The sequence below is a fragment of the Mercenaria mercenaria genome, chromosome 8 (assembly GCF_021730395.1).
Source record: "Mercenaria mercenaria strain notata chromosome 8, MADL_Memer_1, whole genome shotgun sequence".
NCBI lineage: Eukaryota > Metazoa > Mollusca > Bivalvia > Venerida > Veneridae > Mercenaria > Mercenaria mercenaria.
This window is the reverse complement of record NC_069368.1, coordinates 85,275,959-85,348,047: the sequence shown is the minus strand read 5'-3', so window position 1 is coordinate 85,348,047 and position 72,089 is coordinate 85,275,959. Positions and strand designations below refer to the sequence as shown.

Sequence of the window (72,089 nt, the reverse complement as noted above, 5' to 3'; positions counted from 1 at the left end):
AAACCAACTCTGTTTTTTTCAGTTCTGTTTCTTTTTTGAAGGCTTTGAAAACATATTTCTGGGTTGGTTTTAACATAAACAAATCCATCAATTGGGTTTTTTTTCCGTATGGTTTTATAATATGATCAGTTAATAAAAGATTGTATACTGCCCACTCGGGGTCATTTATAACACCGTTGTCGTGGTGTTGTTTGGTAAAAACGTTACTGTTAGTTAAATAACACCTTTCGAGGACAGAAACACCATTAAACTGTTTAGCAGAAGATAACATTTTTATATGACTGTTTAAAGTTGTTAGCTGAAAAGGAAATAAATATTTGGAAGGTTCTTGAGCAGCAAGTTCAAAAAGGTTATAGGAATTATAATCAGAGTCCATAACATTTTGCCATTCATGAATTGGTTCTGGAATTATATTAAAATTAGGATTATATTCTTTAATAATATCTAAAAACGTAATTTTTCCTGATGCAATATTACCTTCGACTGATATAATTTTTCTCATTTATATCAAATACTTATAGAAAAAATCTTTAATATAACTCTTCTTCTTTTTTACTTTTATATCCGTTAAGTTTAAATTCCTTCATATGCATTTCAAGAGGTGTTGAATAGTTTTTTTCTTTCTGTATTTCTAACAGTATTGTAAAAATATCCTGAATAACTTTATTTGAATCTTCTTTATTTACTTTTCCGATTCGTGCTTTTGTTATTAGTTGTTTTATTTTGTGGTGATGCAATTTTAAAATAGCTTTTCTGTTTTCAACTTTTAGTTTATTAATAAATATAGTAATAATTGATGGAACAGCGCCAGCAACTGCTACAAATATAGGAATAGCTGGAACAAGTGCTAATGCAGCCAAGCAACCAAAAATACCTGCTGTAATCTGTAATCCTGTATTTACTCTTCCACAAAACTTATAACTGTTTCTATATGCAGCAGCAAGTTTAGATAAGTGGTCTATTAATTGATCTATTGTTTCTATTCCATTAGAAATTAGATTTTTATTACTCATTTATATAATATATTTTCAATTTAAATTTCTTTCAATTCACTAAACGGAACCCAACTATTAAATTTTTCATGTTAACCTTTCCATTTTACTAAAGCTTGTTTTTTCTTTTAGTCTCGTCTGATAACTTATTCTAAAAACCTCTTGTTTAGTAGGTAAAAGTTCTTGCTCATAAAATGAACCCTGAATTATTTCATCATTTAAATCTTTAATAGTGTATGTTCTGGGATTAGTATTATTAATTTTATAAATTATAAATATTTCCTCTTTCCAGTTTGGTGTATATCCTTTTTCAAAATGTCTTTTAAGTTTGCTCAAGCGAACCCGATCACCAATTTTAAATTTTGGTTTACTCTTTGGTATCTTTAAATTACCATATAAGTTAAAGTAAACAGTACCTTTATTTAAGTTTTTCCTGGCTGTGGTTGGTGTCATTTTTATACTAGAGTGTTTTGTTTAGTTATATTTATCAACCATATCCTGCAAATTATCTAAATAAGTATAAGTATTATTTGCTGTAAAATATTTCCACATTATTCTTTTTAAACTTCTATTAAATCTTTCAATAACTACAGCTTTTCCTTCATTAAATGTATGATACATATTAATCTTATTTTTATACAAAAATGATTCAAACTTTTTATTTTAAAATTCTTTTCATTCATCTACCCATAAATTTGTTGGTGTTCTACCTGCTGAAACTATTTTATTAAATGCTTCAGTAACAGATTCTGCAGTTTTATTCTTTAATGGAATAACCCAAGCATATTTACTGAATATATCAATAACGGTTACCAAGTACTTTACACCTTTATTATATTTTGAAAAATCTTGCATGTCAACTAAATCAGCAGACCAAGTATCATCAATGTCATGGACAATCACTCTTCGTTTCCTTAATTTTCTTTAAATTGGTTTGTGTAATTCTTCTGCTAATTCATCACTCCAGCGGTAGCTCAGAGTTACCGGCTCTGCAGTTATTTCGGGGGTATACTCTACCCCTTTTCCCGTTGTTTGACTTTGGTTTTTGCCCAAGACCAAGTTTATATTTCGTTTTAGTTGCAGGTTTTACAACTAAATGTTTTGCAATCTTTTCTCCAAATGTTTTTGAGTGAGTGTTATTTAAGTTGGAAAGCATTTGTTTGTCACATGTACTTTTTTACCCTGCTGTCGTAGCAAAAGTCATGGGTCTTACATACTGTGTCCAGTTCGTTGACTGGAGGTCCATTATCTAAAGGATTTCCTGGCCCACAATAGTTATATCCTGGAAGTGTTAAACCCTTTTTAGGTAATAAAGGTAACATTGCTTTATGGATGTCTAAATTACCTGCTGTGATAGTACTTTTAACAAACTTTGATTTCATTCTTCCACAAGATGAACAGGTAGCCATTATCATTTTTCACCCCTTTTTTGCTGTAGCATAATGAGGATTTATATTATCAGTAAATCTTCTTTCTTTCAAACAATATATTTTATTCTGTAAACTCATTATATTATATGTATTTAAATTCAATAGAACATTTATATTAAATCAGCTGTAAAACGTAAAGATTTAATAGAACACTTATATTAAATCAGCTGTAAAACATAAAGTGATCACAGGGAAGTTTAAACGGGATTGTACTACAAAGTAAACATATCGGTTATATGAATGAAAGTAAATACCAATAAAACGACACCGGTGTCGCTTTACATTGAGCCATTATTTGTTTAAATTGATTCAGAATCTATCTTAAGAAAACGACACCGGTGTCGCTATTTTTTTTTCATTTAATATATATTGTGAACTCAACCATAGGATTATACCATAATCCTATGCATTGTTGAATATATGATTTTGCATAATCAAAGGAAAAATGAACAGACAATTATAAACTATTTTAACTAATAAGGACACAACTATTATAAATGTGTTTCAGTGTGTGAATCTTTTCCGTTTTTTTTTTTAATTTTGTGAGTGGACCTTGGTCTCTTCAACCTACTTACGTCCATCAAATCAAAGGTTTTCATTTGGTTAAAACAAAGATTTTCAGGGTACAAATGTACCGAGTTAGTATTTTAAGGATAGGGTAAGGCCAAAGTGCACTTATAGAATCGGGCAAGGGGGTCAAGTGAGGTCAAACTGGCTTAAAATCGGTAGTTCTTATACTACTAACAACATAGTGCCTTTCCGACCAGCATCTGCGCAGTCTTGTCCATGCTGTTCGCTATGAAACGGTCTCTCTAATTGCAATAGGCTTTGAAAGCAAACATCATTGATCCTGACCAGACTGCGTGGATGCACAGGCTGGTCTTGATCCATGCTGGTCGCAAAGCCACTATGTTGGTTTTCTCATGGCGTTGCTCATTTGTGCCATGCCTAATCAAATTCATAGGATAATATTTTTTATTAATAATGGTTACATTCTTTTCAGTACCTGATGCACTGTGTTTACTAGGTAAATCTTTGTTATTTATATGGGAGTGGAATACTGTCTGAATGTGAAAGATGTACAATTTTAAAATTGTACATCTTTGCGATAATTAGTGTTGTACAACTAGACCTTAACGTCTGTAGAGGCCTTAAGGTTCTTTTATCTTTTCTGGAGTAATGGACCACTGTGCTAAATATGTTTTGTCATGATGATTTATGAATAAATTAATAAAGATCTAGTATACATACTTTTAAAATACATTGTATTTAATAAGTAATCAATTTAGTATTCTGTAACAATTCGAATTGTATTGATTGTCAATTTTCAGAACCAGATATGATTATGTCTAATTTCAGAACCAGATATGAGTAGAGTACAGTATAAGAAATATCTTGGTAGAACAGATACTAAGGAAATAATAAAGAACAGAACAGACCACATTTCTCCTTCTTATATCTGGTAAAGTTCAAAGTAAGAGCGAGAACAACAATGCAGCCCCGGTGAGAGTTTGTGATGAGGAGTCAACTGTAAATGTGTGGTCGTTAAATGATGTGCAGTCAGATTGACAAGTAACATTTATTTATAAATCAGTTCTGAGAGAATTTTTGCTGAGCTTTGTGCAGGATACTCTTAAAAAATACATGAACCAGAATTTTATATTATAAGTACAATGTCAGATGTACTCCAGACTTCACACATATGTTGATGTTATACATATGTGGTGATTAATTTGTAAAGTGAAGAAATTTTGTAAATTATGTTAGTGGGTGACAGAACAGAAGTGCAAAGTCAAGTACAGAGGTCAACAACACTGAGTTTAGGATACAGAAACAACCCAGTGATTCTGACAAAAAAAACATACATAGAAAGATTATACTAGTAACATGAAAACTTTGAGTGTATGGCAAAGTTTGGAAACAGGTTTACCATTGACAGAAGAGACAGTATTTACAGACTGGTCTACACTAGTCTTATTTTGATTTGACTTTTACACAGTGATTCCTTCAGTAAACAGCTAGTGGTCTGATAGAATTGTGTTCATTATATCATACAGGTTTTGAGTGAAATGTAAAATTAATGTGTATTTAAATCAATCATTTTTTTTCAAAATTGGATGTTGAAACTTTACAACTGTTTAGTATTTCAGTAATCAGTTACAATTTTTGAGTGATTTCAATAAAGTACAAATGAAAAAAAGAAGAATCATTATCAGCCAAGATGATGTGCTATTTTAAAAGATAGAAAAAAAAGAAAATTCACAAGTCACATTAACTTGTTAAAAGGGATTTTAACAGAATTAAACTAATTGGTGAAGGAGTCTGCATGTTGTATCAAATAGCTATAATGTATTTTGTAGTTCTTTAGATGTATCTTCTATCTATCTCTTTTCAAACCAAATTTTATCTCTTAAATCTATTGAAATTGCCATCAAAATAAATATTTCTTTTAAAAACAATATATTTAACAATTAAAAGGTATATTCAAGAAACCAGTACTTTGATATTATTCTTAGTCAGTGGTATTTATTTTTAGACTTGTCCTATTTTTTTTTATTCAGTTTCTGGATCCCCATTTATGAGTTACAGTACACATTTTTAGATTCCAGCAATTTTCCACATCCTCATTACAAGATAGTATTGATTTTTCATTGGTCCAGTGGTTTACTAATTTTAGCATAATGTAAAATTGTTCTAATAACAGATTTTCAGAAAATCTGTGTGTGTAGTATACAATGTGTTTTACATTAAAGTGGGATACCCAGTATACAAAATTCATGTACTTTTGTTTGATTTGAACATTACTGTTTAATTTTATCCTGAACAAATTACAGGTTTTCTTCGTATTCGAGAACTTTGGTAAATTTCATTGGTGAAAGGTCCAAGGTACTTTTCTCGAATAGTCAATTAATTGAAATTTTCAAATATAATATCTTGTGTAGTGATTTAAAAAGAAATATATTTACTTCAGTGCTAGTCAGTTCTGAACTTGAAAGATACGTTGATAGGTATTTGGTCTACTACACACTTTATATATACTTGTGGCCTAATTAGAAGTAGCCAGATGATTAATTCAGTATCTTAATATAATTATTTAAGGTAGCTCAACACAACTTCTGGACATTAAGGTGATTTATTATCATATATGATATAAGATAATTTTCGTTGAGAGTCCTACATGCCAGAACATTTTTGAGTGACAATAGTACTTTGAAACTGCAAAAAAACTAAAAAAACTAAAAAAAAAAAATGTAAATTTTGATAAATTGTACCTGAATTGATGTTCTGCGAACAGAAATTCCGAATGAAAAAAAAAACCAGATCAGACCAAAATACGGAAAAAAAGACAAATGACAGAAGTATTTTTGGCAGGGCTTACCAACGAGAAAATGATAATACGGTACGGTACTGGGACTTGTTTTAGTACACTAAACGCAATTATCACAACATGAAATTTTATAGGTGCTGAATTGAAGGTCATTTCTGGGTTATTTTCGTGGTGTTAATTAATCCCCCGCCACAAGTGATGGGAGAGGTTTGTGTGTGTGTGTGGGGGGGGGGATGGGGAGGGGGGGGGGTTATAGGAATGACCTCTGTCCGTCCTTCCATCTTCCATCCTTCCATCTTCCGTCCTTCCATAACATTTTGTGTCCACTCTGTATCTCCTAAACCCCTTGAATGATTTTCATGAAACTTGGGTCAAATGATCACTTCATCAAGACGATGTGCAGAACCCATGAATCAGCCATGTCGGTTCAAGGTCAAGGTCACATCAAAGTTTGAACCTTGCATTTTGTGTCCGCTCTGTATCTCCTAAACCCCTTCAAGTGTGCTGTTAACAGACAGCTTTTGTCATATATCAGGAGCACATAATTCCAGACAAGGTGGTCTGATCATACCCAAAATCGAGTTATTCCAAGGGCTTGTGCTCATATACATTGCCATTAAATTTGATCAAAATTGTTATGAAAATGTTCAAGCTGGACCGTTAAAATTGTCAAATATTGCATTTTTTTATATAACTGGGACAGATAACTCTGGACTAACTAGTCTGAAAATGCCCAAAATCTAGCTTTTGCAAGACCCTACGGCCGTCAAATTGTCTATAAGTTTATTCAAGATTTCTTTAAATAAAAAAGATACAGTTGTAAAAAATGAATAAATATTGCTATTTTTTACTATATCAGGGGCACATTACTCTTGACATACTGGTCAGATCATCCCATAATGCAAGACATTCCAGATTATGTAGCCATGCATATTGTTTTTTTACTTTGGAGAAGATTGTTGTAGTAATATTCATGCTGGAGTGTTAACAATGCTATATAATTCATACTTAACTTTAAAAAAGTGGGTGGGGTAATATTACATCTGTTTTTTATGATGAAATGTCGATGTAAATGGTTTGGAACTATTTTGTTATTTAAAATTATGTTTTGCACACATGCTCATATTGTTTAGGCGATTTTTTTTCTTGAAAATATTTGTTGTTATAGCTTATTTGCCAGCAAACCCCAATATTCTAAAATGTTGGTACTTTCATGATAAAATACAGAATATCTCTCTTATATTCGGTGACCCCTAATTTTTTCCCCTTATTTTGAAGCAATTTTGAGACACAATAAATACAAAAAAAAAATTTCAAAAATCTTAATTGTAGAAATAAAGTTATGGTATCTTTTGACTGATACAAGTACTGGTCTCATGGGAAAAAATGGGTGGGGTAATTATATAGCCTGGTGAAAATGAATTACAGTATTATGTGAATATCATTAAAATTTCATACTGACTTCATAGCATATTCAAACTGAATTGTTAGAAATACAATTATTTTACAATTGATAAAGATAGTTTGTGTTTTGAAATGTACCTCCAATTTTTCCAGGTTTTTCAAATTTCACTTTAACTTGACAAAACGCTCAGGAATACTAGGTGTTGTGGTGGGTGTAAAATCTGGACGCTTAGCTAAAATGTGATGGTGACACTAGGAGATAATAAAAAATACTGAATTTTTCTTGTCCAGTCATCAACTTGTGTGGTCTTGTATTTCATAGATAGATATTCAAATAACTTTGCACAAATATTCACCATAATATTGCGACGGTGTTTCAATGGCCAGACTTAAAGGTCCAAGGTCATACTTCGTGGTCAAAGATTTAACATCAGTTTTCGTGTCCGGGCATACCTTTTGTATGTATGGATTAAAATAAAGTTCCTTGGCACAAGCATTCAACAAAATTTGACAATGTCTTGCAAACAAGACCTAGACCCAAGCACAAAGTGCAAGATTACATTAAAAGGCCACAGATGTCATGCCTTTTATTCAGGTTTGGTATATAACTTTATATACATTGAAGGATACCCTGAAATCCCGAAAATAAGCCGGTTTTGAAAAAGCCGGTCTCGAAAATAAGTCACCATTTCACTACAGACAAAAAGGACTCATAAGTAAGCCGCACTCAAAAATAAGCCGTCCATTTTTTTATCAGTAATAGTATCAATGACTTTGTTAGGACACCATATAAGATAGCAAAAGTTACCAGCGTGTACATAGCAGTTTTATTTCCACAAGTAATAGCAGTAAAACATATTTTGGAAGAAAAACACTTAAAACAATGCAAGTTTTGCTGATATCAAAAACCCTGGACAAATTAAAACTTTAAAAGCAAATAAAAAAAATCTTGCCTCAAACACTTCTTGTCACGTCAGTTCTGCTAAATAACATGATCGGTCTTTATAACACAATGCAGTGTTTATCACCTATTGTGTAAGTTATTTATACCCGGTGTTTATCACCTATTGGGTAAGTTATTCATACCCATTGGACGATTAAATCATAGGTGTATTTGTTTGTTAGGCCAGACAAAACTTTGTAATGGGTAATTATCTGTTAACATCGCATTATTTTCATTAAGAAATTGTAATTAATTGTAACAAAACTGGTATGTCAGAAGTGTAAGTATTTACGACGTCGATGTTTGTACTAAAAAGCAACATACATGACATCCATATCTTCAATATTTCGATACTCGAAAATACGCCGGTTCCTAAACCGTTACTGAATATATGTACTCGAAAGTTTGCCGGACTCAAAAATAAGCCGGTCTCAATAATAAGCCACCAAATCATTACGAAATGTCAAATAAGCTGCGGCTTATTTTCGGGATTTCAGGGTATTCAAATAACTTGGTACAAACTTTCATCATAACAAGACCACGTGTCTCGTACAACTCCCAAATCCCCTACCGTAAAGGTAAAGGTCGAACTTAGAGGTAAAATAGTTAAGATCATTTTTGTTATCCGCTCTTTAATTTGTTAATGCATGCATAGATATTCAAATAATTTGGCATAAACATTCACTATAACAAGACGACGTGTCATGTAAAGACGTATACCCCCACCATAAAGGTGAAGGTCACACTAAGAAGTAACTTTTTTAATACGAAGTAAGCATTCATCCATTTCCGCCGCACTATGATATAACTTTTCATTAAAATAAGCACTTTACAATAAGCATTGTATATTTTTCGTTTTGAACTTTCATTTACAATAAGCACTTATCATTTTAAAATAAGCACTTATTGTCGAGTAATTTAGCATTTGACCATAAGCATGGAGCCCCGGCCTTCCATAAGTCTCCATAGTTATTTCTACAATATATGCCAACTGCTCAGCTTTTCTATAGATAAAGCGCTCAAAAATACCACAGTGCTTTGTAATTGATGATGATAATAATTTTATTTAACACGAATAACATATCTGGCTATAGCCAATCTAACATGATAATGGTCCTTAATGATTTTAAAATTCTGTCTTTATTTTGTTACAGTGAAGTAAGACATAAATTCAAATAACATATACCATAAACTAGTCCTTGGTGGAAGTATGTGGTAGAATGAAAGAAACTTTACAAACCACACCAAATGACTGGGTCAATTCCCACCTAAACAGCACATGACACATGCCGCAGGATTAACATATTATGAACAAAGTAATCCTTAGTGGCATAAACAGTGTGTAGAAGTATGTAAACAGCTTTACAAACCGCGCCGAATGAATGGATCAGTCCCCAGCTACACAGCCCACGAAACATGCCAAAGAAGAAACATCGCTGTTTTAACCCAACAAAGTCCAGATATTAACATTGATATCATGGTTTAACAAAGTAGCATCGGTAAATAGTAAATACATTTCTTACCAAATTTATATCAAAAGTTTAGAAGATATCTTTATCCAATGTATGGTTGTCACAAATTGACATACGGGCCTTATTTTATCTGTAGTGTAAATGCAGGTATTGCATCATCTTTTTGTAAATTGTTGAGTTATTGAGGTAAATGTCAGATTTCACGCATGAAATACCTCTCATGCTTTTCTGTATTTCATAACTTAAATTTCCATGTAAATTTCATTGAATTCTGTTCAGTAATAAGAAAGTTGATATTTTATAAACTTCAGTAATTCATGTTTTTATCCCCAAAACCACTATAATGGGCCTCAAATTGTCAATTTAAATTCGCGCCAAAGTAGTTAGATTCCCCGGCTATATCGTGAATCCCGTGAAAATGACAATAGTCATAGCTCACGGCTTAGCCGTGAATCCTATGAAATTTAGTATTTGGCGGGACATTATCCTTTAAATAGACTGGACTAGATATGCCTTGCGCACACCACCTTACGACTTTATAGACGAATCTATGTCTGAATTATTTTCTTGCTAGAAATTTATGCTCGATCGAGGTAAGAAATTTATTTGTTAGATTTTTGTATGATTTTTGCATTACGATTTTTATTTGGTAAATTTTTGTTCATTCTACAGAATTCTGTAACATTTACTTTTCGGCATGTGATTTTAGCTAGTTTCGGTATGTCAGGATGATTTATTAAATTTTTCAGACTTTTGTAAATTATTTCGAAAGAGGAATCTAAAATGTTTCATTTATATAAGATGTAAAATTTGTACTGAAATTTGTAACATGATATTTATAAAGTACTTTGTTTCAAAAACTTATGTCAAACATTTTGTTAATTATGGAACGCCATTACTGCATTTTATGGTTATGTATAAATCTATATGGCAAGTCTAGTGCCATGTTTGTAATATATTATTGTAATATGAAATTGTGTGACAGTCTATTGCATACACATACAATGTCCGTTTTAGTGTATGGCATTAGATATTATATGGATGCCAACTATCATATAACGTTTGATTTACATTGAATTTTGTTAATTTGTAGTTGTAAATAATGGCTGCAGTTTATCATGTCCGTATCTATAATGTTTCCTCATATACTTTTCATATCATTTCATACTTTAACTTTAGTCTTTTAAGTAAGTAATCTTTGTAATAATGGAAGTAATAAGTGACGTATTTTAATCATGTGACGTATGAACTTAGTAGCACATATGTTTTGTATAAGTAGCACGTATTATTTATGGGAGCCTACGGAGGTATGGTGTACCCAAAGGAGCAGTTTTATGCCCTGACTTATTTGTTTTGCTATGGTGCTTACCATATGTTATATATTTTAGCTTCTTCCGCCAGACGATTTTACCTGGTGATGTCATAACCCGGAAGTACAATGCCCGAGGTTCACTTGTCTTCACTCGCCTGGATGTGATATTCCCAGCGCAGAGCTTTCGTCCCATGGTTGTGCCGTAAACCGCAAAGACGATGATTTTTGTTATCCTCTGAAGTCAGCTCAGGGATGCAATCACCTACCACCATAGGGAGCCAACACGGAATCAACGTATTCACGGTTTAAAGGGACTGTATTTTGAATTTAGAAGCTGTTTTGTTTGTGCTACTTAAAGTTCACAATTACATTAAAGACCTGTGTCACGTCAGATTAGAATGGAAGTATAAGAACTTTTGTATCTAGAGATACTGAACTTTTTTTTTTCTTTCTTATAATCAGTTTTTTTTTCTTTTCATATCTATTCATTGTAAATAATCATCTTATGTAAATAAATTTGTAAATATTGTAAAGGGTGTTGATTTGTTTTGATGGTTACTGTCGCCGGTTCGGCCTTTCCTGTCACAATGGTTGAGTGGTGTGACTTAATCATGAGAAATATTCGTAACTCAATAAGGCGAAATGCACATATTGAAAATGATTAATAATGAATACGAAAACATTAAAAATTAGATAATGTTTGATATTCGGAAAATGCTTGTCATTATGTGGGCATTGAAATTATAAATGCGCGATATCCATATTATATATTTGTACCAGCAATCGCAACTTTTGATAATTCTTTAATTCAATTGTCATATAAGGAAGGTCAGTGCGTCACGCTAATTGTCAAATGCTAAATGACAAATATTTAATGCTAAACGGCAATAACATAAGGATAAATGTTAAATGCTTAATGCTAACTAAGTTAGACAACTCTTGGTTGAGTTCAATTTATATTATGGTATATTATTATCTTACATGTGGCACATCATCTAGTAAAGTTAAATGTATGTGCCTTGTAAAATGAATATTCATCAATTCATATTAAAGTAATAGAAGTGAAATTTCATATGCAAGCGTGACCTTGACATTTTAGCTCGGGATTTGGATCTTGCATGCAATACATTATCTAGTTGTGGTAATTCTATTTTCCTTCCATATTCATCTTTTTATACAAAAAAAAAACAACATAGGCCTGACACGAAATATTATGTAAAACCTTTGACCTCTAAACATGATCTAGACTTTTATTGTAGGGATACCAGTCTTAAACGTGACACAACGTCTTGTTATGGTGAATGTCTGTCAAGCCATTTGAATATCCATGCATGCATGAAAATATAAATTACCTTGAATCTTATACATAAGTGTGACCTTGACCTTTAAGTTAGGGGTCTTAAACGCGACACGTCCTATTGTTATGGTGGAATTTTTATCCAGAATATCCATGCATGTATAACATTATAGAGTGTACAAGAAAAATGACCTCCAAGTGTGACGATGATTTTTGAGCTAAAGTCTGAATGTAACAGGTGGCAGGTCGTCGTGTTACGATGGTAATATGCGCTAGGCTTTTTCATAATCTGACGATGCACATCATGGTTATCGGCTGGACACGATTTTGTGCACACACACAGGGGTACCCCCACCGTTTATATTGGCGGGCTGGGGGTGCGGGGGTGTTCGGCATACATAGCTTCTTATGCAAGAATACATGCTGCCAGGGAATCAATAATTATGTGGGTGTAATTTGGCTATTAAATGTGTCCTTTTCATACAAGTATATACTGCGTACCTTACAGGTGTTTGTTTACATAACATAGCTCGCTTGTAGCCTATTTGTTTGTACGATATTTTACAAATTCTATCTTCTTCACGTTTATCAGATCAATGGCAATAACATTACTAGCAAAAGTATATTCTTGTATGAAAACATTATGGCCAATGAACATATCCCTAAAAACGCTAAAACTGGCATACAAAGCCTCAAATTGTTTAGTGAAAACTCGACTGTTATTTATAACCACTCTCCTTTTTATTACAATAATATAAAACGGAAGGATACATCAAACAATAGTAACATTACTTAATAATTACTTCAATTATCGTTTATCCATATTTCTATTTATTGAATAAGCCTGCAGCATTGACACCATAGTATCCGAAATATGTTTTAGTATGACCTAAATACCATATTTTCATATTTGTTATATAAACGTGTTTGTAATAATCTTATATGATGTACTTAAGTACCGAATAAATGCAACGCTAGCTATTTCACGAAATCAATGGCTACACTGTGCCTGAAAATAAATAGTTATCACAAGATAGTTTGAAGCCTTCTTCTTAATTTTTCGTACTGCTTGCGACCGGAAACTGCTTCGTTTGCCTTTTGCCATCCATGTTCTTGCATCTGAAGTAACACATTTCATTTACATCTACGTCACAAAAGACTTTATCCTTAAATGTACATTCTTCCTTCCACTCTTCTAGGTAATGACAAGGAATCGGACGTATGAAGTCATATGCACCATACTCTTCAGGTGATGTAAACACCATGAAAGGACGTCCGTAAGCCAATTGATCATTCTTTGTCCTCCGTATTGGGTCCAAGTTCCACAGCATGTTAATCTCGTCAAGTTCGTTCTAAGAACACACTTTCAACACTACAGATATGCGCATTTGTTCAACATTTCAAAGTTTCTGTGCTATTTTCCACTTGTTAAAGACAGCTGAGTGAATATGACATAAACGACACGAGCCTTTGTTTGGTTAGGTGTGAAATTTCTTTGTGCTTTACATATATTTTCGGGAATCATGGCCGTATTAAAAAAATCCTCCCATTATTTTTTTTTTAGTTCAAACATAAATACTTTTCAGTTCTTTATGTTCACGTGAACAAGGCATTTTTTGCAGGTTTCTGTCTATCTGTAACATTAACGCAATGTCATCCATCAAAAAGTCCATTCTCCGATAAAAAGATGAATAAAAACAAAACCTTTCCATGATCGACTATTTTGAATCAATTCTATCAAATAATGGCTTACATATGAAAGCGATAAAAAATGAAAAAGGGGCATATTTTTGTAAAATACTTATGACTTACAATATTTCAGGAAAACCTGCTTACAAGTCGTCGCCTGATTCTTATAGTGCTCTATCTCCATTTTTTGAAAAAATGAGATTTTTACATCATTTTGTTTGTCTCGCCGAGCTCTATCGTTCTGGAGCAAGAAAACGTAACATTTGACGTCATACAGAAAGATCCTGCGTAATACTTTGCTCCATGTCCTCTGTTTGAATGTAACAGTAACGATTAAAGTACTCTATCTCCAGGACTTAAAGCACTGTAATGTTTAAAATTATTCTGACCAATCATACACATAAACTAATATCATATGATCATCATTAGACTTTGTAAAGGAGTGTTCTATCTCCATTTAACTTAATCCAGAATTGCTCTAACTCCATTTTAACCAATAGAAAGCACAGTTACATGCATGTGATCACAACAAAATATGGCGGATAGGCATAGTTGTAGCATGTTTGAAATATACTTAGAATGCCTATCTACACGACATGCATTGGCTAGCCATAGGTGAGATTGCTTATACAGGTTATTTTATCATTTTATTGCTAATACAAACACATATCATTGTCAATTAAGCTGTAGGTAGACAATACATGCAAGATTTGCAACAAACCTTATTGATGTGTATTTCGGATAGAAACTATTTTCGTCATTCTGAAGCTGTATCTTAAGAAATACCACTGAATATAACAACAGTATTTGCAAACATGTTTCCGAGAAGCAAATTTGTGATAGTATGTTATTGTCTATTAAGAGCAGTAGAAATAAAATCAAAAACAGAACATATGTTACGTTACAAAGTTACAGTAAGGGGCTAACTATTTTTTTTTGTTGATCACTTTTTTAACTATGCAATTTTGCTGAATTTAGTATTCGTAAGACAACAAGAACTGGCAGTACAATATCCCTACTTCCAGACGCAAAAATCCTATCGTTCAACTTGCAACCCTTGACAACAGAGAAAATTGAAAATTAAATACTTAAAAAACAATGTCAAATATCAAACAAGGAATGCAATGCTGAAATTCAATTCACTAAATGAAAGTACGTACATGAAGAGAAACTGTAAGGAATATAAAAAAAAACGATTGCGTTTGTGAGAGAGAATAGATATATATGTTTCTTAGAATTGTAAGTAGTCAGTTATTACAAATGGTTGGTGTAAATCAAAATCAATGCCACAAAACTATTAAAGGATCACATGATGTAACTCTACCAAATATGAAACATGTGTGCTGTGACTGCAAATGTTTAGTTGCAAAATAAATGCTATGAATTCTTGTTATGATACTCCGCATTAAGTTGAAATGTATGCCACCAGATTTGAGAACAACATGCAGAAACTAAATGGAATATATACAATAAGATTAGTATGAAAGGTATGACCGGGACATATTATTTGCGATGTAATATCTTTGAGCCTTAATTTAATTGTGTGAAAAGTTAACAAGAGGCCTAAATGGGCCTAAGTCCTTCAACTGAACCTTAACCATCTGACTTTGCTTCTAACTAGGTTTGGTGAAAATCCTTTAACCTGTTCATTATTTTTTATTATCATTTTGCTGTCACGCACCAAAGCATAACCATCGAAAGAAATAATCTAAAGTTATTTCTTTTTCAACTCTAGTGGTCCCTAAAAGGGCCAAAGTGTCCCTATTTGAATAGATTATATATAAGACATAACATGGTAAAAGACTTTATAATGATGCTCTGGACAAGGTTTTATGAAGACCCATTCAGGAGTTAGAGAGGAATTTAGTAAAAGGTATCTCTATTTTGCAACTCTAGCAGCCCCTAAAAGAGGCCACACTAATTGAATAAATTAGTTAAAGGACCTAATAAAAGTTTGATGAAGATCATCAAGCGGTTGAAAAGTAGTCATTTAAAGGCATTTGTAGCTTTAGGTCTAGTGGTCCCTTAGAGGGCCATGCGCTCCCCACCCCAACCCACAATTAAAAAAAATGGAGGGGGCAATATAATGATGCTACGGACCGAGAATGATGACAGTCAATTGAGTGGTTCATTAGAAGTAGTCATTAAAAATATTTTTGATTTTAGCCCTAGAATGAGCAAACAGTCTCCGTTTGAATACAATTGAGAGAGAGCCCTCTAATGATGCCACCGGCCATCTCTGATGAAGATCCATCCAGCGATTCATGACCAGAATATATTTATATTTGTAGCTCTAGTTGCCCTAAGAGGGGCAAAGTGCCCTTAATCAAACAAATTTGAGAAAGGACCTTATACTGGTCTCTAGACCAAGTTTGGTGAATATCCATCAAATGGTTCATGAGTAGTCGTTTAAAGGTATTTCTGTTTTGAACTCTAACAGACCAAGTGCCCCTAACAGAACAATTTTGGCGAAGATTCTTATAATAATGCTACAAATCAAGTTTGAAGAAGATCCATTGTGTGGTTCATGAGATAACATCATTTAAGGGAATTTCCAATTTTAGCTATGGTAACCCCTAAAAAGGGCCAATCGTCCCCATCTGAACCAGTTTGGGAGAGGATGTTATAATGATGCTACAGACTATGTTTGATAAAGATCTATCAAGCGGTTCATGAGAAGTTCCTTAAATGTTTTTCCTATTTTTTTTGCTCTAGCTGGCAGTAGCTGCCCTTAAAGGGGGCCAAGATTAATCATTTGATCAAATCTTTCCAAAAATTCTACTGACCAGTAGTTTCAGAGGAGAAAAAAATTAAGTACAATATTGACGCAGGAAGACGGACGATGGACGCCGTACAATCAACCTTTTTTAATAGCTAAAAAAGAGACATGAATATAACATTGATTGTGTTGTGTAAAAGAGAACTGGTATGACTGACAAGTACAGTTACATGCAAAATTTGAACATAATATAAAAACTGTCGTTTTGTGAAAGAATACAGTTATTACTGAGAATATTTAGATGCAAAGACAATGTCATTAGGTATTGTTATAATGCTTAGTATTATATCAACCTTAATGCCAACTGATAACAAAACACGGAAAATCTTACTCAGCGTAATGAAAAGCAAGTTGTAATTGGCAAATAGAATAGTTACGACTAAAAAAGATTTTAGATCTTTGTTCATTGCTGACAATAATGATTGCGGTTACTGAGTAATTAAACTTCAAAATCTTTCTGTTTAACATAATACTACGATATGGTTTACAAATACCCATCTGCAAATAAGTAGGACCAATGTGCCTAGTTTAATAGCCGATTAAGTCTATAGCGTAGCAGTTCAGTTAACCCTGAACAGTACGGACAGCATGGTAAAAACCTTTGCAAATCAGTCCAAATCTTCTGACTTTGAACACCTGCCCCTCACCACTGTTTGAAATCTCGCTTTTTCATGAGGGGAGGCCATCCAGTTGACACGAAGAAGGTCATATACCCAGGTATCCGCGCGTGCCAACTAGAGTCCTCCTCCTCAAAGAAAATCTTGAAAGTTGCAATATGGCCTATGATATCGTGTCAGTTTGATAATACTAAAACCGAATCCAATCCTCCTTTAATTTTAAAATGAGTACAGTGACTGTCATTACCGTTTAAGAGCTCTCGCACTATTTTCAATATACAAGTGTAATAAATATTATCTGGCTCTATGTCCAATTTTGTAAATTCACAGTGCTCTATCTCCCGATAGAGCAATACACCTTTAACATTTTTTTCTATTTTTGCCAAATTTGCTCTATCTCCAAAGTGAAAAATGTATAAATGCAGAAAAGTAAAAACGAAATGTATTTAAAAGCATTTACAGTCTGAACGAACTAAGCGCAAGGAACAAGCAGATATATTTATCACCATTTTCGCCCAGAAATAAAGAAACTAGACAAGAGTTAAACTTTGGAAGCGATTTTCGCCACGTTTAAAAAATGGTAGATAGAGCATCGTTCCACTCACGCGACGAAGTAAAACTTTCACAAACATTTTTTTTTCCAAAATAAATGCTATATAACTTGACTTAAATAGTCATCTCATGATGCCTAAGACATATGTGAAGTCTGAAAGCATTTGGCCCTGTAAATGTTGAGAAATTTGCTAACATGTAAAACTTTAACAAAGGCGTACGTAGGATTTCTATAGGCAGATGGCCCCCGATTTTTAAAAAATAAAAAGATCGATGACAGTGTTAAATGGGCAACGGAAAGTAAGACAATTTGAATAAACGATGTAAAAAGTCAGTGCGGACTGACTTTAAGCGAGGTTAAACTTAATTTGTGGAGGAAAGATACAACTTTTCAATTTCAGCAGACGGCGATAATGACATGGATAGAGAATAACTGCAATTAATGCCGTTGTTATTTAAAGATATGTTGCACTCTTTTCAAGCGCATACGGCCTTACCGTTATTCCGTATGGGATAATAAGCGCATGTCATGCCCTTACAATAATTCTGTCTCGAAAGTAGGCGCATATCCGATTACTGGTGAACAAACAACAGATGTAGCAAAAAGACGTAATTAAAGGTATTATACCGTGATAATTGTTTATCATAAATACAGGCGAAAAGTATTCTTATCTGTTGAATAGCCGATAGGTGTTAACAGATTTTAACGTCTATTGTTTGATAAAACGATAATTGTCTACGATAATCATGTTTTTTGAATAAAAAATGTTTTCAGTAAATGAAAGAAAACGTTTGAATACCAGAAAAGTTGTTTTCGTTGTCATAACAGTTTATCATACTTTTGTATATCTGTGAAAAGAATATGGATAAAATGCTACAACCTTAGTGTTGACAAATTCTTTGAAGGTCCGAGAGATTGAACATTATTTGCAAATTATGTATTAATTATGCTTTCATTATGTCTAAATACTGTATGCAATAAAAGGAAGTAGATCACTGAGCCCGTCCATGACCATGTTTACTTTCGTTTTCTCAACCAAAGTGAGCACTGTCAATATTCTTAATCTATGAAAAATAGGTGCACACGGCTTGTCTATAAGCGCATATCAAATATAAGCGCATAGTTTTGGCTTAAGTATAAGCGTATATCAAAAATAGGCACATAAATGTGTCACTAAAAATTATTATAAGCGTATACGCTTATTTACCAGATTTTACAGTATGTCCATTTTAATATTAATACATTCTTAGTATTGGTGTAAAATGAGTTCAAAGTATGAACGGTACTGGCATTTTGTGTTAAAATTGCTGAATTTGGCCATTTCAGACTCAAAATTCGCTTATTAGCAACATTTGTTAATTCCATTTAATATTTTCCTAACCAGAAACCGGAGCAAGGGTTGCTAATAAACGAATTTTGGAAAAAACGATATAATTTCTTCGGCCTTTTCACGTATACGAGTAGCCTCCCTTGAAGCTAGGTGCTCGTTGCCAGGCAATAATATAGGTGGCGCCACTGTCAACATGTGGATGTGAAAACGAAAGTAGATTATTTATCGTGGAATAGTTACAATTGTTTACCCTTCTACGTGGAATTTATATGGTAAGTAGATTAAATGCCATTTTGTTGTGTTAAATAAACTAGAAGAGTATTCATTCGATTCTCTTTCAATGGAAATCGAGCAGAATTATTGACAAACAAGTGTCACAACGATACAGTTATCTGTGACAGTGACACACAATAATTTGCAGTAGTGAATAGAGATATTCAACATTTCTGTATTTTCGAATGATTTTTTTCAGCACTTGATTAGTAAATTTGACATCATTAAAGCTTCGGACATACATAGTAACCGGACGATGTTAATGAAGTCGACAACAATAATGAAATAATTTAATAAATTAGAATAAATTGACTGGGAAGGGGTGTCAGTTAATTCATCAATCAAGGAACCCTTAAACGGTGGTGTTTTGGTCATAACTCTCCACATTGATAAGACTGCAAAAGAAAAAAAAGATCTACTGACACAGTGTTTACATTTTGCATTATTTTTCTGATTTGTTTATAACAGTAGATTCAACCTGATGAAAGGTGTGTACTCATTGAATTGCATACATTATCTCTTTATGAATATTTCATATTTACTGAAAGTAATGAAGCAGTAATTTGACAAATACAAGCAAGCAGATATTGTTCATTGATTATTGAAATATGGAATATTTTTTCTGATGTCCTTCACAAATGAGACAAACCCTTAAGGTATAAAAGAATGCTTCACTGTCTGCTTCATTGTCAACAGAATATGATTGAAATTGTAAAGGTCTTATCAACATTATTATTGTGATGTCTTGCACTAATCAGTGTTTGTTTGGTTTTACATTTCAGGTAATGGTATGAATTGAGATGATTATTTAGTTTCCTTCAACTGGTCAGTGGTCAACAAGGTATGTCTTTTTGATAATTGTACAATTTTCCTTACAAACTTTTTCTTATGATATAGGCTTTCCAAGTTCATCTCAACAGTTCTTTAACCATCTGTCTACTTTGTTTCTACTGAAGGCATAAACACTTTAAAATAATTTTCTATATTCTGTATATCCAGGGTTGCAGTGTATTACAAGGTCCTTTTGAAATTTCCTTGACCTATATTTTCTAGAATAAAAGAAAATGTATGTCATATGTATGCAAGAGTAACACCAGATCAACTATAAGACCCAGAATATAGTAGTGGTGTTATGACTTGTGTTCTCATGACACATTCTATACAGTGAAAGAGCAGCTGCTGTGGAATGCCAGTCTTATACATGTACCTGTCAGGACATTACCTTTTAATTCAAGAAAATTGCTTTGAAATTCATTTTGTGGCTCTACATCTATAAACCTGAGGCCATATTCATAAAGCTTCTAAGATTATTTTTATCTAAGATGTTCAATATTTTCTTGTATTTTCATCTTAAATCTATATTTTCATCTAAGATTGAATGTAAAATTTTATTTGATGATTATTAAAAAATGTTCAGTCATATTTTGCAAAACTGTTAATAATAAAGCTATGAATTTGCCTTTGTAGCGTGATTAATGCTGGTTATATGAAGGCATTGTTTTTATTCCAAGCATTGAAAGGTTGGAGACTTGAAGTTGAAATATTTTCTGAAACATTATTGATTATGACCTCTGTAATTAAATTAACACACAATTATGCATATTGGTTATGTCATAAATTATTCTTTGACTGTTTTTATTTCAGAGAGTATTACTTTGTGTCTTGAAACATTGAATGCCCCCAATCAACCAGTATGATATGAAGGTAATTTAGAACTCTTCCTTGCCTTTCACAAAACACAAAACCTGTAACTGTGGAACTGAAATGAATTACCTAAGGAAAATCTGATAAAAATAAACTTCAAAGTACTAATTATGCCCTGATGTACACACAGATTGTACCTTGCATTTTTGTTTTTAGTACATGAATATATTTGTTTCTGCACAAGATTCAGACAGTTTTCTATAAACTATGACAAAAGCAGACAAATTGCAATATATGTCATAACAAAATTCAATATTTCAGTAACTCCATTTCATAGCGATATATTAAAAAATTATCAAGTTGCTTTATATTACATTACAGGCCAGAGTATACAGCTTCACAAAATGTTGAAAGACAAAGCTGTTTTTTCTGAGGACTTGTGAGTATTTTGAATGTTTGATTTCTCTTTTTAACCGTATTATTGAATATTTCATTTCAATTAGTGATGTCACTTTTTCTAGTAATTTGCATCTACCTTTCAGCATGTTTACAAGGGACAGCAAAATAGAGATGTATCTTTTCTTAAAATTTTAACATTTAACATATTTAAACAGAAAACAAAATATTTTAAATACTTTGAAACATAATTTTATTTCTTTTATTCTAGGTATACTGTCTATGTTGAAATTAGCCGTGGACAATGAATTTGGAGGTGCATGCTGGAGCATCAGAAATTACAGTTTGGAATAGATATTTGCATAATATACAAGTAACATTTACTGAAAAGTGACTAATGTTTATGTTAATAAAGTGCAATATCCATGCTTGTAACATTTACATGGGGGTAATAGTTACAGTGTTGAAAGAGACTACCAGTGTTACATTTCAATCTAAGTTACAGTGTGGATGCTAATTCTAAATTCTTGATAGTCAAGTGTTTCTAATAACTTATGGATACTAATTATTTATCAAACTGTTTAGTTTATCACATTCTTATATCATTATTTTACATAAAATGTTTGTGGTTATATAATATATGGTTATATGGTAATAAATGTTGTTTCTATGTAACTATCTTGGTTTTTGAAAAATGAAAATGAAACATTCAGTGACCATCTTCTGTCAACCATTTACTATGAATGCAACAAAACTGATGAAAAGTTATGCAGTTACTTTTCACAGGTTAATATTGAATAGTCGAATACACATAACATTGTGTAATGATCCTAACTTGTATTTGAGAGGCCATTATAAATTAATTGCTGGATTAAATTTTCTTCACAAGGGGAAGGGAGAATATATATATTTTTTTTTTCAGATCAGATATTTTTATTTTTTAATTGTTTAATGAAGCGTTAAATCGAAATAATGACATGTAATAGTTATTTTTGTCAAAAAGATTTGATTATAAGGAATAACAACTGAAAGAAAATAATTTATTTCATTCTTTATAGAAATATTCCATACTAAAAATGGTAAGGGGAGGCATAAAAATAGTGGGAGTGGATGATAATCTATCAATTCATATAGTATGGTCTTACATATATAAATCAATAAATATTTACTGGCAATAAAATTGAACAAGTATGATGCAGCTATATGATAAATATTTTTTTTTTTAAAGTGATTCGTTATGAGAAAATAAGCTGATATATAGAGACTAGAGTCTTCTAGTAAGCTGCATAATTATGCTTGGAACTAGCTCTATATCTCCTTTCTTTTGAAGTCATAAACTTTACTTCATATAAAATAGCCAAGTATCACAATTATACGAATGTGAACACAGCTGAAAAAGCACTGCATTCATTTTCTTAAGTAATAGTTAGCATTTGGTTATTACTCATATTTGGCTTTCAATAACTGTAAAGGGAAAGCAATAAAAGGAATTTATGATTATACACAAAATATGGAGAAGACTGAAAGCAGTAACTGATCATTGCAATAACAGCAGAATACTTTAGCTTATGATTGTCAAAATTCATTGTAGATTAATAGATGATCTCTTTCTTTAAGGTGCCAGTAAGTTAAATGTCAATATCACAGTTACCGTAAGACTGAAATATTTTATTATCGAAAGCTGAATGATACTTAATTTTGCCCATGGTCATCAGGCTTTAAATGTAACAGATGAATAATTTGGGGTCAGTAGATCAAAGATAAAGGTCACAGTGACAATTGGATAAACAGTGATTCAGGTTATATAATTGAGAACACGTTGACATACTATGTGCAGTAGATAACCACTATAATAATTTGTCACATAGGTCAAAGTTCAAATTCAAACCATACTGAAAATAAATTTAAGTTACATGCCCAATCACCACTGACAGGCCATTATGGGAGACATATAATTTTGTCTTTTTTTTTCTGTTGCCATTGTTCTGAGACCTGGGGCCGTATTCATAAAGCATCCTAAGTATAAGTATAAGAAATTGATTATTTACTTAAGTATTATTTAGGTAAGAAATTTATTTTACTTAAGTATATTTGTTATTCATAAAGCAACTTAAGTAATTTTTTGCTAAAATAAAACTTAAGTATACAAGAAATTCTTAAGTAAAAATGTTTCGTTCGGTATAATTTTTAGAAGATTTACAGTGACGCAAACGGATTTTCCGAGTGTAATTTTAGTAACGGAAGTGTGACAAATATTTATTTTTAAACCGGAAGCGGATATCTCGTCTGGTGGTAAACATGGAGGAAACGACGGAAACGACTTCAAGTTCAAGTGTTCAGCCTCAGGCCTCCCTTGAGGCTTTTGAGATGAAAGAAAGACGGGCCCCAAACTTCACTCAACAGGATTGCGTTTTGCTGTGTGAAGTTATGGGGTCACCGTGTCACCTCGATGAAAAGATTACCAATCACGCGTATCTAAAGCAGAGATTTAGATCCAGTGAGTAGCTGATACATTGATGAGTGGGGTTTTTTTTTGTTCTTTTATAAAAATTCCTTCTAAAAATTAAATATATCTACAATTGAATGTTTTTAATGATGAAAATCAAGCCGAGTGAATTTTTACTGCGGGTAAGTGTGGATTTCTATCTCAAGAAATGAAACTTATTCATATGTTCACCTCTGTGGTTGCTATTTAGAGATGTAATCATTAGTCTCATGTTTCTTGTACATGTACTACCAGCAAATGTTCCTAACAGATTTTATGCAGAAATATGCGGAATAAGTTTGGACGTGAAGGGACGACGACAGTCAAAGTTATCACGTTAAAACGTCCTGTTATTTGGCCTAGTGTCTGAATCTGTCATTATCTGATAATGAATTTATGTTGACATTAAAGCATAAACTTACCTTGCTGGCATTTTATGAATGTATATTTTGTGTTTTGTTTCTGCAATTTAGTGTTATCGACAGTTTGATGTGAACTGAAACCAGTGTCAGGGTAGATACCTCCTCACACGTATCACTTCATATTTTCGAAGATTTTAGTTTCTTATTTCAAATTATGAATTATATTCAACTCATTTCGGGTTTCTACATGAATATTAAAGTCTAATTTATGAGAGCAAGGAAGTCTGACCAGTATGTTATGACTTTTTTTATTTCTTAATGGCTTCGTTTTTCGAACACAGGCCTTGAAAAGTCCTTGAATTCAATGGTACTCCTTGAAAATGACAAAAACCCTAAAAAACCTGGAAAAGTACTTGAACTTTGAAAAAAACTGCTTGAATTTGACCTTTCTCTCCTTGAAAACATTATTTCCGTAACTTTGCTTTGAAAAAAGAATTTATAAGACTGAGAATAAATCGGAGAAAATGAAAATAAATTCTTGAAATTGCCGGATCGGGTCACTCATTGATTTCCCCGTATGCTATGATAGTGGTCTACGGCCACATTTTATCGATATTTACACAGAATGCTATTTCTACTGTATCACCGTTTATATGTTTCCGTTTCCTTTTTAAAAAACACGGTGAATAATAACTCACAATTTTTTGCTATTTGCGAGTGTTTCCAGTGAATTAAAATGAGTAAGAAAAATAAACATGTTTACTGAAGTAAGTGGGAGACAAATATAAACAGTGGCTGAAGCCCTATGGAGCAGACAGAACGAAGTGTATGTGTACGTTGTGTGACAAAATTTTGACGTATCATTAGTGGGAGTGCACTAAAAAGTCACAAGAAAAGTGTTAAACATCAGCAAAATAGTGAATCATGTCAATCTAACAATCAAATTACGTCATTTTCAAAGGTGTGGCAAGTGATGGTTGTTTTATTTTGCATTACATGATGAATACGATAAAAGTTGTTCAGATTAGTTCATGGTTTTGAAAAAAAAAATAGTGCTTGAAAAATTGCAAAAAGTCCTTCAAAAGGACTTGAAAAGTACTTGAATTTTGTCTCTGATATTCTGTATGAACCATGTAACAGTAAAATGCAGATACGGGTAAGGCTTAAAATATAAGATCATAAAATAAGTCATCCTGATAAGGTATTTGTGATAATTTTCCTTGCCAAAAGACACACCACAATGGGAGTATAGCCAGGAATTTAACCCAGGTCCTTCACCCGAGTAGGAAGCGTCTTATCCCTCTGGACCAGTGCGTCCACTTATACAATGACATTAATATAATTGTTCCAAATATAATGCATGTAATAAATATCTTGGCACAAGGGTTTCAGTTGGCATTCAATTGGCTTATTATTACTGGGTGAAAAATAAGCATTTACTGACTTATTTTAGTTGCCACTGATTAAATGATTTTATTCCTTCAATTTTCTAGAAATACACAAATCAGTGAGACAATAAATTGTATCATTTTTAGCTTATTCTTTTGAAAAAAATCTGTACGAGTTATTGTCATCACTTGATACGTTTCAGCGTCGGTGTTGCCTGGTTAAGTTGTTAAGTTTAATGTTTAGGTCAGCTTCTCTCCTAAACTATCAAAGCTGTTGCTTTTCCTTTAAACTTGCAACATTTGTTCACCATCATTAGGTGACTCTGTACAGCAAGAACATTTAAACTTCATCCTGCTTTTCCTTGGTTACATTTTGCATTTAGGTAAACGTTTCTCCTAAATGGTCAAAGCTGTATAACTTTAAATGGTTAAAGTGGTTATTTGCCATTAAAAGCTGACACTGCACAGCAAGTACCATAACTCTGCATTGCTTTTTGCAAGAATTATGGCCCCTTTTGGACTTATAAAAGCATGGGTATGTCAATATTTCTATTATTCAGAGACAAAAAAATCAGATAGTATCTGCAACGCAAGGAGGTGCTCTTGTTAAACTTTTTAACTTGAAAGTAGGTTGTCTTCTTCAGTGTCGAACTGCCAGTATTTGACGGAATTGATTTTAATAAGAGGTAATGTAACAGACAGTGTTAGATTGACACAAATTTCTATTCAGCATGTATATATGTATATGAAAAAATAATAAAAAAAAATTCCAATGGTTAGAAATTTTATATCAACCTCTTCAGGCTTTTTGAAAATTGGCATATTCCTGGGTTCTTTGATCTGAAATATGTAAAGCACTCTGCACTGGATGCCACATCCATATATCATTATGGCTAATGTTGTGTCCAAAAATATACAGAACCTGTGGAAATGTCCAAAGTTGTTAGGCTTAAAAACATTGTTTCACTTGAAGTTAAAAATTATGTGTTGTGGTAAATTGCAGATGTTACAAGCCTTACAAAAAAGTTGGTATGGAAGGAAGTGGCAGTGAGCTACAATGCCTCGAGCATTGTGCCAAGGAAATCGACCGATCTTGATAAAAAGTGGAACAATATGATATTGGTTAATAAAAATCATTTCCACGACTACAAAAGGAAAATTAGTCAAACTGGTAAGTAATGTTTATTGTTTCTGTTACACAGGTGCTGTAAAAATTGTAATGGTGTTGCATTGTGGTGTGGCTTTTTCAATATTAATTTGATATATGCTTATGATAAAAGTAACAATTGTATTAGGCCCATAATAGAGTACTTCTTTTTTGAAGAGTATTCAATTCCTACTGTAAACCTACTTTGACTTCCATTTGTCAGGGGGCGTAGGTTCAAGCCCCACTGGGACCAAAATTGTTTTTCCTTATTTTCCTTTTTTCTAGTAAGGTTTTACTTCTTTCAAGACTTGTTATTGATTTATTGTTCAAAAGTGGGGGAAAAAATCATTTGATAAGCGATTTCGTGCTGTTCAAAGTGAATTTACCTCTGAAACAGAAGGGGTAGAGTTAGACATCTTTAAAAATACTGAGTTACATGCTGTAAAAGTTCTCTATTTTGCCTTCATTCTTTAGATTACATATTGTGGAAGAAATGTAGGTAGGGTTTACTTCTGCCCCAAGGTTATTTTTGAATGAAGTGAGCAAAATTCAAAACAGACCCGCAGGATTCGACCTTATTTTTTCAATGTTGGAGTTGGAATTCTGTCACGTTAAATCCGTTTACTCGAGGTACCCTAGAAAAAAATTATATTGACAGTTTTTATTTTAAGGTTTATGATTGTTTACCAGTAGCTTGATGTTTCTTTCATAAAAAATAATGGAATAATGAATTCTCTGCAAACGTTTTGGATAAAGGCCACCACTTTGAAATTTGTCTCTACTTGAGCTTGAGGAAATACCAAAAATTTGCAACTAAGTGCGAAGCACGGTTAACTGTAAGAATATACCAAGCAAATGCCATTTTTTAAACATTACTATTAGGGGTCTAATACCTTAAGTGCAAATTAACTGCATGCCAATGTATTTACTTAAAAGATGACTTTTCCGTTTTTGTGTTCAAGCAAAAATGAATGGCAGAATAGGATTGATGAATCCATGAATCACACTAGTTATTCACGTTAAATTTGCCAATCCTGTTCTGTTGTTCCATTTGTTAACAGGAGTATATATTATACATTGCACACATAATGTTGCATTTGACAGAAAACTCAACTTCCCCGTCCATCTGTTCAAAAGACGGAACAATTGCGATGTCATATAAAGAATGTTCTCGTAAGAACAACCGGTTATCATAAAGCATTATTGTCGCAATTCAGGCGCTTTTCCTATTGCTGTTCATATACAGATTTTCAGCATAATTTACAACGAAAATGAATACAATGAATTAAATGTAATACCGTGGTATTTCTTAAAGAGTATTTTATTATGAGTGCAATTTTTTTTTCAGGAAATTCAACATCTGTACCTCAACTGAGCTTACTAACAATAGCCGTAATAGATGTTATAGGACCAGGGCCATCACTTGATGGAATTTTTGGTGGTGGTGATACCACTCTCCTTGGCACACAAGGGTAATTGTTTTTTACTTTTATTATAATTAGGTTGTTAGATCCCATTACGGTGGAATAGCAGAAGGGCCTGTAGTAATGCCCTACGTCAGTTCAAACCACTGAACCAAAGTCTGGATCCTGCAATATAAAGTAGGTATTCAAGCTAGGTTCATAAAACTTTGTATGTGAATATACTAAGAGTAAAATAATTATAATGCAAAAACAGGACCAGTGCATGTAGGTTAAAATTAGATGTCAGTATTGTAGGTGTAGTAAATATTGTTTTCGCTCTAGAACTTTTATGCGTCTTGGAGTTATGGCCCTTGAATTACCAAAAATCGGTTTTTCTACTCTTGTCCGCACTCTTAATTCGAATATTTCTCATCCAATCTTCCCCAAACTTAAACAAAATGTGTTTGACCATGAGACCTCGGCCAAGTTCGATAACTAGCCAAATCGGTCCAGGCATTTTGGAGTTACGGCCCTTGAATTATCGAAAAATCGGCCATTTTACTCTTGTCCGCACTCTTAAGTCGAACATTTCTCATCCGATCTTCACCAAACTTGAACAAAATGTGTTTGACCATGAGACCTCGGGCAAGTTCGATAACTAGCCAAATCGGTCCAGGCATTTTAGAGTTACGGCCCTTGAATTACCGAAAAAATCCGTCTGTTTACTCTTGTCCGCTCTCTAAGTCGAACATTTCTCATCCGATCTTCACCAAACTTGAACAAAATGTGTTTGGTCATAAGACCTTACCCAAGTTCGATAACTAGCCAAATCCGCCCAGGCACTTTTGATTTATGGCCCTTGAATTACTGATTGGATCCACTCATCCAGACCATCTAATTGGATCCACTCGTCTAAAACATCTAGAGAAACTAACATTTTTCATAGGGGCAGTTGTGGGAGACATGCGCTTTTCTCAAAAGCATCTCTAGTTTCATCAGAATTAAGTATTAATCTGAGGAACATTCAAAAACACAAATTATGAACTGGCTATTAATTGACCTATGCAAGTTATGTTTTAATTTAAAAAAATGTTCATTAATTTTTAGATATGATCAGGTTAGAGAAATCATGAGTATGAGTGGCAGGACAGAGACAGGGGATCAGCAGAATCATAAAGCTCAGAAAAGGTAACAACAAATCAGTTTCAGATATCAGTGAGTATTGGATTGCATAAGTGTTGTTTAATACTTGGTTTTCATTACGAGTAGTCATTGCAATTTCAATTATCTAAATTTCAGTTTGAATATAAAGCTGTTATATATTGGCAATAATATAAAGACTGTCGTTTTCATAAATGGTTAATGAGACAGACTCACTGGTTTGCATTTCTTCTATAATTACAAAAACAGTTATTCTACGTGCACAGGTGTCTGCTTTGGTGCCACTCACACGTTGGTTAAAGACTTTTGTATGTTTGGGGTTATAAAATTATAGATGTGATTACACCTAGTGCCATTACTTTGACCTGTGTTTTGGCAAAATTATGTCCCCTTTTGACACGTCTACAAATTACCGGATAAAGTTTTGCACACAATTTGCTATATACAGAATTAATCCTTCAGAACTCAAGAAGACATTGAGGAGAACTGTGATGTTTTTCAAGCTGGAAATGGAAAAAGGTAAATGATTTTAAAGATAAAGATAAAACAGAAGTTGTTGTTTGCTTGTAATTTGTTGATTTTCATGATTCCCTATTTCATAAAATATTTTCCCAACTAAGACACTTTAACATTTAAGCAATGTTAATGTCAGCATTATTAAATTTTGCCTTTTAATGGTTTGAAACATAAGGTACTACTATCTCCTTTATGTCTCATGTGTAACAGTTTTTAGCTCACCTGTCACTTAGTGACAGAGTGAGCTTTTGTGATCACCCTTCTATCCGTGAACAAGATAGAGACCACATTTTGTAAGCAATTTTGATCAAACTTGTACAAAACTTGTATTGGCATGATATCTCAGTTACTTTCGAAAACCGGTCGGATCCCATCATGGGTTCTAGAGTTATTGCCCCTTAAAGGGCCAGAATTTGCTATTTTTGTGCATCAACAATTTCTTGTCTGCACGATAGTGGTTTCATTTATGATTTTATTTTAACCAAACTTGCACACAACTTGTATCACCATTAGGTCTTGGTTCCTTTCTTGAACCGGCCAGATCCAATTATGGGTTACAAGGTTATGGCCCCTGAAGGGCCAAAATTAGCTATTTTGACCTTGTCTGCACAATAGCAGCTTCATTTATGACTTTATTTTTACCAAGCTTGCATACAACTTGTATCACCATGAGATCTTGGTTCCTTTCTTGAACCGGCCAGATCCCATTATGGGTTCCAGAGTTATGGCCCCTGAAAGGGCCAAAATTAGCTATTTTGATCTTTTTGGCATATTAGCAGCTTCATTTAATATTTGATTTTAACCAAACTTGCACACAACTTGTATCACCATAAGATCTTGATTCCTTTTTATACGCCCGAAGGGACATATTATGTTATCGCCTCAGTGTCTGTCAGTCTGTATGTCTGTTGGTTAGCAATTTCCCTTCTGCTCTGTAACTGTTGAACCCCTTGAAGGATTTCAAAGAAACCTGACACAAATGTTCACCTCATCGAAACAATGTGCAGAGGGCATTTGGATGGCTCACTTCAAGGTCAAGGTCACACTTAGGGGTCAAAGGTCATATGACTTTGTTTTGTGTGTATATTGCTCTACATTGTGTCGATTGCAGTGCTCTTGTTTTTATTTGGCAGATCCTTCTTTTGTTGACCTACAATAATTTTTTTCAGTTACTTCCCTTTTATCTTACTATAAATAGCTTATTAAGTAATTTTATTATTATTGGCAGTAGGGAAAAACTGCGACCACTTTTCTGTGGTACAACATGGATGGTACCTCCAATTGTTAGGGGTATTTTGACTTATCTTGCCTCCTACAAGTTTCTTGCATTTTTATTGGTCAATAGACGTCACGTGGAGACAGGATATATTCCATATCCTGCTAGTACATCTCAGATATGAATTTTGATTTTAAAAAAAATGGCTGCCGCTGTGTTAATTTACAAAATATTAGATAATAGCGTGTAAGTAAAGGGTAGTCGGCAAGATAAAATCGTTACACAGCTTGTTGGTGACAGGATACGGGATATACGCTGTCTCGAAAATCCATATCAGGCTCGAGCGATATGGATTCCTCAACAGCGTATATCCCGTATCCTGTCACCAACAAGCAGTGTAACTAATAATATCTGTACCTTGTAAGATTTTTTTTATTTCTTTTTGGTTAAATTTCGCCCTTTGTTGTTCCTGTCCTTTGGACTTAGATATTTTTTCTGAGGACTTAGATTTGTTTTTAATTTCTTCCCTTTTGTTGTTCCTGTCCTTTAGGCTTCATCAGTCAAAATATTGATCGATGTAATCCTTCGGGCATGAAATTACTGGCCTGATTTGAAAATACTTTTATTTGAAGTAACTTTAAGAAAATTTCGACTATATTTTCTCATAATTCTTTTGATTGATCTTGATTATGATTTTTTGACCTTCTTGTCCTTAAGTGCAATGATAACAGGTGAGCGATATCGTGCCATTTTGGCCCTCTTGTTTATATTACTTAATTCTTTGCAATTCCAATATTTACTGATTTTTTTAACTTTACAGGAAACAAAGTGAAACTGTTGCTGAAAGCAGACAGTCACCAAGACACGCAGGTGCAACAGCAGCTAGAGACAGACACTCTTGTATTTGCAGGTGTGAATTAAGGTAACTGAAATAATGTCATTAAATTTTATTTCAGAAATATTTGATGTGCTCTTTACAGTAAAATGATGTACATTCATATACAGCATTAGTAAGAACTATACCGGATTTTATCAACTTAAATATCCATTACCACTGTCCCAGTAACCTATACTTATAGTTGACATATACATGTTACAGCTTGTATGAAGTAGTATGTAATAAAGAGCAAGGGTTTATAGTGCTGCTATTTTACTAAGAATACCTATTCCAAACAATTTTTCCAGTGCAGAAAGTAAAGATACATGGAAAACATTGCATTGAACAGGTCGCATGGTGCAAATGCGAAAATAACATATACACAATGTAGAATAATACAGATCATTTTTGCTGACATGGAAAACGTCACATGGTGCAAATGCGAAAATAACATATACACAATGTAGAATAATACAGATCATTTATGCCGACATGGAAAACGTCACATGGTGCAAATGCGAAAATAACATATACACAATGAAGAATAATACAGATCATTTATGCCAGTAATACTTCAACAATGATCTATTTTCTTTTATATTCAGACAGGAAGTTGAAAAGTTGAAGGCAGAAAAGTATAGGTTAGAAATACAACTGTTGAAAAGAACGCTTGGTGAGCAGTTTTCTATGTTAAAGTAGTTCTACTTATCAGAATGTCAAGAAGTATGAAAATTGTTTTAATGTCATGCATTTGTATGCTATAAAATGAATCTCGTATTTGTCTTGCGATGTGCAGTCATCCTAGCATGCCAAATATAATCGTTTATTTTGAAAACATTTAGACTAAGTATAGTAGTGTAAGAAACTAGCTTACATGCAAAGTTTTCACGTATTTCTAAATTGACACATGGGCATTTAAAAATTCTTGGAAATTATAGTAATACAATTTGTTTTCTTAGTTCTAATAACATTTGGGAATATTAAAGCATTCAGTCTGCATTTTTTTTTTGGTACATTCAAAACATAAACCAGAATTTGACCAAATTAAATCTATAGCTATAGCAAGTCTATCGGAAGGTTGTGTCACGTGACCACCATCCTTGCATGACATCACAGACCTGAAGAAGTCTCTGAGATGGTGTTAAAAGTCTTAACAAGAAGATCAATTTTAAGCCTCAGAAAGTTAACTTACTACTTTGGAAAAATTTAGTTTTGTTTTGCCCTGGAAGATAATTTCATGATGCTAAATACATTTTAAGTGTAAAAGCATTCGACGATATTTTATAAGAAAAACCTTGACTTGACTGTGACCTTGACCTACTGACCTATTTTCTTGTTTTTTTAAGATACAGCCATGAAATTTGGATGAAATGTACAGTTTTGCACAACAATCTTCAAACTGACTTTCAGTGACCATGAATCTGACCTACTGACCTATTTTCTAATATTTTAGCATAAAGTTTGCCATTTGAAACATGTGGCTCATATTATTCAGTGACTGATTCAGGGTCATCATAACCCTCTTGTATATAAATTTCACAATTTTTATGAATTTAACATAAAGGAATCAATCTCCATTTCATTGAACAGACAAAACAAATTGGTTTTCATTGCAGCTTTTATAATTGCAGATTCAGACATAGGAGATTCAGGCACAGGAGAGGAATAAGATATCAACTAATAATTATAAAGTCATAGTAAAAAAAGCAGGTACATTTTTTATTAAATAAAAATGCCTTCAAGTTGTTTGTCATCTGATTCAAAATGGTTAGAAGGTCAGATGTGTTTGAGTAAAGGAGTATTGTGAGTGGTTCAATATCCATGCATCTTAATGATAATTGATAAACCATGGTAAATCTCCCGAAAAATCACCAAAGGGCATTGTTTATCCTCATTGTTACATACACATTATAACATGTAGTATAGGTTACGTTTGACTTTATTGAAAACATTAGGGGTAAAAATATTGTTTCTTTCTGGTATCCCAAAATACCCTAAATTTTTGGCCCAACCCTAAATGTTTTTATGGCCTAAGAGAGTAATTGTTTCAGCTTTTTAACAAAACGTTGCAAAACTTCACTTTTTATGCTTTAAACATGGTTAATGATGTTAGAAATCAACTTACTTATGCTCTAAAGGCATAACCCCTTATTTTTTGACATAAAAACAATTTCCGAAAAGTCTCAAAAAAGAAAGTTTTCCAACCTACCTACCCAATTTTTTTGAGCATTTTACCAGAAACAAATATTTTTTTAGGCCTTAGAACAGGTTTTTGACACAATTCCACACTTCATTCTTTCTTTATTTAAGATATTATTTATAGGAAAAGAGTGTTTAATACTATTTATGCACGACAGGCGGTTATGCATGGGGTGTGATAATTTCATGAGGACGCACCTCTAGTGAAATTATGTGTCTATGACATATTACTGCCGTAGTGTATAATAGTGTTAAAACACAGTTTTGCTATATATTATTTTGATTCTAATATGTCCTTAATCAAAAACAGTAGATGAGATATAGAGATATATGTTAAGGCATGTTAGAATTTGCAATAAACAAATCAGTTACAAACATGGGAGAAGAAATTATCATTGTGAAAGAAAAATGCAAATTATGGTATATTAGGCATTAATATCTGTGAATTTTGTTCTTCAGTTTTTCAAAAATGCGTAATTGCCACATGGTCTCTAAATCTCAGGCCGTCTTGTGGTAGTACATTTGGCAGTACTTGGCCTTGCTGGTAGTTGTTCACAGGTAGATTGGCAGGCATCTGAATGTTTCTTGCCTTGCAAATGTTATGCAATATTCCACAGGCTATTATTGCTCTGGAATTGATACATAAAAACTTTGAAAATGTTGCTAATGTTATTATTTAAAAATTAAATACACATGGAAATGTAAACAGCATTATTAACAGTGTTAAAGCTTCATGCTTTTGACTTTTTGTGACACACTTATGACTTTTTTCGTTACATTGAAATGCGAAGGTGTTCTTCACCAAAGTATGTTTCAATTCTGTCATTATTTGAAAAGGAGATATATATTATATTAAATTTACTGGCATGCTTTCTGTGGCTGAAGTCTGATTTCACTATGCAGAATGCCCCATCTCCTCTTAAGTTGTCCGATGCCACGTTCCACTTTTGATCTGGTTGTACGATGTGATCTAAAATTGTATAAATGAACAGAATCTAAGGTTATGTCAAAATTACTTTTAGCCCTTACCCTGCTAAATTTCTATAATGAACTTGTCCATCTATCAATTTGGATAGTACATTAACTGTTGAAAGGGGTGCTTACCAAAAAGATACTGACTGAATGGAGAACAGTGCAGATCATGATCAGACTGCATTGATGTGCAGGCTGATCATGATCTACACTGGCCACAAAGGCAGAATCTGTTGTTCAGGCATGATAAGTGTTTTTTTTTCCCTATTTACAAATAATTACAAAGTAATTGATTTCAAAATGTATTATGCCAAATTTCAAAAATGTTATTAAAATTGTTTATTGTAGAGCAAATGTGACTGAACTATTACCTGTTATAGGATGTCTGTGATCCTGGATTTGGATTTAGGTATGGGGTTAGTAGCCACCTTTTGCAAGGATAGCCACTATCCCCAAGAAGATAACTGCCTGGTGGGACCAAACCACCTTCAAACAAACCCCAAAGGCCACTATTTCTTAAAGCCCGGCTGTCGTGGGTTGATCCCGGCCATCTAGCGACGAGGTCTATAATTCTGTCTTCTCCATCAAACACAACCTATAAAAAGCATATGATTATTTATTAATTATAGAGTGATCAAATTTTATTTGAACATGCTTTAATTTCACACAATGTTATGAGAAAATGATTTGAAAAAGGTATTATGATTTAAGTATTATTGATACCAGTAAAGATGGTAAAATTTTAACACACAATATGTGGAACACAAGTTAGTATTACCTGCGTATTTATGCTGTGGTAATTTAGCCTATTTACATATTCAGCTTCATTGTCTGATGGAGCTTGAATCTGTATCTGTGTGCCATCTATGACACCAATTACATTTGGAAATGAAGCAATCCCAAAAAAATCCTGTTTAATTTCTCTAATTTCAGGTGCGGTTGTTGGAAAGTGGATAAACTGACTAATGATGTGTGGCTGATTTAAAGCAGCTAATACTTCTGTGATGGCCCTTGATATCGTTGGTTGAGAAACACCGTGGATGTCGGCATCATTTAATTGCACTTCTCCTGTGGCTAGATACCTCAGTGTTACACAGACTTTCATGATGCTTGTTAAGCTCTGATTACGATTTGTTTTGGGTTCAATGTCCCTTCTAACAAGATTATCTACGAAAAGAATTCCTTCCCTGTCCATTCTGTATCGCTGAACCAATTCGTTTTCATTGTAGATATCCAAAGGATCAAGTCTGTTGCGGAAATTTCTTCTTGCCATTTCTGAAATAATAATTTGGGCATTTTTAGCAATGTCTACTTTTAGTACTTAAAATATTCTCAAAGTTTAATACCCATTTAAATATGTTCTGTTTCTGCTACAAATTAATTATGTCTCCCACACCATGAAGTGGTTAAGGAACTTTTGAATAATGGCCCTTGAATTACCAAAAAATGGCTTTTCTAATCCAGTCCACCCTCTAAAACAAACATGTCTCATCCTATCTTTGCCAAACTTGAACAAAATGTGTTTAACTATTTTATGCCCAGGGCTGAGTTCGATAACTAGCCAAATCAGCCCAGGCACTTTGAATTTAAGACCCTTGAGTTATTGAAAATCTGCCTTTTAACTGTTCAAAGATGTATTTGTTATGAGTAAACACTGATGATTAGGCAGTTGTGGCAGGTATGCACTTTTCTCAAAAGCAACACTAGTAACATAATGCTTCTGTAAAAACATTGTTACTTGTTTTCTTTCGGCTATAATTTCAATTGAGGTACATTTTGTATTTTTAGATTTTCGACTTTCCCATTTTGGTTGCCGAACCAAGATATGACTTATTTCAGTATTTATATGTGAAGGCCTAAAGTTTATTAAATAAGGGTACATTTTAGTGAAACTGATATTGTAGTTAGTATGAAAGAACAATATTCGCACAAATATAAATTTACAGCTGACTTCTGACCTTTATGTTGCAAGTTTCAGTCTAATAGGTTGAACCATTATGAATTTATGAACATACAAAGTTACAGAATTTCTTTTCAGTTTTATCAGCTCACCTGTCACATAGTGACAAGGTGAGCTTTTGTGATCACCCTTCGTCCGTCGTCAGTCCGTGCGCCCGTCCGTCCGTCAACAATTTCTTGTCTGCACGATAGTGGTTTCATTTATGATTCTATTTTAACCAAACTTGCACACAACTTGTATCACCATAAGATCTCAGTTCTTTCTTGAACTGGCCAGATCCCATTATGGGTTCCAGAGTTATGGCCCCTGAAAGGGCCACAATTAGCTATTTTGACCTTGTCTGCACAATAGCAGCTTTATTTATGATTTGATTAAATTTAATTAAACTTGCAGAAAACTTGTGTCACCATAAGATCTCAGTTCCTTTCTTGAACTGACCAGATCCCATTATGTGTTCCAGAGTTATGGCCCCTGAAAGGGCCAAAATTAGCTGTTTTGACCTTGTCTGCACCATAGCAGCTTTATTTATGATTTTATTTTAACCAAACTTGCACACAACTTGTATCACCACAAGATATTGGTTCCTTTCTTCAACTGGCCAGATTCCTTCATGGGTTCCAGAGTTATGGCCCCTTAAAGGTCCAAAATTGGCTATTTTGGCTTTTGCAGCCATTTATGGTTTTATTTGATACAAACTTCCAAAATATCTTCAACAACAATAAATCTTGGATTCTATGACATATCAGATCCAATTGTAGGTTCCAGAGTTATTTTATATCTGATTACCTCCCCTGATTGTAATCAAAATGGATTTATATCAGTAAGTCCTTATAGGACTTATTTGAAATTTCATTATTGTCATTAGTTGGACTGAGCCAATCAGGGTAGATAACTATGGACTGATTTTATGTCAAATTACCTCCCTTTATTTCAAATTCAAATGGGTATATCTCCGTAACAAATGAAGATACTGATCTGAAATTTCATTTATGTCAACATCATCTAGTGGTCCTGTACTAATGTTGTTGAAATTATCCCCCTAGGGGCCACACAGTTTAAATAGATTTATATATGGAAAAAATTGAAAATCTTCTTGTCCAAAACCACAGGGCATAAGGGGCTTTGATATTTGCCATGTAGCATCATCAAACAGTCCTTTATCAAAATTTTCAAATTATCCTCTTAGGGTCAAATATGGCCCCGCTCCAGGGGTCACATGGTTAATAAAGTCTTATGTAGGTAAAATCTTCTTGTCCAAAATTGAAGGGCCTGGGGCTTTGATATTTGGTATGTTGCATCATCTATTGGTTCCAATATCTCCCTAGGGCCTAGGCTTTTCATATTTGGTATGAATCATTGCCTAGTTTTGTGTATATTGCTCTTTATCACATGTTTGACGTCGCTGGAGTGTAATAAAGCCATTACTTAAAATTGTTAATACACTAGTTTAATAAAGCTTTTACGTCGACGTCATTTATAGTATACGAGACGTTGATCAAATTGACTTGTTTATAAAGTAAAAGAAAGTAGAATTCTTGATGTTTCGACAAGAAAAGCTAACATGTGTCAGAAAGAATATTACATTTGTGACTTTCCACATTGAATTATTAAACTCTTTAAATAAAATTGATCAAATGCTCGGCACTGCCTCGCATTTTATTAAACTCGTTTAATAAATTCAGTATGAAAACACCCTGATGTAATATCCTCTATGTATTGCAGTGATCTTGTTTTTATTTGCAGATGTCTTTTTTTGTTCACTTACAAAAACATTTTTTGAATTACTTCCCTTTTATTTTACTATAAATAGCTCATTTTAAAACATTTTTATTATTGGCTGTAGAACCAAGACCACTTTCCTGTGGTACAACATGGATGGTACCTCTAATTTTTAGGTGTATTTTGGCTTACCTGTACCTGGTAAAGATTTTTGGTGGACTTAGAATTGTTTTTGGAATTTCTTTCCTTTTTTGCTCCTGTCCTTTGGGCTTCAACAGTCAGGTTCTTTAAATATTGCTCGCATCCTCTGATGTAACCCTTCGGGCATATATTGCCCTGCTCGGCAGAGCTCTTGTTTAATATTTTAGCATCAGTTTGACATTTAATACATGTACCTTATATTATATTACTCAGGTGAGTGAACCAGGGTCCTTATGACCCTCTTGTTTATTTTAACTATGTTATTTAGGAAATATTCTGTATTAATTGTTTTCGTTTACAATTACCATGGCCTAAAGGCATCCATTTTGCTCCAGTCTTCATTAAACTGTCAGAATATTTATCTCGTTGAATACTCGGATGAAGTTGAAAATGGGTCATGTGATGTTAAAAACAGGGTCACTAGGTTATGTTTACACTGTTATGGTGTGCAACTTAAGGCCACTTTGGCCCTATTGTTATATCTTTGGGAATATCAATTGTTTTGGAATGAAACTATCCCCCCCGACCCCCCCCCCCCCCCCCCCCCCCTCAAAAAAAGAAGAAAAGAAAAACCGTATTTTCTCTAATTTCACTCTTCTAGGGAAGTGAAAGCCTCGATGAAAACAAATTCAGGAGATTTAAACATTGTTTTATATTTGGGCCACCCATGAGAAACCGGTATTAGTGACATTGTATGTTTTTTCCAAAAGTAGTTAAAATACTGGAAAATCATTGATTTTTAGCTCACATGTCACAAAGTGACAAGGTGAGCTTTTGTGATCGCCTAGCGTCCGTCGTCCGTACGTGCGTAAACTTTTGCTTGTGACACTGCGAAAAAAGAGTTAATATACGGGAGTGTACGGGATTCCGTATATTACCAATATACGGGAAGAAATACGGGAAAACTAAAATACGGGCGTGTACGGGACTTGTATATTTAAAAGTCCGTATACTAATAAAATACGGATTTCCGTATACTATGAAATACGGAATTCTTGATATACGATACCCCGTATATTATTGAAATACGGGATTTTTTAAAAAGGGTTATTCTGATCGTATAAAACACTTTATATTTCCCGTATATGTCTAGTGTACGGGAATAAATTAACCCGTATATTACGGAAATACGGGCCGTATATTTCCCGTATATGTTTCGTATACAACCTCGTATATTTCCCGTATATTCTTGAATACGGGATATGAATAATTTGTATATTTCGAAAATACGGGACTTATATTTCCCGTATATTGTTCGTATACAACTCCGTATATTGCTCGTATATGCCGGAAATACGGGAAGTAAATAATTTGTATATTTCGAAAATACGGGACTGATATTTCCCGTATATTCTTTGTATACAATCCCGTATATTTCCCGTATATTCTGGAAATACGGGATATGAATATTTTGTATATTTCAAAAATACGGGACTTATATTTCCCGTATATTCTTGGTATACAACACCGTATATTTCCCGTATATTCTGGAAATACGGGATATGAATAATTTGTATATTTCGAAAATACGGGACTTCTATTTCTCGTATATTCTTCGTATACAACTCCGTATATTTCTCGTATATGCCGGAAATACGGGATTTAAATAATTTATATATTTCAAAAATACGGGACGTATATTTCCCGTACATGCTTGGTATACAACTCTGTATATTTGCCTTATGTGTCGGAAAATGTGTATAGAATCATACTTAGAAATGTTTGGCAAAATATAAATGATAATAATCTGGTCATTAAAAGGGTAGAGCAATAATTAAAAGGAAATTCTGTTCACCAAGTTTGTGCTAGTGTTTTGCTAGGTTAAAATTGCAGCAAAAATTCATAGGTTAAAGATACATTGCTGTTTTCATATGCATTATGATAGAGCTTTTGAAAATCTATATATACTTTGAAATGAAATGTGCATGTAAGTTGCCTTTATTAAAGCACAAGTGTGACCTTGATCTTGAAGCGAGCAATTCGAAACATGCGCTCTGCACGTCGTCTCGATGTTGTTGACATTTATGCCAAGTTTCTTTAAATCCTTCAAGCAGTTCAAGAGTAGTTACAGAGCGGACGAGAAACAATATCATATAACTTTTGACTTCTATGTATGACCTTGATATTGAAGCGAGCCATTAAACCGTTGTCTCCATATGGTGAACATATGTGTCAAGATTTCTTCGAAATCCTTGAAGGGTTCAAGAGTTGCAGAGCGGTTACAGAAAAGCGAACGGACAGACGGACACCGGCGTCATGTCATTACACGCACCCTTCGGGCGTATAAAAATCAACGACATTGATTAATTCATCCTTTCTTCCACGTTTCGAACTTTCTACAATGTACAATATATATTCTTTCGTGTTTTCACAATTTCTACATTCAGTGTATACAGACAAAGAATCCAGTCCCGATATTCATATAATTTTTCATTCATATTCTTTTAGGTCTGAAAACGTTTGTCTCGGTGCTACCGAGGTAAACTGCGTTAATTATGAAGACTTTATATTTTAAACAGCGTTCGTACAAACTCCTCCGTGGTGTGTTTGTTCAAGATGTTAGGGGCTGTATATTGCCTAGGCAATACGGTTCGATTTCCAACTCATACAATATATTTTGACTTTGTTTAAACATTCTTTTGTTTAATAAAGTTGTAGAAATAATAACTCTTGTTCTAATGTTTCATAATATGAACAATTTTTATTTGTAAAGAAAGATTTATTAGCTAAAATCTGGAGTCCACAAAGGGCCCTTTAATATTGTAGTTTAGAGATCGGAGTTCTTGTAGTTTAAAAATTAAAAAAACATTCAAATTGAAAATCAAAGCATAGGAATGATTCATTCTTTGTTCTTGCGCTGTCAAAAAATTGAAAAAATAAACATTAGCGGAGCATCGCAAATATAAAATCAAAGTCCTCAAGTAATTCATCCTTTCTTCTTGTATTTGCATGTTTGTCTTTTTTCCTTCTTTTTTTCAATACATGCAATTAAGATTGATTAAGCTTTAGTCAAATTTATTTACTTGTCGATACTAATGAAATAATCATTATAATGATAATACATGGAAATATTTATTATGTAGTGGCGAAAATTATATTCTCTGGCCAATTCAAAGGCCAAACGATTTTTTACATGTTTTTGAACGTGTATATGTTTGCAAAATGAATGCTTAATTTTGAAAGAAATAGATGTATAACACTAATATTTCATGAACTGATAAAAACATTCGCAGACTAAACAGGTATAAAATCAAAGACATGAATAATCCATCATTTCTTCTTGCGCGTTTCCGAATTATTTTTTAAATTCAATCTCATATATCCGATTGAGAATAAAATAATTAATATCCTTATTTATTTCACGCCCCCCCCCGTGTAGTGATAAACACACCGTGTATCATAGCCATTGTAAAAATCATTTTCTTGCATTTAATTACTACTTTCTGCTGCACATTTCCAACGTCGTGTGTACAATGCAAATAATTATAGAAAAAAAAAATCAATAATCATCCATGTTTTATACAGTTAAAAAATATATAAGACATTCCGTAGAATACAACTTCAAAGAGTTTACTGTGTTGATGACTTTACTATGAAATCAGATTCTAAAATGTTTGTACAGAACGCAATGAAATAAAATGATTATAATTAATCAATACCAATATAGGAGGTTTTTTTAATGTGCGGGGAAAGGAAAGTTTGAGAGAATTACTCGATTTTTGAGCGCGAATCACGAAATTATTTCTAGTTGCCATATACTTTCTACCCGCATTTTTTTTATTCTTACTTCGAATTTCGCGAGATTCCTGGTCTGCTACCGTTCGGGTAGGTTCGTTTTTGTGATTTTTGTTGGATTTTGTTGTAACTTCGATACAATATTGATCCTATAGCGACTTTCCAGCTTTGTTGGTGGGAGGTATACACCAGGCGCCCCTACGCTGCTATATTTCTCACGTGCTAGGCACTGGGTAGCCACACCGACCTTCCGTAAGCCCAGCCTGATGGCTTCCTCACATGGAGGGAATTCAAACGACCCCTTGTGAGGCTCGGTTCCCACATCTGTGAGGGGCAAGTTGTTTGAAGTCCAGCGATTCTAAAACACGCGGCATGAGGTCACATCCGGGCAGAGGGGACCTTTAACTTTGTGTTAGATAACATGGCATTTTGATTATTAAGAAAGCACATAATTAACCGTAGTCGTTCAGTTTAGTTCATTTCAGAGAGCTATAAAATGTATTTTATTTACTTCTTTGTTTTATTCTTGCATGGTAACTTTATGAATTATTAAGAGAAATATGTGTTCGTATTTTCAAAATAATCCCACAGATGCTTCTATGTATACTACGGTTGCATAGCGGGGACATAGGAACCATAAGCGTACCAGAATATAAATACTACAAGAGGGGAAATGAAACATTAAAATTTAAAAAAATGATACCATAAATTAATGTAAAATAAAAAAGGTTCATTAAAATTACATTACAATTTACATTCAAAAAATTTAATTAACAGTGGTAAGTGTGTGCGAAGTCAGATGTATTATATAGATATTTTCAGGATCACAAATATGAGTGTAAATTTAATGAAAACGCCCGAAATATTTGCAAAGATTAATGAGTGCCAGGTCAATACTTACGGGACAATATAACGATTATTATGAAAATAAACAGAATCTCTCTAACATAGACTTTTCATCAAATGCTATAATATGTATTTTGCAATGATTCATCCACCCCTCTTCGTAAATAAACTGTACACTTTTAGGTTCTGCGGCACAGTATTTCTGCAAATTAATTGATAATAATTGTATGCATATTAAACTAAATGATGAGATAATCCGGCATAGGCCTTTTTAACCCTCTGCTTTTAATGGAATCGACCGTTCAGCGCGCAATCATCTAGCCCGAGGCGTAAGATCTGGTCGAAGTGACCGCCACGCACTAATCTGTATTATTGCAAAAAATGTCTTGACATTCAGCGTTATTTGCAGAGGAAGACGAAGGATCGGGTAAGTAATTACTTGAATTAATTTGGATAATAAACTGAAATTAGTCAGATTTTTTTCTCCAATATGAAATTCTTTTGCTAACAAGGCAGATCATGAATTACATTTCAATTAATCGGAAACACGGTTGCTGCGATTAATGGAATATATTTAATGTAGATCATAAAAATGTCAATTTACAAGGATTTTTATAATTATAATATGAAAAAGGAAATTCAGAATAGCCGTTTAAGTCGTTTCATTCATTCGTTGAAATCTTTCTTTCTTTCATTCCATTCATTCAAATCTAGCACATTTAAATTTAACAATTATTTCATTCATTCTTCTTTCATTAGTAGTCAATATTTCTGTCACCAAAAGTTGATGTTTGCAAGTGTTTGAAATAAAAGATAATATCGTGCCAAAAAATATTTCATGAATACCATTGTGGAGATTAGAAGTCGCAGAAGCAAAGTAAGCCAGTGCTAACTTCTTTACGAATAAATTAGGCGGCAGTTACAATCATTTCATTCGGATCAAAAACTGGAATCTCAGAAAGATTCATGAAGTTTGTATTTACGATCTTTTATCTGTGTAAATGGGTAATCTATAACTAACATAATAACGCTTTCTAGACTAAAATGTAAGCGGTTATGATGCAGTATATTGTGTAATAGTAATCTTATCAAAAAAGGTTGGTTATTATAAAATTTCAGAATTTTTTAACGTTTATTCTATTTCTATATGGAAAAAATCCACCCATAATTCTGATCTTTTGTTTGGCCTAGGGGTTTTATATATTTTGAAAACAATGTTTGAACACTTTAAAAAAATCTCGGCGCGGAATGTCGGATCTGTGCATGGTAAACGTTGGTTTTTACTCTAGCAAAGACCTTGTTCACGTGCAAGATAGACTCTTAGCACGTGCATATTCATCATCCTGAGAATCCAAAAGAGGTCAGTTGTTAGATATGAAAAGCGGAGTATGTCTGTAATTTCGATCTTAAAATCATATATGAAATATTAGAAAAAGTTTAGATTTTTATTCATCTAACACATAAGTTTACTTTCTTGTAAATACACATTCATAAGGATCTTGATAATTTAACAATATGAGCAGCGCCATGAGATAACACACAAGCGGCTTTGCGTCCTGCATGGTTTCCATCAGCCTGCGCATCCGCGCGTTCTGGTCAGGGATCAGGCTGTTTCGTAACGGTTTCTCTAATTGCATAAGGTTTGAAGGCGAACAGCATAGATCCTGACCAGAATGCGCGGAATGCGCAGGCTGGTCTGGTTCCAGGATGGGTCGCAGACGCACTATGTTGGTTTTTTACCTGGCGCGGATCATAGAAATATATATATGTACAAATATAAGTAATTGCTTAGCTAAGTCTTTTAATTTCAAATTACGCCACCTACCGATTTTCACGGATTATTACGAAATTTTTACAAATTAATTGTTAATATTTAAGAAAGTACTGGTATATTTTTAAGATTTCTGTTATTTTCCATTTGCAAAACATGGACAACAAACGTTTTTTTTCAGCAGAGCGACTTTAGTGGAGTTATCTTTACAGGTTTTCTAAGTTGCGTTTTTATATACAAACAAAAATAAAGCAAAAAATCATTTTTTTTTTAGTTTGTGTGTAAATTATCTCCCCAATGATAATAAAATTTGTCATGTTTGTATGATTCTTTCTACTGTGATCAAGATTAATGAATGAATAAATGTAAAGTCATTTAAAAATAAATTACCGAGAAAAAGAATAAAAGTCGATACAAAGACAGAAGAAGGTGATACATATTTATCAACGTACTACAATAAATATACTCTTCACTAAGTTATTAATCATATTTTTTATGACCCACTTGAAACAACACTTGGCCGGTATTGATTATCCCTAGGGGGGAAAAAATAAAAATCTTGTAATACACAATGAAATTTAAAGTGTGATTTAAATATTTGGCACAGTTAAGATTATTTTATGTTATATGTAACTGTGTGCAATCTTGGGGCTAAAATGAAAAAAAAGAAAACATACGCAATTTTCAAAAGCGAAACATTAAAAGAATACAAATACAGCAGGCATTAAAGGCTCTATTGGTTTAACCAAATATTAAACGTTTAGAGGCAGATAAATCGTTAAGACTTGTTCAGTCAAATATTAAGTTTAATGAGATGTTTGAAAAATTAAATTTAAAATAAGCTTACAAACGCGAGATTTTTATGTCCTCTGATATATTTTATCAAAACTGTACAAATAGATTTATGTGCATTTTTGATAAGTTCTAACACGGAGGATTGCGTAATGGCGGACAGGTTAAGGAACACTATTTAGCATAGTTTACTTTAAAACGCTAGCGTTGTTGAAATACCGTGGCTGTAGTTTGACATTTTGGTAAGGAATAACATGGGGAAGTGTTTTTTAGATCGCATTTACCGCACGTTTATGTGCTTTGAAGTTTTTTGACAGATTAAAATCTCTCTTGAAAAAAGTTCTCTCCGTATTATGTTATTTCTTTATGTTCTGTTGAAGACAATCCCCATTCAAAAATGAAGTGAGGATTGGCCGGAACAACGTGTGACGGCACTATGAACACATGCATTTTATATTAAATATAATTTGGGAGATAGATTTTAACTTATATAACCATAAATGCAAATAAAACTCTGTAGATAACTTGTATTAAATATAACAGGCACACTTTAATGTTATCTAAATTCTTTTCACGACGAAATGAGTATGGTGCGTTTGACACTTTAATGATGTAGTCATCCCTGCCCACATGTCATTTTATTAGTCATTATTTTCACATTCTTTTAATAGATATAATTATACAGTATCTATGAATTGCAAGGTCCATTTGTATTACTTTTAATGCGTGCATTTTTTTTTCAGGTTGACACAAGTGTTGTTTACTGGAATCAGAAAACGGGGACGACTATTTATTTTCACGATACGAGAACATGCTTATGTGTGAAGTTTACTAGTTTTGATCAACAGATGAGCCTTCGTTATCAGTGACATACGTAACAACAGATCAAAGCTTAGTATTTATTGGATCAGAGAAACTGCATTATTTTCCAATGGGGTTTCATCATTGTAACCTGCTTACTATCGTGTTACAGCACAGAACAACATTGCATCTTTTCTAAAGCGCTCGTTTTGAATACATCTTCGGTACATTTAGAAGCGGGGTTTATTTGTAATGCTATTCTTAGCAGAACAGCAAATCGAAAATCCTTGCAGCGGTAATCATCATTACATGGGATAACGAAAACATGTACAGGACGTAGTTAAAGAAGTGATACTCAACTGAATTTGTTGAGTCATCGGCGCCAGATAATTTTAAATGTGCGAATTGCTTAGTTTTTCAATTATAAATGAACATAATTGAGCCGTGCCATGAGATAACAACTAGATGGTTTGCGACCAGCATGGATCCAGACCAGCCTGCGCAGTCGTGCAGTCTGGTCAGGATCATTGCCTATTTCGCTTTCAAAGTACTAATTGGCCCAATTACAGAAACTTTTAGCGATCAAACATGTGAATTTCTTGATCAGGGACTGCGCGAATGCGCAAGGCTGGTTTCTCGGATCTCATGCTGGTCGCACAACCCACTATGTTAGTTTTCTTCATGGCGCGGCTCCAATTATTAAGAAATGCTTGTGTTTTGATTAATACATGTTAATTTGCTTATTTCATTTGGACAAGAAATGAAAATGATTTCATTAATCGTTTGAAAAACTGATTTATAAAAGTATTTAGTGAATAAAATGTTAATTTATCTGAAATGTCTACAATTAATAACAATATGATTTTTTTCTCATACCCTGTCTTTGTCTTGCTTTTTTTTTAACATAACGTCATTATGCATGTAGGTATGACTGACATTCATTTTGGCCATCTTTCAGTGTGTGCACACCCTATACGAAATCAGTTCACATAAAAGAAAAATAGGGATTTGTATACTACACATAGTGCATATACGGAAAGTCTGGGTAAATGTATCTTTTAGAAATACTGGTCCGTGGGATTTCCCCCCGAATACGAAATCCAACTTCAGTCTAAATGTGACACAAAATATAGAATGTATACTCTGCATAACTTGAATAAAAGGGCGGAAAAACATTGGCAGTATATAAAAAACTAAAGGTTCAGTATATCCCCCGTATTATCAGATGTATCATTCCGATATGAACAAGTACGGGAAACCGTTATATTGCTTTAATACATGCTTATACGGGACTAGTTCCGTAGCCCGCTATAGTAAAAAACTTTAAAGTTTGTTCTATTCCACGTATTTGAACAAGTACGGGGTCCGTATATTGCGTATACCATGCATTATACGGGACTAGTCCGTAGCCCGTATATCAAAAAAGTACATGTTTCAGTATATGCCCGTATATGACAAAGTAAGGGATCGTATTCTTAGTATTATCAATGCGTATAGGAAAAATCGAAGCCCGTATATTAGAAAAATACAAGTGCGTATATGCCCCGTATATTAATGCCTCACAGTCGTATATGGACAAAATTACGGGATCCGTAACTAGTATATTCGGAAAGATACAGGCTCGTATACGTGTTGCCGTATATTCTAAAATACGGAAAAGTATACGGGGAAAAAAAGTCTCAAGACCCTTCGAATACATGAAAAGAAACTTATGTAAAAGCAGGACACGAAATAAAATCAATTTCTAGGGATTTTTTTTTTAAAAGTTCGTATATTGAATATATTCGGGAAATAATTACATTTATGTATATTCGGGTATACGGGATCCCGTATATGCATGACTATATACGGACTTACCGATACTAGATGTTCCGAATCGGGATCGTATATTAGGTCCGTATATTTGTAATATTACATCCGTAGTAGAAAGGAGTTGCGAAATATAAGGGAACGTACACTCAAAGTGTTTATTGACCCGGTTTCGATGGGTGAGACTATTGAGGTCAAATTTTGATGGGATCTTTATGGAAAGTGGTCTAGAATGTTCATCTTGATGATATTCTTGGTCAGGTTCAAAAACTGGGTCACGTATGGTCCGAAAACTAGGGTCAGTAGTTAAATAATGAAAAACACATTTTGACCGCTCTAGAGGCCTTATTTTTTCATGCATCTGTATGAAAGTGGTTCGGAATGTTCATCTTGATGTTATCTACATCAAGTTCGAAACTGAGTCAACTGCGGCAAAAATTGGTCTGTAGATCTAAAAATAGATAAAAACATTTTGACTCTATAGAGCCATATTTTTCAATGGTTCTTCATGAAAATTGGTCTGAATGTTTTAACTTGATGTTATCTAGGTAAAATGTTCGAAACTGGGCAATGTGCGGTCAAAATATAGGTCTTTAGGTCCAAATAATATAAAAACTTTGTGACCTATCTAGACGCATAATTTTTTTAATGAGATCTTCATGAAAATTGGTGGAGAATGTTCACCTTGATGACTATCTAGGTCAACCTTCAAAACTGTCACGATGCTTTCAAAAACTAGGTCAATTTGGTTAAAATAATAGAAAAAGTACTTGAGACCTCTCTTAAGGCCATATTTTTTCAATGATCTTCATGAAAATTGGTCAGAATTTTTATCTTGATGTTATCTAGGTAAGTTCAAACTGGGTCACATGAGATCAGGACAAAACTGGTCCTATGTCTTATAATAGTTAAATAACGAACGTAATACTCAGTCCAAGACTGGGTCTCATGGGGACAGGTGAGCGATTCAGGACCATCATGGTCCTCTTGCTTTATGTTCAGGCAGAAACTAAAAACAAGTATCTTGGGCAAATCAAATTCTATCATATTTCACAACTCTTGTAATAGTGAAGATAATTATTTCAAATTTTCAGATTTGAAAGATATTTCTTCATGAATACTTTGTCGATTTTGATTTTTGTCATTCTCATGGCCCATTTATTTGTACAATTTCATAAAGGTAGCTTCAGTTTTTAAGAGTTGTCTCTTTAGGCTTTCTGTCAACTTGTTTAAACATTGTATTTTGTATGCTCAATGATAAGCATATTTTTGTTGATTATTAAACAAACAATAAATATTGAGAACAATTTATCTATTGTCTCATTTTCATTTAACTGTTGTTTAAGAAGTTATTTCACATTTTTTTAAGCTCGACTATACAGAGTTTTTATGGACTTTTATTGTTTTATGCACCACTTCGAAGGAGGGGGTGTATATTGTTTTGCAGATATTGGTTGATATGTTGGTACATCCATAAAATTATACCAATCGGTTTCTTGTTGATAACTTGAAGGGTTGGGCCTAGGATCACGAAAGTTTATTGGGAGCTTGGTCATGCCCAGCATATGACCAATATTGATTTTGAGGTCAATGGTTCCAGATGATATCTATAGAATGCTTTTGCCTAGGTTCATGAAAGTTAATAGGGAGCTTGGTCAAAACTAGCAGATGACCCATATTGAGATTTAGGTCAGTAGGTCAAGGTCAAATTGTCGTTGAAGAGGTAAACCATTTCTGGAATGGTAATCGAGTAGATTTGGCCTGGTTAGTGGAAGTTTGGGAGGTTGTTCATGACCAGCAGATGAACCCTATTGAGGTTCAGTATTGGTCAAGGTTATTGACCGGAACAGTTAAATCATTGACGGAAGATAATCTTTGAGAATGATAGGCCTTTGATCAGGGAAACTAATAGGAGGCTGATCATAGTTGGAGGTGTGATAATTATTGTGACAAATCTTTTATTTTATTACAACTTGATGTATGCAGTCAAGTAGAAACCGTAAATTATCATGAATGTAAACATCGTGTTATATGAAATATTGTGGAAATAGACACCAGTTATAACACTGATTTACACTTCAGGACAATAGTTCAAGGATTGGAAAAATTTATAATTTATTTACAGCCCATACTAAACCAACCTGTGCATATAGGATTGGTAGGTAAAAGGGAAAACACAAACAATTTCAATTATGGCCTTATTGCCTTACCCTTGCATGATCGGAAGAGGCAGCTAATAGGGTCACATGGTTTTGCTGTAACTCTGTGATTCTAGCAGGTATGCAAATTTTGATTCCAGAATCCATACCTCATGTTTTTATTATTTCGATGTAACGGTAAATGAGATGTGAAACCAAAATGTGTAGTCCTGTTCGGCGCCATATAACCTATACTGTGTTGGTGCACCGTAAAACCCAAATAAACAAGTTATATTTCAAAGACTCAAACTTCATGAAAAAATACCTTAACTAAAAAAAAAGAGAATTTTTCATGAAAGTTCTGATAGAATACATGTTTGCTCCAAGATCATAGTGTGAACTGAGATTCTTTTAATTAGCTGCAAACTGTTCAAGACCTGTCTGTGGCCATAGAGCCCGACTACTCGAACAATTGATGTAAATATGGGGTCAAAATATTAAGTAAATGTTATATACAAAAGGGTCATAACAACTGTAATCTAGTTATCAAGTCTTGCTAAATGTGATGGTAAATTTAAAAATGGTGGTCACTGTTTCAAAACAATATTTTAACATTTGCCTTATTCTTGTCCATGAAAATTAGGATGCTCATTTCGTATGAACAACAAAAGGAAAGGTGCAAAAGGTTATAATTCTATACCCAGGTTTTGATGGCGTCTGTGTTTAGTTCCTTAGACAACATCACATTTGTTACAGTCCAAGAAACTACATGCACATAAAGTATAAAGACTTTGCTTGATTCAAAAAATATTTCTATTTTCATTTCAGTTATCATTATAGCAGCTGATGATGATAAGGATACATTTTCAGTTTCAAGTCATTAACTAATATTGTACTAAAGTTATATCCTGAAAGCGAAAAATGAAAGGGGCATAATTATGTTAAAAATACATTTACAGTTATGGGGATTGTATTCAAACAATCACGCAGCTGATCATTATAAAGAAGTATTTTTAACATAAAGTCATTATCTTTAAAATTGCCGAATATATGTCTACAAACAAAGCTTTTGATGTTGTTTTAAGTAATTCCAAGTATAACACCTTGGTGACCTTGACATTATGTATAATTAAAGTTAAAATAAAATGTAATTCAGACAAAATCTTTGATGAAGTCATGTACTAGTCATGTCCTTGTCTAAAACTGGAAAAGGTGATTGTACCAAAGTGTTGCAAGTGTCAAATATATAAGTAAAAAGTTTTTGGTCAAAATACGGACTAGTACGGAAAAATTGAGCAAGATGCGACACCGACATGTGTAGGATAGCTCTACATATTCTTCAAATAGTCAAGCAAAATTACAGTATAACAGAAAGTATAATAACAGACAGTTCAAGCAGTATATGTCTTCCATTGCTATGTGTAAAATTATAAACAAGCAGAGTGACGAGTACATGTATATAATATACAAATACCTGTATTTGATTTAAAACTCCAGTCTGATATGATTTGGTAACATAGAGACAATAAAGCTTGTATTTTAACTCCCTCAAAGGTCTACCCGCTTAGCTCAGTAGGGTAAGTGTTGGTCTACAGAGTTCGATCCCCGGGCGGGGTGTATGTTCTCCGTGACGATTTAATAACAGACATTGTGTCTGAAATCATTCGTCCTCCACCTCTGATAATTCATGTGGGGAAGTTGGCAGTTACTTGAGGAGAACAGGTTAGTACTGGTACAGAATCCAGGAACACTGGTTAGGTTAACTGCCCACTGTTACATGACTGAAATACTGTTGAAAAAAAAAGTTGTTAAACCCAAAACAAACAAACATCAAAGGTCTACCACTAACCTGCTTAAATATCTTTTTGTTTGTTTTTTTTTTACATGAGAAATACGTTCATGTTAGAATGATGGATAAACAGGTACCCTTTTTTTCATACCACAAGATAAAAAAATATTCAGAATACAGATTAACAAAAATGTCTGTTTACTTTTAACACAGAGTAACTATATTTGTTCTCTTTTATACATCACAACATAACAATGTCTATATACCACAGAATAACATCAACACTGTCTGTTGTTAACTTTTTCATACCACAATGTAACAATTTATGTACAAGGTGTTATAACCTGGAGAACAATACATGTACAAACTTTCCAAGCATAATATAATAACAATTACTGCATAACATTTCACACCATAGAAAAGCAACAAAAAAAAATATACCAAGGTACATGTAACATGTCTGTACATATTCCAAAATTTATGTACAATTGTTCCAAATTTCCAAATTGCAGTGCTGTTTATTACGTTAAATATTGATATTGTTCTTTACATTTTCATGAATAAGATCCTTTGTATAACTATCAAACCACAGGATAACAATGTTGTAACTTCACAACATAAGAATGTTTGGAACACTTTTCAAAATATATGTATTAGATAACATGTCTATATCTCACAACATGTGTAAATTTCTCCACATTACCACACTGTGACAGGATAATGTTGTATATACATTTCATCCGATACATCAGGAAAAACAATGTGTGTATTTACTGATTTTAACAACATGTGATAAAAACGCTATACACCATAGAATAATAACAATGAATGTCTGTACACATTTTCATGATTCAGTATAACATTGTTGGTACAATTACTTTTCTTCAGCTGCAAGATATTAAGACTGATTGCTTCTTATCATATTGGTGATGGCATGCCTTTAACCATTTTATAACCTGAAATATGGAAAAAGCATTGTTTACAATAGAAAATGCAAAATAACACAGGTAAAAAGGCTTCATTCATGATTGCATGTCATTATGTTATTACAGATACACTACTGAAAATCAAATGAAGGACTTCGGACACTATCATATGCTTCTAGCCTACATTTTGAAGGCACAATTCTCATTAAGTAGTTAAACAATACCCAAATTGTTTGAGTCGATGATAAACCAATGTGTTACTTAACTTATTACAGCAGAAACTGTTTTCTATCTGTTCCTATCAAGATGTTTATTCTTATTTTATCTAGGCCAGGGTATATTTTCTTGAAAAAAATAAGTGCTTAATTTCCGTAAAAATGTAATGTCATCACTTTACAGAAGTTAAATAGATATATGAATTCCAGTCGAATAAAGTGATAAAATTTGTTTATTTAAGAAAAAATAACATTTTAATATTAAAATCTTATAAATAAATAAAAAATAGAAAGATATCTTTGCAAAAAACCTGTACTTGATTTATCTTTACACTGTTCTAATGTAAAGTTATTGATACATTACATGTGTGAATAGTATACATGTAAAAGTGACCGGTCAGTTTTATAACAGTGGTTCAGGTAGTTATTTAAGTACATGTACATGTCTATACAGTGATGGCAGATTATTTGTGTGCTGTATAACATTAATACTAAGAAAAAGGCAGTCATCTTATCAAGGCCGAAGGGTTCGTTTTTGCTTGGGATAAGTACCAGTGGCACAGATAAGATTTGAGCCGCGCTATGAGAAAACCAACATAGTGCAATTGCGACCAGCATGGATCCAGACCAGCCTGCGCATTTGCACATACTAGTCAGAATCCATGCTGTTCGCGAACGTTTGGTATAATTCCAACAGGCTTTGAAACCAAACAGCTTTGATCCTGATCAGACTGCACCGATGCATGCCGGTCGCTAAGCCACCATGTTGGTTTTCTCATAGCGCGGCTCATTTGGCGTTAACATGTAATTAATTAAGATCTACATATGCTGGTCAAATATGGTTTTGATGCACGGGTGGGAACAATGTTGTATAAAGCAAAACACTGTTTATATCTATATAACAGGGTACGTAATTCTATTTAGAACAAAAATCACCATTTTATAACACAAATATTGAAAATTTGACTTTAAGAAATAATCCCAAATATGTATTTTGATGGCATATATAATTAAATACTTATTTCTTAGTGGTTTATTTTTCACTCTTGGATTAGGCAAATTCATATCTATAGAAAGTGTCCGAAGTCCTTTAATTCTAATCTCCATTTAACGAGAAAAGTATATATATGAAGATAAGATTTAAAGTTTATTTTTGCCATCCAGAGATAAAGTAAGAACACCCCAAAACTTTAACCTGATATTCTGAGTAAAAAGGGGACATAATTCATGAAATATTTTTTTCAGAGTTATGAAGCTTGTGTTGAAAGATATGAGTGATGATGTGGAACAATTATTTTAAGTTTGAATCAAATCCTTTAGTTATAGTTTGTGTTAAGCCTGCATAAAACTGGAAATTTTGTTTAAGATGTTTTAAACGTGACAATATACATTAAAATGACATCACATACTTGATGGAAAGTTTGAAAATAATGACCTTTCAGGTACCATGCACAACTTGAGAGTTTATAAGTGAGTTTACGAATACTATGAGACACATTATTTTATTACGATTACCTTTAACCGCATACTAATCAAGATGAGTGATGAAGGCATCATGTCATCATCGTCATCAATAACCGCATCAATGAACAAGAGTACACTGTAACTGTTACTGCAACAACTGACTGCTATCCAATACTTCTCATCTGTAAGCAGACAAAAATGGATGTTAATATATAAACATATGTTTCTCTTGATTTTATATATTCTGTATTTCGGTTGTGTACAGATACATGTATAACAGATTAAAATATAAAACAATCTGAACATCGAATTATTTTGACCAGTTAAGCGGTCAGGCACTGGTTGTGCTGGAATACCACTTCCTTAGAAATACTTTTGGCAGTGGAAAAATGCAATCACATATTTGATACAAAATCAAAGCAATTTGTACGCCTTAATCAGATTCTTGTGTTTTCTTCAGCACTCATAAATTAAAACAATAAATTTTATGTTTTCTTTCGTATTAAAGACATAGATTATATGCTCATGATTTCTTGAATTTGGTTCAAGTAACTGCTTGAGTAAATAAAGAACATTGACTACCAGAAATAGTTATGGAAATTGGCCGTTAAAATGTCATTTTCAAATTATGTCCGTCGTGAACATTGATGAACCGGAGTCAGAGCTAATCATAATAAAATATTTACAAAAATTGTTATAACGGCAACTGTATGACACAGTATTAAAACTTTACCAATTGAATATTTATGCCTTATATTCTTGTTACACAGTGCATAATGTACTACATGTAGACATTGTATGTTCTGTTTCTGCTATAGCATCTGCAGAATCTTGAAGAATTGGTTGGTACCGGAGCCCAGTCTGGGCTAGTGTACCAGCAATTCCCAAAGGATTCTGAAGATGTTATAACACGAAAAGAACATGTATACGCTAACGCTAGCATAAAACATGTAAAAACCAAGTAAATGAATATCTTCTCCCTCAACGTCATTAAATTTCCGTGAAATGTGCAGTCAAGTCTACGTTGTTTTTTTACATTGACATCATTCATACATGTCAAGTTCCCAGGACAATTTTCCAGGAGATATCAGTTGAAAATCCAGGAGTTTAATCGACCGGCATTGTTTAGGAAATTTTGGGTCGAACATAAAACTGTAAAACAGATTAGATCTAAACCATATCCTTTCTGACTTGATTAATTGATTTGGGCAATGGTTTCAGGGGTTGTAATTTGCATTTTATCCTTATCATGCTGGACACTATTAACTCTGCCTTTGCGACCAGTGCAGATCATGATCAGCCTGCACATACCCGAAGTGTGATCATGATCTGCACTGTATGCCATTCAGTCAGTCCCCTCTTTTAACAGTTAATGGTTAACTGTCCAAATTGAAAGATGGGCAAGTTCATTATAGAAATTTAGCAGGGTAAGGGTTTAAACATTTTTTTCAAAAAAGTATTGATTTAAATTTATTCAATTATTATCTTTTAATAAACAGAGGAGAATAGTATCCAGTGAATAATCTGCAGCCACTCAGCAACAGTATGCTTGTCTATCTACCGTTGACGTCAAACCCCTTACGGGAACTTAGACATGACGGTGTCTACAGCAATCTTACGCTAGAATATACAGTTATAATCAGAATAGGGCCGTCACCGGCTTCGAAAAACTTGTCCAACCATGAGACGTCGAAGGTGTCCCGCGTGTGCCGAAGGCCGATAATTAGCAAGGCAATATTTCGGCACTTTTAATCTTAAGCAAAAGCTGAAATTTTATGCAAAAAAACTGGTACGGCTGATGTCTTACTCGGCCAAAAAAGTGGTCTGGCCAGGGCCAGGCTGGCTGGACCACCCGCGACGGCCTTGCAAAATCAATTGTTGGGCAGTAAGCAGTAGATGTATTGATTACATGATACAGGACATAGATCTAGACTCCGGCCAGTCTGGGTCTAGAGGTGAAGATACCGGACCACTAGCCACTTCATGTATTTTGACTAAAACTAGTAGTAAAACTAAAGAGTTTCTCGCTTCTGCACGTTGACTGAAACAATCGTTTTAAAAACAAACACCATCATTTTAATTTTAATCGATAACTTCATATTCCAGCAAAGTATTTTTACTTTCAGTTTCAGTTTATTTTTAATACAAGGCCCATAAGGGCATCTGCATGGCATAATACCATAACAATTTCCACAAAACAGTTCCAAGACAGTTCAAACATATTCAAAATGATAATTCTATACTGCCTCAGTGCCTGTCTCAGTGTCTGCCATATTTACCTTTTCACTCGCGAAAACAGACGATTCTATCCACCTTTTCAATTAGATCTACTGCATATTCTGTGATCCTCAGTCTTCCATTTTAGTTGCACAAAATGTATCTTCTCCTCTCTCTGTCCACATTGATGTAGCCACTAGTCTAGGGCCGTCTGGTAGTAATAAACCACGAGTTTAAGCTTGTGTTGTTGCAAGCTGAGTGAACGTCATTGACCTTGGGTGAAATGGGAAATAATCAATAATTTAGACGAAATACTTACTGTTGGTTATGTACAACTATATTTAACAAAAAAACGAGATAGTTTTGTCTTAAAATATACTGATGAAGAACCGAAAACTGATATAAGATTTTAAGACGCCATCTTATTTTCTGGATTTAAGAAATTTCTTAAAAGATAAGACAGGGTGGTAGGTGACTTACATTTAAGCAAAAAATTCACCCTACTTAAGTCATTTCTTACGTATCTTAAGTTTAAGATGTTTTATGAATAGTTTTTTTTGACTAAGACTTAAGCTGAAATCGCCAAATACTTAAGTAAAATCTTCAACTTAAGTCAAAACCTATACTTAGGATGCTTTATGAATACGGCCCCAGCTCTTAAATTGGCTCTCTTCGAAATTGTGCAGTTTCTACTTATTTTTCCCCAGTAATAGTACCTTAACCTTTGAAACCTACATTTTCACTTCTGTTGCCATGGCAATGAAATATTTTTATACCTTTTTCGCATGCAAAACAAAATGAGTGAATTTCAATCCATTTTATCACTGCTAACGGTTTTATCTTTATAATTAAGTTGTGACAACAAATGATGAAAACTTACTTATCCTACGGAAACATTATTTAACAGATTACCAAATGACCTGTTACTATGGCAACTGAAAGGCTATTTTCTGCTTTCTTTACAGGATCATTGTGAATTGTCAATTGTAACAGTGATCAGCCCATAAATGTCCAAAAATCAAAATATTGAAGCCATAACATGCAAAAAAAGTTAAAAAATGCTAAATTTTAGCCATGTTGCCATGGCAACCAACAGTAAAAATACACCTTTTTTATTCACAAATATACCAGACCAAGAATTCTTCCTCTGTACATGATTTTAAACATACTTTGAAACGTTAACAAAAATAAAACAATAAAATATTGTTTTTTTAAGAAATTTTTAGTTTCAGGATTCCAAAGAGTTATTTCCCTTAGATAGAACCGTTTCTATGACAAATCTATTATCGGGTTATACATGTTTGAATAGCCTGATGGGTTTACATTAATATTTTAATTAAACATTTGTAACAGTAATCATTTATTATTTTGTTTCTCCAATTTATTTAAGTATACACCCAAGATACGCTAATGCTTCCTTTCACAACAGCACATAATACAAATATTAAATTTTCCATAAACAATTGTCCTTGCAGATTTTAATGTTTATTTTTGGCATATACTTTATTATCATTTTGGTGGGGGCCAAAATCGGCCCGAATCCTACGTACTCTTTTCTTACTTGAAAAGTGCATACTTTTGACAAAATAGAAGATAGGGTTATGAAACTAGTCCTATTATGTCAGCGTTTCATGCCAAAACGATGTGTTAAGTTTGAAAGCATTTATCTTGGTAGTTTCTGAGAAACCTTCTTACGCGCAAAACTTTAATCTGAAATTAAAATTGGGCATACTTTAAAAACACTTAAAGGTACAGTTACGTTAATTGGCCTATTAGGTCATATAATGATGTCAAATACGTACAATGTGCGAGGTTTGAAAGCATTTAGCTTGGTAGTTTTTGAGCAAAATGATACAAAATTTTGTGACGCTGGCACTGACGCAGACGAGAGGTTGATTACCAAAGCTCTCTACTGTTGGAGAAATCAGCTGAGCGAAAGTGTTGGCAGCTAGTGTAGCGATCGGATGGATATAACTTGTTTTATAAACCAAAGAGAAGAGTTACATCCTTAATACGCTATATGTACAGATATCCGAATATAATACGAGGACCTCTCTTCGTCCTCAAATGGCTAACAATTAATTATCTTTCTGAAGATACATACGGCCTTTAGTTATAAACTGTTCATTCTTTAAACGCCAGAAGCATTATATTAATAATATCTGTCATGTGTTAACGAATCGGATAGAAGTATCCGTCCCGAGGGCACCTACGCATTGGGCGGTAATGAGACTTGCGCAGGTGGCCGATGGACGGATATTTCTATCCGATTTGTAAACACATGACAGATTTATTTTCTTGCATATCGCATACATATAAGCTTTTAATTCTGACAGATTATTTTTCTTGCATACCGTATTTTACAAATAATAGAATAAATAAAACAAATAGAAATACTTTCGTTGTAGCACTCTTTTTTATAGTAGAGTATGTACACAAAGCGCGGGAAATTAACGTCCCTAAGCAGAAGTGACGTCATATCGTTTCAGTGACGCACAATTACAAAATTCCACTTAAATTTTATCGTTTGTAGTGTAACGGTATGTTCCTGCCGTTAAATAACGTATTTTGAATCGAGAAATATACTATAAGGAATGGAGAGAACCTATCAAGGTACCTGATTTTTTTCGTATTTTACATAAACAATACATAATCAATGCATGAATCGCTAGTTGTCATTAGCAGCACGAGGGTCATCTGGCATGGGGGTGCCAGATGGGTTTTGCCGGCATGGGTAAAATCACCAGTCCGGTGTGCAAGAATGTACATTATTATAGGTTATAGAACACCAATTGTTTTCCCATAGACTTCCATCATAACATCATGGCGTGTACGGCCTTCCATAAATCGAAACATGTATATCCAATCACTTTTTTTTCAAGAACTATCTTAGTTTCGTGTAAATGAGAAGACCCATTGTTTACATCGTTGGCATGGCGGGATAAATTCGTTTGATAAAACTTTTTTTTCAATACACGTAAAATGTAGCAAATTTTGTCAAAATGTATAATGAAATAGTGTAAATGCAGTAAAAACATTTCATTTTGAAAAAAAAAATCACTTCTTGTGTTTGTTTACATGACTGACCAATCAAAACGGACAAACATTACCTTATTCCCAGATATGCACTTACCTCAATCCCAGTAAGTTCCCTGTACTTTTTTGACTTGGTAGTCTCTGACCTAATGTGCTTGTTTCTGATAAAACACGCTTACGCTAAAGTAACGACACATTAACGTGCAAGGACGTCAATGTTTTTGGTGCGATCAAGAAAGAGCTCTACTAAATTTTATCAACTGTTTTAGATTCATGGCATATTAGAGTAGAAATAATGTATAGCAAAATCGTGTTTTACTTAAACATAAACACTCAAAATCGGTTATCCGTCACTAGAATAATTCACTCAGGCTACGCCCTCGTGAAATTATTCCGCGGACGAATAACCTCTTTTCGTGAATTAATTACTTTAAATCACGATTTTCCTATACATTATTTCTTCAATATAATTTTTATATTGCAATGGATAAACTGAAATTTTGATTTTCGGGAGGTACAATACATGTATGTGCTGTTGGGAAAAAAATACAACATAAATATCGTTCTACTTACTAATAATTGTACCCGCGAACAAAGAAGTTGAAAGGGGGGTATATTGGTTTCAGGTTGTCCGTCTGTCTATATGTCTATCCGTCCGTCCGTAGACACAATCTTGTGTGCACCAACTCTCCTCATCCCATTGACACAATTTAATGAAACTTCATACAAGTGATCAGTAACAAAAGTAGTTGTTCATGGTGCATGTTGGATTCTTTCAGATTTTTTGTGCAGAGTTATGGGACTTTGATTTTTGTTACTAAACTATATACATAGAGTCTGCATATGCAGTCTTATGCGCGCCTAATCTTCCGAATCCTTGTACACAATTTAATGAAACTTCACACAAGTGAGCAGTGTAAACCCTAGTTGTGCTTGGTGCATGTTACGTTCTTTTAAATAAATATTCTGCAGAGTTATGGGACTTGGTTGTTTGTTTCTATACTATATGCATAGTCTTTGTACATACAGTCCACATAATTATACAATCTTGTGTGCGTCATATTGCAAAGTACTGTATCAGTGCGTGCAGGGGGTACATTCATCACCTTTAGTGATAGCTATTGTTAATTCAACCAATGCTTTGTCAAGAAAACCACATCTAATTGACAGTTTAATCAAAAAAGGGAACATAAACGTAAAACTCAATCTTACTGGAAGATTTATTTTACAAAAGTTGCCTTAACTGCTGATATTTCATATTACAATTCTAATTTTGATACGTTGTGAAAGAAGAGCATTTTATCATATTTAACTGAAAACTATAAACATACAATCAGCATATTTGTGTTTTACTGAAAATATGTGTTGTTATGAGATTTCATAAAACTTAATGTTCTTACTTGGATGATTTCCATAAAGACAAACCGCATTATTTCCAGCTCTAGTAGATTTCCGTTGAATAATCCATCTCGTCTGAGCACTTGAAAAAATGATATCCAAAATTCTGTGCACAGTCTCCTCAGGAAACACCACCAGTTTTCGATTCTCTGATTTGCTGTGCTTCGACCATACCTAAAGTGTTCAGTTGTGTTTGCTGGGTTAAATGTTTCAAGGAAGAAAGTCTGCAGCTGAGCCACAACAACATTTTCAGTTCCTCTATCTCCTCGCATGTATTCTGGGCATCATCCTAGCGTTGCAACAGCAGACACAAAGTAAGCGGCCACTTCTCTTGGATCACTTGCTGTATAGTTGACCTCTAACCACAATATATATCTTGAATCCGTCAAAACATCCGTTCATAGCTATTTCGTATGGTCTTAGCTTATCGTACGAATCAATATGCCACATAAAGTTAGTTCCTTTAGAATAGTATCTTCGCCGGACAAGTCGTTTTCGTCGACGTAAATCTACTCCTTCGGGGTCTAGTATCTTAAGAAGATTTCTAACGTTATGCATTCCGACAGAGAGCCCGGACAATGAGCATTTTAAATGCATTAAGCGGTATCCATGCTGCTGTCCAGAAAATTTGAAGTTGTCAGGAATGAAATTTGCAACACTGATGATATCTGTTCGATTACGACGACGAAGATTCAGTCAGCTAAGAATTATTCTAAAGTGGTGAATGGAACTCGTGTAATCAAACTGACATGACAACACTGATAAAATCTCATTTTGCTTCAGACCAAAGTTGTAGCACTGACATTTAATATCACCCATTTCCATTTCAAAGAAAGGCTGTTCGGCACGAGCATCGCACACAATATGACAAAACAAAACAAGTCAGAAAAAGATGTCGAGCGCTCGAGATAAGACGTTGTGCGCACGAGAAAAGATGTCGAGCGCTCGAGATAAGATGTCGTGCGTACGAGAAATGATGTCGATCGATTGAGATAAGATGTCGAGCGCATGAGATAAGATGTCGTACGCACAAGATAAGATGTCGTGCGCACGAGAAAAGATGTCGAGCGATCGAGATAAGATGTCGAGCGATCGAGATAAGATATCGTGTGCATGAGATAATTTATTCTAAAAAGTATATATGCCTGTCCTGAACATACAACCGTAGTAATGAAATAAAAAGTTATATTATGAATACTATTACGGCTTCTGTTAGCGTCCTGAAAGTAGTTTTATTGATTATAGGAATATACTATATAGTCCAGTAAAATTGTAAAAAGAAAAAAATACTTCAGAAAATGGGAATAAGCACAAAACTTGGAACATAACTACTTTAGGGCAAAAACAAAAAATGAGCCTAAGACACACTCCAAAAAATCCAAGATGGCCGGAAAATCTAAAATGGTCACCATATATGTATATACTTTTAAGAAATACCTAATATTGTCTATAATACTTAGATAAACTGATAAAATTTGGTTAATTATAACCACCTGTTTGAATAAATTTAAACATGTTGTGTTATTTAAATACAATACTTCCAACAAAATAAATGAAGTGAAAAAAGTTGTATCCCCTCGATACTTATTTGCTATTAAGCAGAAAAAATGAATGCATTTATGTTGCCAGAATTACTTAAAGAATAGTAGCTAACCTATAAAGAATGTTTAAAATGGTAACAGTCCTACGTAGTACCTTACAACAATTGAAAACTATATAAATATAGTGTATTAGAGAATAAATGACATGAGTTTCACTTTGTCATTAGTTTTGGCGACTCAAAAATTTGTTTGTAACTTACAGAATTGATGAAACGTAGCAAATATATAAAATTATGTTAGTAAGGTAGAGCATGTAGCTGCTACTTCGTACATCCCCGTCAGACAATGTTTCTATGGGAAAAAGTCATTTAATCAGACAAATCAGATTTACATGTGCATGTTCGTGCTATAGTTCGTTTTTGTCAAGTTAAAGCACATTGCGCGTTTGTTTGTGTGTGCTCAGGTTGCGTGCGCGTGTGTGTGTGCTCGGGTTGCGTGCGAGCGTGTGTGTGCTTGGGTTGCGAGCGCGTATATGTGTCCTCTGGTCAACCATTTTTCAGTCATATCAATGTCGCTGTCTACTTGTAGCAGTGAGCACAATTCCCAACTATATAGTGCTACCTCACTGGAATATCATGCCGTAGATACGTGACATGATACCCAACCCAGTCACATTATACTGACATCGTGCTGATCTGTCCTAGCACTATCTTCTAAATGCTGAGCGCCAAGCGAGGACGCTACTAGTACCACTTTATACGTATTTGGTGTACACGGCTAGGGATCGAACTTCATAGTTTCATGTCATTAGCATGTAATGTGTGTACAGTCATTAAGTTAGAAGCAGAATCTATCAGTTCTACGAGCGTGCTCAAAAATATGAAGAAATGTGCAGTAATATCTATATTTGGACATTTTTTGCTGAAATTAAAATATATGATAAATAAGGACATATTGAATATGAATACTTAAACTACAGTGTTCAGACTATTCTGTAAGGGCATGTCACTACCAATTAAGCGGCCCTGTAAAACAAAACCAGTAAAACTCGTGATTACCGGTGATTCAAGTTTCTTGTCATTAAATGCATTTTCGACACATTCCTACTACCAAATAAAAACTATAATATTCCTGTGGTATTGATGAATAGGGACAATGAACTATGAATACATCGATCCATATCAAGGAGAGCTTTAGTTTTCAAAATATGACTCTACGTCGTTGTTTTCTGACGTCTGAAAAGAGATGCTGACTCTTTCATTTCACAATTTCGGATGTCCTCATTTTAACGTTGATAGGAATAAGTATTTAAGCATGTATTATTTCAGAAACCATAATGCCATAAAGTTATCACAACTGATGAGCAGTGAAGATAAAAATACTTTGTTAAAGTTATCAATATTTTGCAAGAAAATCATTTTTTTACGTCTCAGTCTCCATCATACGAGAATTTGGCTCATTTATTAATTTTAATTATTTGCCATATTTTACTGTCGAGTGATGTGTATCTGCTGGGGTTCTGTTTTCTCTGGTGCTCGTGTGCCTCTCTGGATGGTTGTACGTAGGAATTTATCTTTAGTCATAGGGGGCACATGGGTATCGGTGGGGACAGGACCCTCGCAGATGCTCAGTGTTTTAATTGCAGTATACTTGCAATGTCAGTTTGTACTTTGTTGTCTTATAATGTATTGTCTTATTTGTAATTGTAAATGTCTTATGCCCTTAAAGAGCCATGACTTGAAATAAAAACTTGAAAACAAAAAACTTGAAACTTGGATTTAGCTCAGTATTGTACACGGACCTACAGACAAACAAACTTCAGGCTTCTAATGTTGGCAGGGCTTTTGATGTACATGAAGTGACAGCATATTGTATGGATGTATTAATGCAACATGTATTTGTAACCAAGGATGACACCACTTGACATTTGTGGCATCTACGGAAAAAATGCAATTTCCCTAAGTTTCTTTTTTGATATGTCATAATTTGTGTTTTTCATGCAAGCTTTGAGTGATGCTTAGCATTCACAGGTTCTGACAAAACATGGGCTTTCTGTGTGCGAGGCAAAATAAAAATGCTAGGGAAACTTTGACCAGTTTCTTTGATTTCACATCATCATTCTCAGTTCTTTTTTTTTTTAATATTGAGTCATTCATTCTTAGACCAAGTGCCTACGATAGAGTCTTTAATGTTCTTCTTAACAACAGAACATGTCAAGCAGCAGGTGTCAGAAGGCTCGCAAGCATCTGTTCACGCAGAGTAGGTCTACAGCGTACATTACTCCATCGTCTGCTACAACTCTTGAACATACTTTAAAAGGTTGCTTATCAAGTCGGGCACATATGGTGTCAGGTATTCTATCACTTTTGCCAATTTCACATTTGACCCGGGCGCCCTGTGATAAATTAGTCTACGATTTCCGTTGCGTTTTTGGGGCATCATAGGTGGATACGAGCTACGGTGTATGTGTTCACATTATATACGAGCATCGTGCCTTTTTTCGTAAAGGCTCTTGGGGAAAGCCGGGAGAAATCAGCACGCACACTGCGCTGAGATTATACTGAAATCGTGCAATTTCAGTGCAGTTGCCGTGGAGTCTCTGCCAGCTTCTCACGGAAATCTTACGACCATCTGAAAAATGTTTTGCCCATATCAAAGCCGTCGCACCTCAATGGTGCATCCGCTGTAGGGTCGTCGCGCGATGATTGCTCAATATCAGAGCGGTTAATAAGGGTACTGCATGGGCAGAGAGCGGCAACCTTGCTTCATCTGTGCGAGGGCCGTGCGAAGATCCCACGAGTCTACTATCTTCGTACAATCTCTTTTGTGCACCATGTCCACGGAAAATCCTGCGTTCGCTGCACGATCAGTGCACAGCCTCCTAACGATCCCGTGCGGGGATTGTGCAATGCCATCTGCGACATGTCTACGGGCTGCGGCTAACAATTTAATTTTGTAATGTACAAATAAAATCAAATGACATAAATGTATACAGCTTCAGCTATATCAACTACTGAAATTCTAAGTAAAACTAGAAAGGTAGACGTCAAATAAAATATAAACATTGTATGTGATAGAATAGAATAATATAAAATATGATCATTATATTCATATTCATCTCCTATACACCCCATAAGTTTCATTTCATCACTAAATCCAATAGAGTCCTATAACTAACATGTATAAAATATAGGTGACGGGCCTCCGTTATTTACCTAACCGCCAACTGTTTGTCACGCATCAGTAGAGAGATTATACGTGAGGACGTAAAATCTTTGTCTCAAGTTATTTATTTATTTGTGCTGTTTGCGTGCCCCTTTCAGGTAACCTATGTACATGTTTAGTTATCTAAAGCAATGTTCTTCATTTTGCTATTCATCATTTTCCATATTTCGTTGTATTTTGAAATTATGCTTTTGTTAAAATGCGCACATCAGTAGAGAGACTATACGTGAGGATGTAAAATCTTTGTCTCAAGTTATTTATTTATTTGTTCTATTTGCGTGCCCCTTTCAGGTCACTAACATACAGACCTGAAGAGAACCTACAAATCCCGACTATCTGAACGGGTAACAGTCATATACATGTAGTTTTAGGAACGACTTGGCTTATCCTACCAATAGCGTTAATTGTCTTTTTAGAATGCAATATATTTACAAATGCCTTACAATTACTTTGTCTTATGTCATATAATTGTTTCTTAATAGTTTATCAATTTTAGAAAAAATGCATTGTGTAGGATTTATTTCAAACTTGTACGGAGGTATTTTAAAAATCAAAACGTAGCAGAATGTTCCAAACAATCTTAAAAGTAATAGTGGTTGTATTACTCTAGCTATGATAAATGAAATGTATCGAAATAAATTAATTTAGTCTTGAATTGTCCTATGGAATAATCACTTGTAATTAAATTGTTTTCAATCAAGTTCGCAACATTTTTATACTTTATCGCTTCCGTATTTGTTTTGTTTTTTTATTTTTGGGGCTTTAACGTCGCACCAACACAATTATAGGCTATTATTATGATGCCTTTCTAGCTTTGATGGTGGAGGAAGACCTAGGTACCCCTCCTTGCATTATTTCATCACGAGCGTGCACCTGGATAAAACCATTGACCTTCCGCAAGCCAGCTTTATGTCTTCGTGACATGAAGAATTCAACGCCCCGAGTGAATCTTGAACCCACACCGGCGAGGGCCAAGTGACTGGAAGTCAGCGACCTTATCCACTCGGCCGCGGAGGCCCCCTTACCGACTCTGTAAACAGCATCAACAGCTTTGACTAGTATTCTCTGGTTCCCTGGTTAAATTATAATATTCATATTTCAAAACAGACATGTATGTGCTATTTTATTTACTCATTCAGCCCAATTTACATTGTTACCTTTTAAAGGGCACGGTACAACTCAAAATAAAAAAAAGCTCGGAAAATGACTATGCTTTTTAACATTACATAAGTATCTATTTTGTAATATTGTAAAAATGATATGTATATATAAGTGCAAATCCTGTATTATGAATAAAACTGATAACTGAATTTTAGTACTCTTTTTACACTGTTTCAGTAAGAAACTTTTCTATCTATAAAGATTTAAATTAGTAAACTGACATACAGGTCACAAACACACCCAAGAAGACTTGTTCGATCTTTATATATTTTATTACCAGTTGATAACAATACGTATGATCGGCATCATTCTTCCATCTATACAAATCTCCAAGCTGACAGATACCGAAAACATTCAGGTCTGAAAATAAACATATCAAACATATACTAATGCAATTAAAAATATCTTATTAGAACACATATGGTAATTAATTAAATATATCAATAATTCTGTCCTCTATCATATTCATTCAATTATACTCATTCATTTAATACATATATTTCATAAAACAATAAAACATATCGAATTCATAGTAAAGTGGTCTGAAAACTTAAAATGTACATGTAGATAAAAAAGCTGAGCAACACATTTTTAAACAAGAGCTGTCACTAATGGTAACAAATGCCCCCGCAGCGGCTTGACCTTTGACGTTGTTACCTTGACCGTTGACCTGGTGACCCCAATGTCAATAGGGGTCGTGTACTCAATAAGTATTATTAGCATGTGAAGTTTGAAGGTCCTGGGTGCAGTGGTTCACGAGTAAAGTGCCTTCATGCAAAAAGTTAACATTGGCCCCTATGACCTTGACCTTTAGCCTGGTGAACCCAAAGTCAGGAGTCAATAAGTACTATCAGCATGTGAAGTTTGAAGGCCCTTGGTGCAGTGGTTCGCCAGTAGAGTGCCTTCATGAAAAAGATAACGTTGGCCCCTGTGGCCTTGACCTTTGACCTGGTGACCGCAAAATCATTAGGGGTCGTGTACTCAATGAGTACTATCACCGTGTGAAGTTTGAAGGTCCTGAATGCAGTGGTTCGTGAGTAAAGTGCCTTCACGCAAAAACTTAACGTTGGCTCCTGTGACCTTGACCTTTGATATGGTAACCCCAACGTCAGTAGAGTTCGTGTACTCAATGAGTACTATCAGCATGTTAAGATTGAAGGGACCTGGGTGCAGTGGTTCGTGAGTAAAGTGCCTTCATGCAAAAAGGTAACGTTGGCCCCTGTGACCTTGGCCTTTGATCTGGTAATCCCAAAGTCAGTTTGGGTCATATACTCAATAAATACTATCAACATGTGAAGTTTGAAGGTCCTGGGTGTAGTGGTTCACGAGTAAAGTGCCTTCATGCAAAATGTTAACGTTGTGATTAACGAACGAACGAACGAAAGGACGGACAGTTTTAAACTAATATGCCTCCCTTCGGGGGCATAACATACACGTCAAGGGACATAAACATTACTGATCTGATTTGATCAAGCCCTTTCTGGAAATACACACATCACGTATTTCTGCCTGTGCTCCGGTTACTGTGAACAAACATATAATATTAAATACATGCAAGGTTATGTTCAATTACAGAAGAACAGATGATTCGACCGCCATGTTCAAAACAATGGAAGTGTGTTTCGTAGACGAAATTATAAATATGAGACCATAAACAAATCATTTCAGTTATTACATGTTACATGTAACTACTCTACAAAAGATGAAATCTACGAGATAGAAAACTCTGACTCAAATATATCTGCAGTATCTAAAGAAACATATCCGATCTCTCACTGTCAACTATAGCGACGAACGTAAAAACAGGTATAAAACGACCACATGACTGATCATATGACAAAGGAGCGGGAACTAAAAGTAACTACAAAAACAAAAGTAAAAGTAGAGAGACGACAGGCATGGATGAATTGGAAAGAAATATGATTAAGTATTAGCCGAGACTTATTAAAAATAAATACAATAAATTCAACCCGGTTGCACTCGTAGACATTGAATTCTTCACAGGGTCTATCTAGGGGTACGGATCCGTACCTCTACAGTAAGCTGAACAAGTAAGGCTATTTTGTGACCTGATATCTAAATAACCTTTGCGTCAAGAGGAAAGGAAATGCTGTAAAACTTAACAATATACCTGCAGGTTGAGAAGCCATGATTTGACGTATAATTTGCTCAGTGCGCTTTTAAATACTTCCACAGCTTTCCAAAACTCTGATTACTACCATGCCCTTATTGCAAAGAGCGCTATCTAACACGCGGGCCAAGCGTATTTTCATTGGCCAATTTCTATCACCTGTCGGAAAGTTATTACCTTGATCAAGGGACAGAAATATTTTCAGTTTGTCTTTACTAAACCTCACAAATTATGTTAAACACTAAAAATAAAAGACATTTACTTTGCAATAAAGTATTCATCAAATTAAATTAATTTTTAGAAGATAATGACGTCGTTTCAACGTTTTTACAACGTCGAGATAGTGACGTCGGAATTTTGTAGTTGTGAAGCCGTTGGAACAACGTCGGATTATGGTCACATACGTCGCGACCTAATAATAACTATAAAACCATGTCTTTCCGACGTCGTGTGTTTGCCAAGTGTTGTCATTTATACAGAAAAACGATATAAAGGCCATCCAGATTGCTTAATCAGAATGCATCGTAACCTTAATATTGAAAGGTGAAAAACACTGTCATTTCGGAGGTCCCGAGAATAAAATCCTGCTATGTTCACATAACAGACGTGGAGAAAATAATTACAAATACCACCGTGAAGGATACACAGTATGAAATGTCCGACTCTTTTGAACGGTACGATGTAGTTTGGCAAATTCATTGAGGTACAAACAATAAAAATTGAACTAAATATTGAAATATTTAAAGTTATGTGCCGTCACTAACACACTCAGTTGAATTTGGTCAGTTTACGGTCAGATTGTTTGTAGACAGCGGTGAGCAAGTATTGCTTGGCAACACACCAATCTATTTAAAATGAAAAGATAAACCTGCGCCGAGGTTAGGTCATTACAGCAAATCCAGAAACGTGTGTAGTGCCTGTTACAGTGGAAATCATCTGAAAAAGAGATTGTCCTTTTGATACAATATGTCGATATTGCCAGAAGGAATGTCATTCGCAAAATAATTGTCAAAATGCGAGATGATGGAAACTTTAGAAGGACAAACTTTGAACACTGTATTTTTAGTAAGTGGCAGTGACTGCAAATATAGAAGATGCCGGTATTAAAAGATGCTCTTGAAAATTCATGGCTAACAGGAAATGTAGGTATGAATCTGGAAAGTGGTAAAGATTTAACAGTAGCACATGACGATCATTCCCAGCAACAAAATGTCAGACTTGTACTTCCAGTGACGAATCTCACACATCGACAACATTTCTTGAAAACCCGCCATCTTTTTAACAGTGCCGACACTGAGGTAAAGTAAGCTTACCTAAATATAGGTGGCTACACACTACAGATCAAAGGAAGCATTATTTGTAATAAGTCAGTATGAAGTCTGTCCTTTGAAATAGTTAACAAAATATTAGATTCATTAATTCTCCTAAAAGAAAACGTGATTGATTGAATAATTATCCATCTACGATGTTTTCAAAATGTGACCAAACAAAAACTGTGGTACTAAGGCAAAACGGTCAAGGTGTCCGTTCGCATTCTCGAACGTCCTGCCGTGTAGTCAAGCTTATGCAAAATTAACCAATGGTCATTTACTTGATCAATGTAAAAACGCTCCTATTTAGATCATAGAGAACTATTGCCTTAAAGAAAAATCCAGTCTCTCTCTCTCTCTCTCTCTCTCTCTCTCTCTCTCTCTCTCTTACGCTGGGGATACGACGGGGTTAGATATGAACATAATAGCGTTTCCCATCAACGGTATTTCCGATGAAGAAGCCATGATATAGGTAGTTGAACGTATCTTTAACTTACAAGGAAACGTAAGTTCCAATGTGTGTGTGATAATTTGATGTAATATTTAAAACTATTACTATTATGTTATGTAATAATTTATGATATATTGTTTGTATTTTCTATAAAAATATTATCTGTCAGTTATTGTTATAAATTATATGCGTTATTGCTTGTGAGAACTGCGCTTCAAATAATTTTGCCATATAATTTCTATTTATACGAAATATTGTTTGTATTGAA

General features: G+C 33.9%; 3 protein-coding genes and 1 long non-coding RNA gene across 4 annotated transcripts; 2 read left to right on the top strand and 2 right to left on the bottom strand.

The window, feature by feature from the left end:
• Positions 1 to 23,473: 23,473 nt before the first annotated feature.
• On the top strand, positions 23,474 to 28,317 carry LOC128558921 (uncharacterized). The gene is made up of 3 exons (XM_053549221.1): positions 23,474 to 23,956; positions 26,698 to 26,865; positions 28,190 to 28,317. The coding sequence occupies exons 1-3, from the start codon at positions 23,758 to 23,760 to the stop codon at positions 28,315 to 28,317; spliced, it is 495 nt and encodes a 164-aa protein (XP_053405196.1). The 5' UTR covers positions 23,474 to 23,757.
• A 1,039-nt stretch (positions 28,318 to 29,356) lies between these two features.
• LOC128559132 (uncharacterized) lies at positions 29,357 to 36,246 on the top strand. The gene is made up of 6 exons (XM_053550301.1): positions 29,357 to 29,432; positions 29,868 to 29,924; positions 31,958 to 32,059; positions 32,620 to 32,687; positions 33,646 to 33,724; positions 36,119 to 36,246. Exons 1-5 carry the CDS (start codon positions 29,374 to 29,376, stop codon positions 33,681 to 33,683), a joined length of 324 nt encoding a protein of 107 aa, XP_053406276.1. The 5' UTR covers positions 29,357 to 29,373; the 3' UTR covers positions 33,684 to 33,724; positions 36,119 to 36,246.
• Positions 33,736 to 36,380, bottom strand: LOC128559131 (putative nuclease HARBI1). Its single transcript, XM_053550300.1, has 4 exons — positions 35,964 to 36,380; positions 35,557 to 35,780; positions 35,076 to 35,183; positions 33,736 to 34,842 (listed from the first exon to the last, which is right to left on the bottom strand). Exons 1-4 carry the CDS (start codon positions 36,378 to 36,380, stop codon positions 34,677 to 34,679), a joined length of 915 nt encoding a protein of 304 aa, XP_053406275.1. The 3' UTR covers positions 33,736 to 34,676.
• Positions 36,381 to 52,937: 16,557 nt separating this feature from the next.
• Positions 52,938 to 57,870, bottom strand: LOC123560160 (uncharacterized). Its single transcript, XR_006688111.2, has 3 exons — positions 57,631 to 57,870; positions 55,403 to 55,533; positions 52,938 to 53,702 (listed from the first exon to the last, which is right to left on the bottom strand). It is a non-coding gene; the product is annotated as an uncharacterized LOC123560160 (long non-coding RNA).
• Positions 57,871 to 72,089: the final 14,219 nt, after the last annotated feature.

Coding starts and splice junctions, on each gene's coding strand:
- LOC128559131 (XM_053550300.1), bottom strand. CDS start 36,380: ATGGACAGGGAAGGAATTCTTTTCGTAGATAATCTTGTTAGAAGGGAC. Junction 35,781..35,963: donor ACCACAGCATAAATACGCAG/GTAATACTAACT, acceptor TGCTTTTTATAG/GTTGTGTTTGATGGAGAAGA. Junction 34,843..35,075: donor CAGCCACAGAAAGCATGCCA/GTAAATTTAATA, acceptor TATCAATTCCAG/AGCAATAATAGCCTGTGGAA.
- LOC128559132 (XM_053550301.1), top strand. CDS start 29,374: ATGAGTATGAGTGGCAGGACAGAGACAGGGGATCAGCAGAATCATAAA. Junction 29,433..29,867: donor AATCATAAAGCTCAGAAAAG/GTAACAACAAAT, acceptor TTAATCCTTCAG/AACTCAAGAAGACATTGAGG. Junction 32,688..33,645: donor ACTGTTGAAAAGAACGCTTG/GTGAGCAGTTTT, acceptor TTATAATTGCAG/ATTCAGACATAGGAGATTCA.
- LOC128558921 (XM_053549221.1), top strand. CDS start 23,758: ATGGAGGAAACGACGGAAACGACTTCAAGTTCAAGTGTTCAGCCTCAG. Junction 23,957..26,697: donor AAAGCAGAGATTTAGATCCA/GTGAGTAGCTGA, acceptor GGTAAATTGCAG/ATGTTACAAGCCTTACAAAA. Junction 26,866..28,189: donor AAGGAAAATTAGTCAAACTG/GTAAGTAATGTT, acceptor TTTTTTTTTCAG/GAAATTCAACATCTGTACCT.